At 35.7% G+C, this 72,089-nt stretch overlaps 2 protein-coding genes across 2 annotated transcripts; both read right to left on the minus strand.

Moving 5' to 3' along the window:
• Nucleotides 1–1,576: 1,576 nt before the first annotated feature.
• On the minus strand, nt 1,577–9,210 carry LOC143564913 (TMV resistance protein N-like). The gene is made up of 8 exons (XM_077052053.1): nt 8,986–9,210; nt 4,443–4,528; nt 4,122–4,362; nt 3,835–4,047; nt 3,255–3,788; nt 2,878–3,135; nt 2,267–2,778; nt 1,577–2,177 (listed from the first exon to the last, which is right to left on the minus strand). Exons 1-8 carry the CDS (start codon nt 9,208–9,210, stop codon nt 1,577–1,579), a joined length of 2,670 nt encoding a protein of 889 aa, XP_076908168.1.
• Nucleotides 9,211–17,518: 8,308 nt separating this feature from the next.
• Nucleotides 17,519–25,763, minus strand: LOC143564907 (protein LIKE COV 1-like). Its single transcript, XM_077052044.1, has 7 exons — nt 25,593–25,763; nt 22,751–22,803; nt 21,651–21,760; nt 21,212–21,379; nt 20,382–20,479; nt 20,035–20,161; nt 17,519–17,935 (listed from the first exon to the last, which is right to left on the minus strand). Exons 1-7 carry the CDS (start codon nt 25,722–25,724, stop codon nt 17,841–17,843), a joined length of 783 nt encoding a protein of 260 aa, XP_076908159.1. The 5' UTR covers nt 25,725–25,763; the 3' UTR covers nt 17,519–17,840.
• Nucleotides 25,764–72,089: the final 46,326 nt, after the last annotated feature.

Genomic DNA, 72,089 nt, shown 5'->3' on the forward strand with positions numbered 1-72,089 from the left:
CGGGTCACTTAAGTGTCGCTTCCGAGTGTGTTAAGGCACTATTTTTATATACATATACTAGCGTTATCAATATACTTTTATACAAACAAAATATGATACCTAGATGCTGGAAAATGTGTGATAAAGTTCCAAAGGTTCAGTGGTTGTAAAACGGATTAGTTTTCAAGCTAGTTTTCGCTTAAACGTGTTATCAAAAGTCTCCAAGTAGGTTGCGGTTATAAGGGTTGCACTCAATATAGTTATATTCTCTTCATATTCTAGAAATATTAACAAAGTTAAATGGATTAGTCACGGCCCGTTAATTTGGTTTGAAAATAAAAAAAATAAAAATAAAAAACTTGAGTTTTCGGTTAAGGTTTTATGCAGACAAAAGTATAGTTATTGTTCGAGTTACATGTTGGTAATTACCATTTTTTACACGGTTTTGATTAAGGTTTTGTGTTGGCTTTGAGCATGGTTAATCAAAAGTATTTGGCTAGTTCATGCACGGCACGACAAAAGTAATAAGAAATACATATATTTGTTTTCTTTTTCTTTTATTACTAAATATACATCTACTACATGTTCTAATAAAGTAAAATAACCGAGTACACATGTCACTCGAAGATTAATTCTTAGCCAAAATTTATCACTCAAACTAGTTTCCTTTTTTTGATGAAACTTATATATGAAAGTGTAATCAAAACATATCAATCCATCATTTAATCAAATAAAACTAATTACCTAAATTATAAAGATTAAAAATATACAGGTATTTACGTCAGTATAAAAAAATATTTATATCTTCAATGAAATCATATCTACAATTTTTTTTATTAAATCAAAAAAATCAATTTATAAACACTTTTCATTGTAGGAGATGAATGTGCTAAAAATTAGTTAACAATATTTATAGATCTAAGAAGATAAAAACAAGAAAAAATTTATAAATGAATAGCAATATTATTCTCACATATTAATTCAACCTCCATGGATTCATGGAGTTCTCATCCATCTCTTTTAAAATTGTAATACAACAACGCATTTTAGTCATGCTAATTTTATATATGATGTTCTTCTTTTATGTTAGTTATAATGAATCATCTTATCATATTTTGTTAAAATTCACTATTGCGTTTAAAAAAAATAATTACAACTTATAAAGTTACTGGGTGCATTTTTTTCATTATTATGAAGAAATTGCGTGAGAATGCACCATGTATTCGTATGAATATTCCATTAGAAAATATAATTTGAACTTATTAAACTATTTAATTTGATAAAATATGGGCTTTTTTATAATTTAATCATTTAATTTATATAGTTTAATTGTATTTATTTTGAACTTCTCGTGCATTAATAATAATAATAATAATAATAATAATGTAATGATAATAATAAAGGACCCGTGTAGGTAAACTTGTTGGGCTTTCTCATGAGCAAAAAAACCCCAACACGCCCTACTTTTTTCAATTCATTTTACGATTAAGTTAATCTCAATTACACTAAAATAGCCAACAAAACTCAAATATTCATAGACCAGCCTTTGAATACTTTCCTTATTATGCAAACAATCCCTTGTGAGTGCCTATCTTATTTACAGCACTACATGATAGAAGTCATCTATGGTTTCTATCATCGATGTAAAACCATACGACTCAAGTTGCGCCCTGGACCCAAAAATGTGTAGACCTTTCAACTGACAAATGTTATGCGGAAGACGACTTATGCTCACGCCCTTTATATCTAAATTTTCCAAACACTCTAATCGCCAAAGTTCCTCCGGCAATTTCTCAACCATAATACAAAAGCGGAGACTGAAAGATTTCAAGCACCTCATGTTACAAACAGTATCTGGTATATCTCGTAATGATATACAATCTATTAGGTGCAACACCTCTAAACACTCTAATCTGCCAATATCATTTGGTAACTGCTCCAGAAGCGAACAAGATACAAGTTCAAGTGATTTCAGATATTTCAACATACAAATGCTATCTGGAAGATTCTTAATCTCTTTAATCGACAAAGTCAACTTCTCTAGACTTTCTAGCCGGTACAAATCCTTGGGCACCTCCGGAATACCGCCTTCAAGTGTAAGCTCTGTTAAATGTTGTAAAGCACAAATGCTTTCCGAAGAAGACTCGACATTTGTGCAAGCACATAGACCAAAAGAAAGAAGCTTCTCAATATTTCCACTCCATGAGGTTAAAGGTTCATTATAAAAACATCTAAACCAAGACTATTGTTGCGATGCAGTGGGCATATCTCTAAGGTCACTCCAAACAGTTCCAACTTGGCTAAAGAACCAAGACTAGGTAATGCATTCCGTTTGTCAACCAAAAAGTATTCAAACCTGGAGCAACCGTTTATGTTTATGTATATAAGGTTTTTTAGACCTCCCACTTGAGTGTGAATTTCTTGAAGATTATAACATCCATCAAGTTTTAATTCCTCAATATGTGGAATCATCCCAAGGTTAAGGTTACTCACCTTTGACTGACTAAGGCTAAGGACTTTGAGCTTTGAACATTCAACTGACATGTAAAGTTCTTTAAAGCCATAACAACGTGTTAGATGTAACTCCTCAAGATTTGCAGTCATACCAAGGTTAAGGTTCCTCACCTTTGTGCGAGTGAGGTCGATGAATTTGAGATTGGTGCATTCAATGGGCATGTGGAGTTCTTGAAAATCAAAACTTCCTGCAAGATCTAATGTTTTGAGATGTGGGGTCATTCCAAGGTCAAAGGTTTTCAACTTTGACCTACTAAGGTCAAGGTATCTGAGGTTATCAAGAACCTGTTATAAGAAGAATTAAGAAAGACAAATATCAGTGCAATAACTAAAACAAAATATAATGAACCATCATGTAAAACAATCAAGCAACCATAATTCTACCTCTTTGTACCCCATTTCCCAGAGTTCATATATTTTACTCCCATGCATTTCAAGGTTCACAAGCTTATCTGCTCTAAACGTAATAGGTAAGGATCGAAAAGGGTACTGATGCCAGCATAGAGATCGTAAATAATCTGGGAAGTGTTGGCTAACGTCATCAACTTTCCATTCCCTAAGCCCATTAAGCATGTAAAGAAATCTAAGTTCCTTCATCTTCCTAAGACCATTCATAATAACTGCTAGATCGACATCCGTAAACTTCAGTTTTAAACATTTTATTTCTTTGGTACCCTGTAAATAAAATTTTACATAAATTGCTAATGATAACAAATAAAAACGTTTTAGTTTTCCACTACTAATAAAAATACGAAACTTACAGATTCATTAACCAATATATCTTCAATTTCCTCTTTAATCCATAATCGACTATGTTTGCTAGGCTCGTTAGGGTGCAAACGATGAATAATATTCATGCCCATTTCTTCAATATGGCTATGGAAACCCAAACAATCATAATTTGAAACAATTATCAAAGATCTCTCCTCAAGAACTCTTATACCAATCTTAGCATTAAATCCAGAGCTTTCAAGTAATTTGATTGCTCTATCTTTTGTTTCACCTTTCAACATGCATACAACATCTAGAAATATTTCTTTCTGATCATCCTCTAGACCATTATAGCTTAGCTCCAATCTTTTCAAAGTTTTATCTAACGGGATTCTTTTTAGTCTTTCTATAGCATCTACCCATTCATGCTCACTTCTACCACAAAGATGTGAACCCAATACTTTGATTGTTAAGGGAAGACCAGCAGCATAATGTACAACTTTTCTAGAGAGCTTTTCATATCCTTGAATTGGACCGTCTGTCCCAAATGCATACCTGCTAAAAGAGGCACATTGCTTCCTGATCTGATAGCAGATTGACTTCATGAATAAAGTTCACTCTATGTGCTACTAGCAGTTGCTGATCTCTTGTTGTGAAGATGATTCTACTTCCTGGCTTAAACCAAGTAAGTTCACCGACTAACGCCTCAAGTTGCTCTGTATCATCCACATCATCTAGAACAACAAAAGCCTTTCGACCACACATCATCTTTTTCATCATATATTTCCCATCAGAAACACTTTCTACAATTATGCTTTGATTATTTAAAACAGCTGAAAGGACCTGTTTTTGCAATTCCTTCAAACCAGTCAAAGAGCCTCTTGATACTTCTCTAACATTCTCAACAAAGTTTTTACCTTCGAACCAATATATATGGATATATGATCAAAAACAGCTCTCGCCAAAGTGGTCTTCCCACTACCTCCCATCCTTTTGATCCCTATAATGCGAACATCATTGGAATGAGTTCCTAAAGATGAAACTACATTCTTTACCCCGGTCTCCATGCCTACTAACTTCCCATCAACACTTAAGTTAATGAAATGTAGCTTAAGTGAAATATCCTTAACAATTTGTTGGATAACTTTAGCTTGATGCCTATGTGATAAGCACAAACGTCCGTATTAAGCTCAAATTACAAAGAAATCAAAATGAAGAACATCAGATGAAGAAATTACCCATTAAAAGTGTTCTTCAACTCCATCCCAGATATGCCAGCTGCTTCTTTCAGAGCATTTCTCCATCTTCCAACATCCTCATTTTCCTATATGGAAAAATACAAAAATTTCTTAATGTTAGCAAGATTAAACAAAAGTAAAAAACATTTAATTTGAATCCAAAGCTTCTTCTTTGAAATATAAATCAGCCACTTAATAAATCAAATAGTATTGTAATATAGTATTTAGGGTTTTAATGTTGAACCCAAGGGCCCCATTTATCATTATCTTTATATATATATATATATACTAGTTTTTATCCTCCGTATTACAGAGGTTGTTTTACATTATTCATTTCTAATATTTATATACTTTTTGGATTTTAATTTATTTATAGTACAAAAGTTAAAAATATACTTAATATTTGATAATGAAAGAATTTCAAAATAAATGAGATATTATAATCCGTTTTAAAAGTTATCTAGGTTTGCTGAGACCCATGGTCCGCTTATTTTTTTATCAATAAAATTGTTTTTTAATTGTAAATAATATATATTTTTTTTATAAAAAAATAGATATTAATTTTTAGTATATCATATTTGGTGACATTAATTTTAATTTAATGAGATATTATAATCCGTTTAAGAATTTTAGTCAAATGCATAAGAAGTTTTCATTTACAAATAATGCAATCTTTGCCATTTGCACCACCACACTCACAAACACACCCTAAATACTATAGAAATGCCAATATTGTGGCACGCCACTTTGTCTAGGGTTTGTAATTCTTTTAGTTTTCCTATTTCCTATTCTTTTTTAATAAAGTTTCATTTCGGTTCTAGAACTTGGTCATTATCTACACATTTCCCGGTTTCTAATTGTCACCTCTATTTCTGATCGATCCTTGTTGTTTGTTGTTACTTTCTCGATTCGTTTGTTATGGCCGCCGACCCCATATTTGCATTCACTTAATTGCAAAGTTGTTCAAGTGAGAGGTTTATTCAAATAATTTATTGTTGGCATCGTTCAGTTAATTCAATGTATATCAAGGTTATGTATACAGTGCAACCTAGGCTTGGCTTTGATGGCTTTCATATCTTTAAATATGTGGAAACTAACATGTCTTTATCAATTTAATATCCAATCCAAATATGTCTTCTGGCTGTTTAATGTTCTCTTATGTTTTCCACATATGTTTTGGGTTGGCAATCAGATTATTGGGATTGAAGTTGATGTTGTTGGAGGGCTTGCTTATGGATGGTTGGGCTGAAGTCTGATGGAAGTTTATAAAGATCAAGGTCCACACGTAACATAAAAGGAAGAGTAAACTGTCATTTCCATCTCTCTACGTGCTTTTGCCATTTCCGTCCAAAAAGATAGTTTTTAGGCATTTTTGTCTTCGTGGTTTCAATTTGCACTATTCATGTCCAATTTACTAACTCCATTAGGCTTCTGTTAAGTTATTGTAAACAAAAACAACAAATCATTCCATTCTTTCAAATCGACACCACTTCCATATCATGCCATTATTTGAATTTGAAACTTAACACATTCTACCACATCAGCACGCCCACCGCAAAATCGGTACTGGTACTGGTACCAGTATCGAAATCGGTACCGATTTGGTACCTTCGGTACCAAACTTTTGAGTTTCGGTACCGGTAGGGGACCGGGACCGGTATTTCCCAAATTTTTTCCTTCAGTCCCGTTCCCGTACCGGTACCAAGAATTCGCAATTTTCGGGGCCGGGATTTTCAGGACCGGGACCGGTCGGTACCGGTACGGTCCCGATCTTATCCCTGACTCGCATATCCACTCATTTGGTTGTAATTCTTGTCATCTAATCTATTAAGCATTAGTCTCCATTGGTCTGAACCTAGCTTGTTTAACCCGTATAAAAACAAACTCTGTCTAACACCATTGCTCTAGTTCATTGGAACAATATGAACAAATCAATCAGTCCTGAACAATTTCCCGTGTTAGCGAAACCTGATTACGAATACCTCTCGAAAAACCTAATCGTATGCAAAACCAACTAACTTGATTTTGTTTTCCTTTTTCTTATTGCTTCCAAAAGAAAAAAACAATACCATTTATTGCCTTTTCATTTTTTCGAGTTCCTCATCAGAATCAAATAATCAAGAACCTACTCGTTTACTAACCTTTTGTGAAACCTTTTTCTAATCTTAAATATATATAAACGAAACATTTAAAAGTTCTCTGGTTGCTCCCCACCTCCTGTCAAGTCGTCATATTGCTTTATTTGCAAATTGAGATTTCTCATGCATTTGACCCGAATTCACGGGTATCGGTCTCACGAAACCCAGATATCCCTTAAACGGATTATAATATCTCATTAAATTAAAAATTAATTTCACCAGATGTTTGATATAAAAATCCTATAATATAGCGACATACAACAAATTAATATCCGAATTTTTTTTTTTAAAAAAAGATATTATTTAAAATTAAGATGCAATTTTATAGTAAAAAAATAATTAAGCGGGTCATGGGTTTCACCAAACCTAGATACGTTTTAAACCGGGTTATATCTCATTTGTTTGTGAAACTCTTTCATCATCAAACTTTAAGTATACTATTAACTTTCAAACAATAAATAAAATTAAAATCTAAAAAATATATAAATATTAGAGACGAATAATGTAACATAGCACCCGTAATATGGAGGATAAAAGCTAGTTTCTTTATAAAAATAACCACATAATAGAAAAATAACCCTCTTAAGTCCTAACTTTCGTGACCCCTTTACTTACAGTATGGGATCCTTATTTAACTCCTTATAACTTATGTTAGTTAAAGTTATAACTTATAGATTCACAATCTTTGACTTTCTAAAACACCTTATAACATATCACTTATAAGTTGTTATAAGTTATAAGAAGATAAAATAAGCAATCCCAAACCCAACCACCCCCCCCCCCCCCCTCACAAAATATCAAAACAAAATCTACAGAATATGAATACCGAGAACGGGAACCTTCTTCAATCGATGCCAATAGAAAACATCAGTAAAAAATTAAATCAAATCTTCCTCGTTTGACCAATCACTAATCAAACCCTCCTCATTTGAAAATTCTAATAGAAAACCATTTAAGCAAGCGGTGACAGTGACCCTATCAACTTGGTTGTCGATCACGGTTAATCACGCGTAGGCAGCGGCGATCTTCTTCACATCAAAGACTTAATCTTATGGATTTCTTGAACTTGGCTCTGATACCATTTGTAAAACAAACGAATAACTCTCATTTATTAATCAGAAAATATAACTGGGTTTGATTTTTGATGAACCTTAACTCGATTACATCTCGTATTCAATAACGTCTAACCATAATCTGGTTTATGTAGGTCAACCTCACTTGCTAGCCAAAACATTATCAACTATAATTACAAAAAGAAAAAGGGTTATGAAACAAAACAAACTATGACCGACTTATCATTATTGGTCTCTCAAGTACACCAACATATGACTTGAAGTCCGAAATTATATCGAATAGTGTTTATACTTCATGGACAGTGAACTAAAACTGTGGAACACCGTTGAATTACAGCACTTTGCTTTGAAGAATATGGATTATTTCTTTGGCAAAATCAAGCATTTTGTGGAGTTTTCAACAAAATTTTGGGCTTATACGTCAAGAATTGAGATTATTATTATTATTATTATGTTTCTTTTTATTACTATTACTATTGTTATTATTATTATTATTATTATTATTATTTAGTTTGGGTGTCTGATTAGCTATCACTCTAACTATATGCGAGTTATACAATATAGTATTTAGGGTTTTAATATTGAGGTCACGAACTTGTTTATTTTAGAGTGTCAAGTTATTCTACAAATAGGAACAAAAATCAGAATGATGAGAAATAATTTTAGCCACACAAAAACCCTTAAAAAATAAAAATAAAAAATCATAACTCAAAAATTAATAAAAAAACAAAAAAGAAAGTAAAAACACAAAATTATCTTTCTCATTCTCAAAAAAAAACAATGAAGAGTGAAAAACATCATTTTGTTTTTTTGTTTATCATTGTGTTCTGTGTTTATTTTCGTCATTGATTGTGTCTTTTTTCCTTGACATTGTTTGATATTGTGTTATATTACTCAACATTGTGTTATATTTTATTCGGAATTGTGTTATATTTTGCAATCTATTGTGTCCTTTATTTAATTATAATTGTGTCTTTTGTTCATTTTCGTCATTGTGTATTTGATGTCGGCATTATGTCTTTTCGTCGATTTTTTTTAACGGAAATGAGGGGGAAAACATTTTAGTTTTTTAATTTTTTTTCGTTTTTTATCTATATTTTAAGTTATTATTTTTATTAATTTATTTTTAAGTGGGATTTTGTGTAGTCACAAATCATTCTCACACTCCTCAATTTTATCCTCATTTGTATTTTAACTTTACCCTATCTTTATATATTGCAACTCTAATAAATGGAATGACATTAATTAGTAAAGTAATTAATCATCTTACAAATAACACATATAAAAAAGTTAAATTAAATTAAAAAAAAAAAGTAGTAATAAAGATGTTACCATGACTACAAGGCTGGTGAACCGTTTGATGAAGAAGACGACCCGTTGCAGCAAGTTAACACAACAGATAAAGATTTGGTAGAGGGGTAGAACAGAGCTCCAGCCACCCCTTACGTGTTTAGCAAAGGCTTTTCCGACAGCCCCACTTTGGTTGCGGACTTCGGTGCGTTCCACATCATAGAAGATGGGATAAGCTGTTTGCTCTTTCGTCTTCTGGCACTCCATGATCTTTACGAGTTCGTCTAAGCACCATGATGAAGATGCATAATTTTTGGAGAAAACAATGATGTGAAATCTCGAATCTTCAATGGCTCTAATATCATTTAAGAACTCTTAGAACCCTTAACAACAAAACAATTTTTTAATTTTTTTATATATTAACATTATTTAAGAGTAGCTTTATCATATTTTATATAAAATTTTTTGATTATATATATTAATCACAAGTTTACATATATGTAAAATTTATGTACTAACAAATTTACGTAGGTGCCAAACAAAACATAGATGTGTATAAAAACTAATTTTCAAAATTGTAATTGTAGATATAGATATAAACAATGATAAAACTAATCTCAAAGAACATTAACATACAAAAATTTTTATAAAAAATGTTAGTTTTCAAGGGTTCCTTCAAGTTTTTAAATCAGTTCTGTAATGATACTCATCCTATATATATATATATATATATATATATATATATGGCATAAGAGTGGACGGCGTGGTAAGTACGGACCAATTATGAACTGTCATATTATTTTTACCGTTAAGTATTCTAGACTACCTTAAAGACTGGTGGTTGTGCATCCTAAGTTCCTAACTACCCTAAAGATTTTAATATTTAACTAAAAATTCTAAAAAAAATTTTAATTTAAAAACTCAAAAATAAATAAAAATGAATACGTTATAAATCTAAATATACATAATAATTAAACAACACTTTATTTAATAAGAATATATAAAAATACTATTTCCAATACCATCGGTTTTTTACTTTTGTTATGACTTCAAACGTGTCGTTATCGCGTGACATTTTTTTGGGTTCAGGTGGCATTTTAAATAAGAAAATGGGGTTATTCAGTTTGGAATTTATGAGACTTGGAGGAATTATATCTGTTGAAGGACTATATTTGTTGTAAAAGCTAAGGGGATACAACCTCTCACATAGACCCAGCGACATGGTTTTGGAGGGTGGCAGCGGTGTTTCTCGCGTGGGTAGTACCCCATAAGAGTACCCGTCGCTCCACACTCTCCACCCTAATGATTAACTTAATTAATGGTTTTATTAAAAATAAGACAGAATTACAAATTTTGTCCTTTAAAATAAGACGAATTACGGTTCGTGTCCTTTTCTAAGTTTCCTTGCAGGCGGTGTACTTTAAACTTTTTTTTCCTACAAGTTTTGTCCTTTACGCTAACTGGGTTAGAAAAAGTCAGTTAAATCCCATCACGTGAGGCGCATGTGAGGGTACTTTTGTCCTTTCATATATCTCTGCAACTAAGCCCTGTATCACTCTTCCCCCTCCCTCTCAATCGAATCAATTCCCGGCGATTAAAAACCCGACAGTTAAACCCTAAACCCTCGTATCTGACTCGACTCAACAACCCGACAGTTAATACCTTAAATTGCACATCATTCTCAAAACTTAAAAACGTAAGATGGATGATCCTCCTCCTCATCGATTCTACATTCGTGAAGCTGATGAACAATCAAATGCTGATGCGTTTTATGGTAAGTTAAAACTTTAGGGTTTATAATTGGGTTTATTTAACTAACAGTTGTTTAATCATGTTTGTGTAGTAAATAATCCACATTTGTTCACGATCAAGATGCACCATGGTGGCAGTTTCACTAAATTTCCTGGACGGGTTTATAAAAGAGCCGTTGTCCATTTTGTTGACATGCTAGATATTGACAAGTTTTCAGTTCACGAGCTTGATCGAATCTTGCTTGAATTATCCTATCCTACAGATAAGGTTAGATTCTACCATTATGTAGTACCGGGTTCAGAATTGGATTGGGGGCTTAGAGCTTTGGGAAGTGATGATGATGTTAGGGGATTTGCTAAGTATATTGGAGCTTTTAATCAGTTAATGAATGTGTATGTTGAGCATGAGTTCACCTCTGTACACACATACTTCTGCTCACCCTCAAAGTTTACCATTGAAGAGATAACAAATGAGGAGTTTCTTGCAAGTGAGGTCGTACTAGATAAAGCAAACTCAGTTAAGAAAAGGTTGTTGTTGGAATGGCAAGATAGCACAAATGAGGTTGTTGTTCAAAAGGTAGTTGTGGAACAAGACAAACAGGATGCAAATGTGAATGTTCAAGAAGAGAATAATGTTGGTGTTGTTGAACAACAAGACCAGATTGATATATGTCATGAGGATCCAGAATTTGACCCTATGTTTGGAGAGGATGCTTTTGGTGTGCAACCTACAAATGAGGTGGAGATTTATTACAATGGTGATGTAGATGGAGGTGGGGATGGAGGTGGATATGGTGTGCAGCCTACAAATGAGGTGGATATGGATTACAATGGAGGTGGGGATGGAGGTGGGGATGAAGATAGTGAAGATTCTTCAATTTCAGATGAAGAAAGTGGAGATGAGTCTTCAAGTTCAGATGAAAGTGGAACTGATGATAGTAGGGATTCTAACTATGAAATGAGAGATGAGAGTTCTGATGATGATGAACATCTAGAGGGTTGTCCAGTTAAGAAACCAAAGAATGTGAAGAAATCTAAGAACAAAAAGAAATCTAAAAATGTTAAGAAAACTAGGGATGGTGATGAAGATTCAGAAAGTGATTCAGATAGTGACTTCAACTATGAAGATGGTGAAACACATGATGTAGATGTAGATATGAGGGATTTCAGACTGCATACTGATTTTGAAGTTGAACAGCAGGATGCAAATTGTAGTTTAGAGGTTTTGGACATAGAAATGGATGATGTGATGTTGGATAATGATAGGATGTATAATGAGAAACAAAGAAATGAGGGGGACATGGATTATCTTTTCCATGTGGGACAAGTTTTTGGTACAAAAGCAGAGGTGAAGGATATGATCAAGACACATGCAGTTGAAACAAGAAGACAAATTAGGATAAGAAAAGATGATTTGGTAAGGGTCAGGGCTGTGTGTGAAGGAGATATGGAAGATGGGTCCCACATGCAGGGGGTTGGATCTAGCAGTGCTAATAAAGATGAGGGACCAGTCCAGAAAAGTATTGGGGGTAGGGGAAAAAGGAAAGACCCACTTGCTATTAGATGCCCTTAGGTACTGTTGTTGTCATACCAAAAGAGAACAGCTTCATGGAAAATTACAAGGTTGATAAATGAACATAAATGCCTTCAATCTAGGGAAATTTATGCTTGCACAGCCGGGTTCCTCTCAAACCATTTGGTTACTGATCTTCAAGATGACCCAAAGCTGAAAGTTAAATCCATCAAAGAAAGGTTTCAAAGGAGGTTTGAAGTTGGTGTGTCTGAGATGAAAGCTTATAGGGCAAAGATGTTGGCCAGGGAACATATAATTGGAAATTTCAGAGGCCAATATGGGTTATTGAGGGATTATATTGAAGAGTTGAAGAGGACTAATCCAGATACAACAGTGAAGCTTGAATTAGAAGAATGCTCAGATCCAACATCTGAGACAAGACAATTCAAGAGGATATACATCTGTTTGGGGTCTTTGAAAAAGGGGTTCAAAGCAATAGGTAGGGATCTGTTGGGACTGGATGGAGCTTTTCTTAAAAGTGCTTGGCCTGGTCAACTTTTAACAGCAGTTGCTCTAGATCCAAACAATGGATACTACCCTGTTGCATATGCTGTAGTTGAAGCTGAAACATTGAACTCTTGGGAATGGTTCTTGGAATGCCTTGGTGATGACTTGGATATAAACAACAGATCCAAGTTTACCTTTATGAGTGACAGGCAAAAGGGTCTTATACAGGCTGTAGATAAGTTGTTTCCTTCTGCAGAGCATAGGTTTTGTGTGAGGCACATTGAAGATAACCTAAGATCACTCTTCAAAGGAAAGCTTTTAAGGGATGCTCTTTGGAAGCTGGCTAGATGTACATCACCTACACAATATGAGAGAGAGATGAACAACCTAAAAAACTTGAACAAAAGGTGTCATCTTTGGGTATCTAAGATCCCACCAGAAACATGGTCAAGGTCACACTTCTCTGGTAAGTTTTTAATTTTGTATCCTTTATTCTCTCATAACTTTCAAGTTTTGTCCTTTATCTGTTGTGTTTTGTTATAATAGGTAGAGCAATGTCTGATGTGTTGACCAACAACATGTGTGAATGTTTCAATTCAAAGCTGGTAGATGGAAGGGACAAGCCTATTATCACATTGCTGGAATACATCAGAGAATATGTGATGAGGAAGATTGTTACTGTGTTGAAGGTAATTGATAGGTCATCAGGGTTACTAACACCATATGCTACACAAATTATGGAGTCAGTGAAGAAGGAAGCAAGCAGGTGAGTTGTATGTGAATATTTACTTGTCTTGTAAATGATGTGAATGGTTTACATATTTGGATGATAGGTACTCTGTGCATTGGAATGGTGAGGATCATTATCAGGTAACAGGTCCATATGGTGATCAGTGTGTAGTGAACATGAGCACAAGTACATGTGCATGTAGGAGATGGGAGATAACTGGGATACCTTGTAGACATGTGGTGGCATGTATTTGGGTGAAGGGTGCACATGACAGATCTGTTGGCAGGCCAGAAACATTTGTCAAACCAATTTACACAATGGATAGGTGGAAGACAGTGTATAGCTACAAGGTGTATCCCATCAATGGTATGAGTATGTGGCCAACATCACAAGTCCCAATCCAGATCACAGCTCTTAAATTAAAAAAGCAAACTGAAAGGCCAAAGAAATCAAGGAAAAAGTCAGCAGTTGAAAGGGAAGATGGTGGTTCAAGGAAAAAGTCAAAGGTTGATGCAAAGGGCAAGGGAAAGGCTGTGGAGGGTGAAGGCCAGAAAGTGAAGGCAGTGAGAAAGACAAAGCCAAAAGGATCAAACACTTGTGGGACATGTGGTCAAAAGGGTCACAACAAGAGATCATGCATGAAAAATTTTGCAGATTAATGTGCCTACTGTTTGACTGTTTTTGTAGTTTTTATGACTTTATGGTATGGATATTTTTAAGTTGTTAGACTTTTTTTGAAGTTTTTCATGGTATGGATGTATTAAGTTGTTGTCTGGACTTATTTTAAGTTTTTCAAACACTTGTATGGATGTATTAAGTTGTTATGGATGTATTAAGTTTTTCATGTTTTTGAAGTTTTTCATGGTATGGTAATGGTTGTGCATAACTGCAGATGGATGGATCAGATGTTACTTATTTTAAGGGTTTGGACATATTTGCCCTTGGATCAGATTTTACATAATTTAATGGTTTGGCAGATGGATGTTTGTGCAGATGACTCATTCATCTTTTTTGTGCATATGGATCTGCAGATGGATGGATCAGATGTTACTTATTTTAAGGGTTTGGACATATTTGCCCTTGGATCAGATTTTACCTAATTTAATGGTTTGGCAGATGGATGTTTGTGCAGATGACTCATTCATCTTTTTGTGCATATGGATCTGCAGATGGATGGATCAGATGTTACTTATTTTAAGGGTTTGGACATATTTGCCCTTGGATCAGATTTTACTTAATTTAATGGTTTGGCAGATGGATGTTTGTGCAGATGACTCATTCATCTTTTTGTGCATATGGATCTGCAGATGGATGGATCAGATGTTACTTATTTTAAGGGTTTGGACATATTTGCCCTTGGATCAGATTTTACATAATTTAATGGTTTGGCAGTTTTTACTTATTTGCCCTTGGATCAGATCAGATCAGATCATGCAGTATTCATCTCTTGGTTTATGGTTTATGGATGTTGTAGATGGATGTGTAGATAGTGCACAATGTGCAGATTGGGCATGATGTGCAGATTCTGCATAATGTGTAGATTGTGCATAATGTGTAGATAGTGCACAATGTGCAGATTGTGCATCATGTGTAGATAGTGCACAATGTGCAGATTGTGTATAGAATCCATCCAAAAGTCCAAAATAAACTAACCAAAGATCCAAATTAAATCCAAAATAAACTGATGATACATTGCTTAAAAGGGATCCAAAATTACATCCAAAATAAAGTCAAAATACATAATACTTAAACTGCATAAAGTCCTAAATTAACTAATAAAGTCAAAATACAAATAGTCAACAACTTCAAATTCAGTCAACTAGTTACATTTTCATTGCAATTACAATTGCAATGAAAATGATCCAACTAATGACCAATCTGTTCTTCATCTTCCTTGCTTGTTCTTTATAACTCTCTAAACTTTGTTCAACCATGTTTTTCGATTTCAATAAGCCCGGGATAATCTCCAATGCCCGTTCACACATTGGTGGGTCACGCCATCCAAGAAAGGGGCAATCCGATGTCTGGAAAAGAGGAGAAACATGAAGTATAAACAATTGACTGGAACTTAAATCGAATTACACACTTACCATGTCCGGACAAGAGAAAAACCGACGACCTGGATTTCTATCAGTCCATGAAGTTCGAACAACTGCTACCTTGCCACAAACACAGTAAGCCATCATCAATTGAGCCCTGGTATTTGAATTTCGCATCGAGCCCTAATTGATTGAAGCCCTAATTGAGTCGCGTCGGATACGAGGGTTTAGGGTTTAACTGTCGGGTTTTTAATCGCCGGGGAATTGAATCGATTGAAGGTGGGGTTGGGTTAAAAAGAAGGGGAAGAGTGATACAGGGTTTAGTTGCAGAGATATATGAAAGGACAAAAGTACCCTCACATGCGCCTCACGTGATGGGATTTAACTGACTTTTTCTAACCCAGTTAGCGTAAAGGACAAAACTTGTAGGAAAAAAAAGTTTAAAGTACACCGCCTGCAAGGAAACTTAAAAAAGGACACGAACCGTAATTCGTCTTATTTTAAAGGACAAAATTTGTAATTCTGTCTAAAAATAATCTATTATACTGAGCATCACCATGTTCATGCAAAACTAAGCCACCTCTCCCCATGTTACAGAAGACACATTCGCTTAACGGATTAAATAAAATAGAATCTTGATAGGGAAATTATATGAACTGATAAAAATTAAAAATCAAAGACAACTGTTTGTGATGGCAGTGTTAGGGACAAAAGATTTTTGCTGACTTTAAGATATAGGACACCTAACCCTTCTTCAAATATTTTAAAAATTATTGATTAAACATTCTCATCATTGTAGTTGACTGTATATAGCAAACAAGAAACTATAAACCAAGGTTTTAAAAACCAGTTTGTACTGGCCAGTTAAACCGATTATACCGGATTTTGGTAAGGCAACCGGTATTTTAGGTGGTTTGCTAGAACATCGTACCACCGGTTATTTTAAAAATACAGGTTTAAACCGGCAAACCAGTTTCAAACCTAAGAGATTTTTTATATTTTTTTGTGGCCCATAATTTTTGAAAATTACTTTTAACCCGATGAATAAAATTGAAAGGAGGAAACGCGGTAAAAGATGATTCGCTATTCAACTAATTTTGTATCCTGCAAATTCAATGTTGGTTTCTTTATATATTTTGGTGATTAAGTCCGTATACAAAGTACAAAGTTCCCATTTGACTCGATAATTGTTCACGTGTAATGTTTGATTCATATGTTAGGTTTATTAATGTATTTTTTGGTTATTTCTTAAGTTGAACTTGTATTTATATGAAAATACATATTAAACTATTCAACCCGGTTGAACCACCCGGTACATCACAGTTCAACCAGTTGTACCATTTTTTAACCGAATACGATACGAATAAAATATCGGTTTTTAAAACATTACTATAAACAAACATATTTGATGCAAATGAACAAATAGGAAAGGAAAGGGATTGCTTGCTGTAGAGAGGAATCAATGTTTTTATCCAGAATACAGAGTTCCAACATTTAATGATCGTAACTAACAAAACTCGCCAGAGTTTGTATTTGTGCAAGAGGCTCGTAACGGTAATGAAAATAAACCCAAAAAGGTAAACACACAGAATTGTATTAACACTCGTATAATTTATGATAAAAAACGAAAAAAATTATTTACCAAGGTGGATTGCGTCAAGCAAAGGCCAAAAGTGCAACACCATGTCACCATGGCAACGTTTGAAAACCCCAACAGCAAGCTACTATAATAGGCCTTCCCTTTTGAAAAAAAATATGATTAATATCACGTGGATCAGTAAGGAGCATGCGATACCAACCACCAATATTGATACTATATACTATGCAACAAACCCACCGAGTAGCGGTTATACTGCAACTTGGCTCAACAGAAGCCTTGCGACACCAAAGTTCTTATTTAATCTATAGCAAAATAATAATGATGTTTACTAGGACAATGCCTTTTCCTTTCTAGGAAAAGTAAACAAGAGCTCACATAAATATGGTAAGTAGTGCTTTCATTTACCAATTTATTACGTTTTATTGTATATAGATATGTAACCGAATACTTGAGAAGAAACATAATAAAAGATATAAATGTAAATGGCACAAAAATTTCAAGCAAACAAGACCATTTTAAACAGCAAAACTAGCTTTTTATCTACATGATTCACAGGGGTTCATTAGATTTGATTCCCACACGTATAAAATAAACAACATAAGCAACTACTATTTCTCTATGTTCTCATATACACTAATGCAATCAGACACTTTTGCTAAAAAATAAAAAAAAAATTGGAAAAACTCAAAACAAGAAACCATCGTTTGAGCCGATGGCTGAAATTAACTCGACTTACATCTACGATCTTCGTGTCTCCTCAGCTTCTGTTGTTTCTCGGTCGGTCCACGTTAACGTTTGTGTCCAGAGTCGATAGTATTTGTGGCATTGACATGCCACCAGATACCACAATTTCTACATCGAAAAACAAAATATGTCAAAATGTTGATGTGTAACGAAATGCCTGTTATGGAAAAGTAGGTATTTAGTACGGGTTAATAACTCGGATGGTCCATGTGATATGTAAAGTTTGATTCTTTAGGTTATAAATTACATGTATGGTCCCAAGTCCCAACTAATTCGAATGTGTAACAAGGATGGTTATTGGAACGAATGAGTGTTAGTTTCTCCAATTAAGTGCATGTGAAATGACTAAAATACCCTCACCGCTAAAGACACAAAATTAATAAAAATGCAGACCAAAATTGCAATTTCACAAAGACTCCATCGACCAAAACTGAGCACACATACTAGTTTCTCCAGTTAAGTGCATGTGAAATGACTAAAGTAACCTTACTGCAAATGGACCAATATTGAGCACACGTGTAATTCTCGAACTTATGAACCAAACTTTGAATATGTGCAAACCATAGGGACCGTCAGATTATTAACTTGTTTATGAATGATGAGTAATAATAAAAAAAAAATTACAATAAGTCGATATAAAATTTTCATGAACTTAAATTCATGTAATTTAAATTTATCATTGCCTCCAATATAAAAAAATATAAAAAAATAACTAGAAAAGGTAAGGTTCAATAACCAAAAAATTATTTTTAACTAGTAGAGCAGGATAAGCATATTTTATGTTGGGTAAATCTTCATTTAATTTTGAATTCTGAAGGTCAAAATAGTCAAATTTGAAGACAATAAAAGAAATTGCTGAAAGAGAACATATCATTGAGAGAAATAAAAAATTACCTACCTCTCCTTAGCTTTATTTGTTTAGGATAGGGATATACATACACCATTAAGATGTTAAAATAACACCATCTATTGATTGATGTGATTTTGCTCAACATTACTTTCAATTAATTATAGAAAAAACTTTTTCCTTATTTAAAATTTTAAAATAAAAGTTCTCATTTAATTTCTGAAGAGGTTTTTTTAACTTTAATCTTTTTTGGTTTTTAACTATTTTTTTTAAAAAGCTGCAACTTAGTTAGTCTAACTTTTTAAATTATGAATTTTTAAAAATTTTAACCTTTTATAATACGTGTATTTTTCTTTAACAAGTTCCGTTATTTTAATGAGAAAAATTAAGACACCTTCGAAAAAGTATGTTCATTTAATTATAATATTAACACTTACAAAATCACATTTGTTGTTCTTTGTGTAAAACTGGTGTTTGTAGAGCAATTATAATATAAAGAATAAAAATTGATGATGTGTTAAATAATGCAACATGCTTCTTTAGTTGAACGATAAGCAATGTAATACAAGTAGTTAACCAACTAAAACCAATTTTTTAGTTATCTCCAAAACAATACAAAACCTTTTAATTTAACAAAGGCTTTGTATAGTGTTCGGTTGATAACCAAAAATCAGGTTTTAGTAAAGTTAATTAAAAATATTATATTCCTTTACGATTCAACTAAATAATCAAGTTAATATTAATCAATGCATCACAACCTTTTTTTTATAATATAATTTTGTTGTAGCAACATTATTCTTACACGAGGAACAAATGCAATTTTGTTAGTTTTAATTTAATAACTACATGAACATAATTTCTCGTAAGTATGCCTAAAATTTACACATGAAAATAACGACATTTGTTAAAAGAATACATGTATAAAAGTTTAAAATTTTAAAATAAATAAGTTAAAAAGGTTAATAGTTTTTAAAAATTAAACAATTTAAAAGGTTATAGAAAACTGACTTGAAGTTTTGTTATTAGTAAATAATTAATAAATGTCATAATTTCTTTTAACAAGTAATTAAAAAGGTTATAGTTATAAAAATTAATAGATTTCAGAAAAAAAACGAACTAAAAAATGGTTTTAGAAATTTATTGAAACACACTTTTTATTCAAAGATTAACTAAGACAAGTTTGTTGCTAACTATTTTAAAAAAACGTTGTTTATGAAAATCATATCAATCAATCTATGGATGATGTTGATTTAATATCTTAATATATCCCTACCCAAAACAAAACAAAACTTAACTTCAATATTGTGATTGTAACTACTGAGAGGTTATTTTAGACATTTGACATAATTATCATACTCACCGATTCCTTCGCGAACAGATAAGTTGGGTCTGATAACATCCTTTGAATTCACCAAGAAAATATCGCCAATGTAAAGATGGTTCGTTGGGACATAAACAGAATATAGTTCTTCTTCCCCTGAATAATTCTGAAATCCAGAAAAAAAACATAGAAATAAATTGATGTACGCAGAAATAAAAACGTAGGTATTATATCAGCATTTACATTTTGGCTCACGTTTATATAGCACATAAATAAATAAACAAATAAATTGTTGCATTCATAATCAACACATTCATTAGTTATACTTTTTGTCAAAAAATAAATATAAATGAAACTTCAGTCAATATTAGGTTTAAAGGTTAAACCTGGAGAATGACAGATGAAGTAATAAACCCAAACGCGTATTCACCGATACGAGGATGCCTAATGATAGCAACTTCCTTAAACGCCTGTGTGTTTTGATCTGCAATTAAAGAAACCAACACCGTTCATGTCCTGTTGCACGAGGCTTGTAAACAAACCAAATGAACAATGTCCGTGTTCGTTCGTTTAACTCTAACTGAACAAACAATCAAACACAAACAACTAAACGAACGGAGTTTTCTTGTTCGTGTCCGTTCGTTAAGAAAACGAACATGTTCGTGTCCGTTTATGATTGTTTGTTAACAGTATAAGCAAATGGTTCACGAACATATACAAACAAACATAACCGAACATAGATGAACGATCTGAGATAACACCATTTATAAATATTGTGAATAACAAGGTATTGGGCCAAAAAAATTATTAACTTGTAATGGGTCAATAAATTGCAAATGAATATGTTAACGAAAATGAATGAATGTAAGTGAGCGAACATAAAAGAATTCAAATGAATGTGTTTACAAACATAAATGAACAAACAAGACATGCGTTCAAGTTTGTTTGTTTATTAAAAAAACGAACATAAAGAAACTCCCCGCCGAAAGTTCAGGGTCTTTTTACTGAACGTTTGGTTCGTTTCAGGCTTATGTTGGTTTAACAAATGATCACAACAATACTAATAACAGAAAATGTATGCAGGCTCACCCAAGTAGGTACATGCTTACATTTGTATCAATTTGTGCCCTTAAAATGTTTTTCTAAAACGTATTAGTTAAAATATGTTATCATCTCATCAAGGGCATTTTTGTCTTTTCAAATAATAAACACAAACCTGGAGATATGGCAGCACTAATTTGTTTGGAGGCATTATAGATATGACGAACGAATGGCATTCGTTTAATAAACCATTCCCCAAGGCTAAGAACAGATGCACCCAACCAAGATGACATAAACACCCCAACCAAAAATATGAACATGATGGAAGTTATAAATCCAACACCTGCAAAAAATCAAATGGATAAAAAATACGCACTCAAATCGCTTCAAAACTACAAAAGAATTAAAGAACTATTCGTAAAGATCAGTCTTGTAAGAGAAAAGGCAATATTACTAATAATAAACTTGATTTAGAATACAACTCAGGTATTTGCATATGTTATTGTCTTCTAAATAACAAAATCAGTCAACTAGAGGAAATGTTCAAGCAGATTTATAAAACGGTTGAAGAACTAAGAAGCTATAAATATATAAGAACACAAGCATGTGCTCACCAAATATATCTATGCCAAGTTGAACATAGATTGGAGAGAAAAATCCATCCACAAAATGTATAAACCACCATGTTATGTAGAAAGTAATAGCTATTGGCAATAGGATGACACTGCAAAAAGATCAAAATCAAGCAAAACATATCAAATCAAAGTTAATATGAGATAACACTAAATATAAGTGCCAGTCCATCAGATTAAGTGGAAAGATGATTACACATATGTCTGTATTTTAATTTTCTTGATAGTGAAAGATAGGATATGATGTTATGAGATATTATCAAATCCAACTAATAAATAAAAAACACTATCCAAAACCATGTATTAAACTATTAACAAATAAATAACAAGCTAACATATCATCAACTTCAACCACAATAATCATCAACTAAATCCAACTAATAAACATGCAAGAATTTTTTAATAACTTAATCCAAACATATTAGTCATCAAGAGCACCAAATGACCACAACTTTGGACCAATTCAGCACTTAATTCCTAATATCCAAAGATACACAAAAGGAGCAGCTAACTGAAACAAGCCAAAATTTGTTACAATGGTTTGTTAGTGAAACTAGTTCTTAACAGAGCAAAGTTTCACATCATCAGGTGTGGTTTCTGGAATCTTCTAAAAACTAAGTTAACCATATCAATCAATCAATCAATCATACCCAGTAAAATTCCACCGACAGCAAAGCTATAAGTAGGGTCTGGGGAGGGTGGGATGTAGGCACACCGTACCTCTATCCAAAGGAATAAAGAGGTGGCTTCCAGAGAGACCCTCGGCTCTAAGTACATGTGTATGAAGCAAAATAAAGGAAATCAAAGTTTAACAGTTATATAAAAACTACTACTAATTATAATAATATTAATAGTAAGATCACAGTTTAACAGCTATATAAAAGCTAATAATAATTATAATAATAATAATAATAATATATGTAAGGGAAATACCATTATGGTATGAAAAAAAAAATTAACCATTTCATTAACCATATGATAAGAAAAAAAAATTAAAAAAAAAATCATTTCAACTGAAACTAAGAATCTAAGTTACAATTTACAAATAAAGAAAGAAGATTAAGAATGAGAAAAGTGCATACCATCCGGTCATGAACTTTTTAGAAGCCCAACTCCTGATAACCTTGGAGAAAGTCTACATGAAAATAAAAAGAAGCGATAAAGTTTGTCCACATAAATTTATACTCAAATCCATAAATATTAGATAATCACATACAGGCACTGATAGTTGGATGATACTAAAAAAAACGTTGAGGATTATGTATTAATTAATACTTTTATGAACTTTTGGCAACTTCTGTTTCACTACATATATGATATTTATTGTGTCTCTAAACAAGTCCCTGAACGGTTTGTGTCGTGCAACCTGTTTCTAGAAAATGTTCGTGTTTGGGAAAAATGTCAATCAGTTATCGTACCATGTTCGTGTCTGACTTGTTATGGTGGCCCTATTAACAATCAAACAATTTATTTACAGTTTTTTTCTAGGATTGTTATTATGTAACTCATGAGTTAAATTTATTCATAGAAAAATAATTATCCCTATTACAAGTCCTATACTATTAAACTGTCATGTACAACTTAAAGCGTGTCAGTTTCTCTACACAATCAAATCATTATCCATCATTAACACTTAATTCACATAATATTTTTCCAACTGAATCCATCAAAAAAACTTATGACCTCAAGGTTCTAATGCACTCTCTATAATACCCTAACCAGCACCAAATCATGTCACACTTAACAAACCTATCAAAAACAAACACTACAATCTAAATACAAAGTCTAACTAACAAAAACAGGTTGACCTAAAGCCCTAACTAGAAATCAATCAACTCCAACATCCAAAACTCGAATTAAACAATCAAACTGATTATTTTGTTAGTTAATAATTAGCTGATTATTATGAATTTGAGCTAAAATATTTGTGTTACATATCTATTAAATTCAGATAAGCTCCTTCAAATAAATAATAAAAAATGAAAATCAATATATTCAGTCGTGTTCGACTTTTTTAGTTTTTATTACATGCAAAACCAAAACCGCACGCCATTCTTGCGGTGCGCGCATATAATGTATATATGTGTGAATCCTCGGGTGGGCAAAAGTGAAATTGGACTAATTTTGACGTTATTTACCAATCTCGTGAAAATAACGTTAAAAGTGGCGGAAGGTTAATCAGACATCATGTGGTGCGCTGATAGATGAAAGATAAGGGTACATGCACCAATCGCCCGGTGCCCCGATGGTTGAGTGTCATGTGCCTTATGTCCAAGGCTTGATGCAAAACTACTATCGAGCCAGGGGTCTCACCCATAGTCACCTATATCCCGGTTCGCTCCGGTACGGAAACACGGTTCGGGTAAGCTTTCCACTAGGCTAGACGAATTCGGTACGAAGGTGGGTAGGTTCATTTCGGAACGAACCTGTACGATGTACTGTTTAGTCCGGTTCGAGGTGTATTTAAAAAATTAATATATAAGTTATAGATCTTATGAAAAGTAAAAAATTATATATTTAAAAAATTATTTTTAGTTAATATATATATATATATATATCACAGATATTTAAATATAATTTTATAGAATAGACAAGTTTCTATATTATATTGTAAAATATAAATTTGATTAATAAAGTATAGGGTTAAATTTAATTAAAATACAAACTTGAGGGTGAAAAATGAAGTTTTATGGAAAAAAAAAACTGAAAGAAAGCAGCGGCTCTTCATTTCAGTTTTAGGGTTTTGGTCATGGGAGCCAGATCTGTAACCCAATTCAAGACCGATTTCCGAAAACCCCCAATCAAATTGGAGTGTTGTACTATCGATTCCTAATGCACGAATTAGTGTTCAACTGAATCGACGTACCAGCGATTCCAATGCACGTTTTAGGGTTCAATTGAATCAACGACTGTTGTTCTTGGTTCGCGAATTGAACCCACAATTGAAACGAAAACGAATTCCGACCCGGTACATTTCGTACCAATACAAAATTCGCGGCAGTATGAGCGACTTCTGTGACTATGGTCTCACCGGAAGCAGCCTCTCTATTCCTATGGGGTAGAGGTAAGGTTGTCTACATCTTAGCCTCCTCAGACCCTACCATAGCTTTGCTATTGGTGGGATTTACTGAGTACGATGATGATTATGAAAACCAAAACCGAACCGTATTGTGTCAATCTATATAAAACCCTAACTAGTATCACATTGACTTGCACAAAAAAAAAACTACCAAAAAACAAACACTCCGGACAAAATTTCAAACAAGTACAAGTACAACAGTTTCATATATAGCCCTAATTAACAATCAAAGAGTTTCAACATCCAAAACACAGGCTAAACACTCAAATCAAACAAATTATATCTAATGGCCGGCGGAAGATGAAGTGGAAGACAGTGAAGATTTCAGTTGAGCCGAGCCATGACCCGAGTCGAGCTTGGGTTGAGCTCGGTTCAGGAACAAAAATGAGCCAGCCTGGATTAGGTTGTTTCAAATCAGGTTCTTTTAGCTAGTTTTATTCAAGCTTTTATCGACTGATCTACTAGCCACAAGCTTTTTGAACAGCCCAATACCTCACGGCCAGCAGAAGATGAAGTAATTAATTGATTATTATACATTTGAACTAAAATATTTGAGTTACATATTTATTAAATTCGTATAAATTAGTTCACAATGAAAATCTATATATTCGGATCGGTGCGGTCCGGTCCTTTCAGTTTTTGTTTCAGGTTTCAATTCACTCTCTATAAAACCCTAACTAGTACCAAATCATGTCACACGACAATGTAATTTCAAACTTCAAACAACTAAAAGTCTAATTAACTAAAACAGGTTCATCTAAAGCCCTAATTAAACATCAATCAGCTTCAACAACATCCAAAACACGAATTAAACACTCAGATCGAACAAATTATTATTATTATACCTCACGGCCGGCGGAATATGACGTGGAAGACGGCGAAGGTTTGGACGACGCGCCGCCGTCATCTGCGGCGGTGTTAGCGACGGGAATCAGCAGCTCACGATCTCGGCTGGCCGGAGAGATTGCGTCGCCCATTATTTACTTTCTCTCTCTTTAGACTTTGAATTGAAAAAAATGAATATTATTATTATTATTATTATTATTATAAAAAACAGTGTGTGTTAACGATAGGGGCGGAAGATTCAAAGAGAGAAAGGTATGGATAATAGAATTTGGATCCCGAATTTCTTAAAAACTTTAAATTAGTTAGTAGAGGTGTATAAATTGGTTTAAAATTTAAAAGCAGTTTAGTTTAGTCAATAAAAGTTAAAACCAGTTTATGATAGGTTTTGGTTCGACTTGAAACCGGTTTCTTGGCCATGTTACGATCGGTTTCGGTTCGGGTTTTGACCAGTTTTTGCCCGGTTTCGGTTCGATTAACCGGTTTGAAACCAGTTTTGAGGAAGAAAATTACATACCGGTTCTAAACTGACGGTTTCAATCGGTTCAGTTTTCGGGTATGTTTGGTTAACCGGTTTATTTGTCCAACTCTATTAGTTAGTACTTATATACAAAATATTTTAGTTCGGTATATGGATGTTCACGAATCGAACTGAACCAAACGCAGGCTTGCGCGTACTTGGTTTGGTTTGAAATCCAGCTGAACCGATAGGATTGAATTTTAAGAAACAAGTGATATTTTTATGCTTGAAGTTGGTTTGGGTTAAAACCGAGCGGCTTGGTTGTGCTAGAAATATAATTTTAAGAATAAAGTTTTAAATTTTAAATTTTTAAAAAAATATATCATTAGTTCAAGATTTTCAACTCCAAAATGTCTAGACTTCTAACCCTAAAATGTCTAAAATTTAAAGTTAATAAGAAAACATATTTAAAATGAGCAGCTAAAGTTTAAAATTGAACTTTTAACACAAAAGAGGAAAGCTGTAAAAAATTTACAAACAAATACTTTATATGTAAAAATAATAAATAATTCAAGCAAAAACGAACTGAACCAAACCTAGTGAGGCTTTGCTCGTGTTTGGTTTGTTTTCAAACTAGACCGAGCCAAACGACTCATTTTCAAACCGAGCCGAAATCGAACAAGCAATTTTTTGAGCAATTTTCGAACAATCGTTGAGCGACGAGCAATTTGAACCGCCCTAGTTCGTTACCACGTTGGCAAGCAAAAATTGAAAATAAATACCGGTACTGATCCTGAATTATCCGATCCCAATTTCTTGAAAACTTGGTAGTTGTATGATACCGGTTTCAGTTGCCATTTGCTCATCTCTGTTAAAAACCGAAAGGTATTACTATAGATTAGATATTGGTATTATGGTAAATCCAGGTTGTGTGGTATAAATAAATTATAATATTTGAATTATCTGGATTTATATGTGTTATGACGATGCACATGACTTAAGTATTATAAAATAATAAACGTAATAATTGATGTAGTTAATTGATTATCCTTTTCAAACAAACAAAAAAAAAGGTTAGTTGATTATCATCAATTGAACATTTAGATTAAATGAGTAACATGAAAAGCCTAATTAAATAGTGTATTTAACTGGTGATGTCATTAATAAAATAAAAACACAAAACTATATAATTATATGTTCATGACATATGAAAATGTATTGTTTTAAAAGTTGGTTTAACCCGGCCAGTATACTGGCTATATTGGCTATTGGAGATATCACCGGTATAATAGAGCCATGTTTATATACGATGTTAATATACTTTTCGAACCTATGGAAATCTAGTGACCGATATTTTTAGCGTATACCGATGAACCGGTTTATATCCATGTTCAGTTTTGAGTTTTAAGTTTTAGTCTTCCCACTATAAGCTAGTAGCATTTCAATTTTCATTATTGATAGCTAAAACTTATTTTTTTTATTATAGGGAATGAAAATAGTTATTTTCTTATTGATGAGGATGCTGATAATATTAATTTCGATCATGAACTTGACGCATTCAACACTTAAATGTCATAAACCTGTTGTAGGCTTTTGTTATTTGAAATTGATTTTGATTATCTTAAAAACCGGTTCAAACACTAAGCCCCGCCCAGCACAATATAAAAACTGCTTTTTAAAACACTTTGTATATGTGAGTTTATGAATAGTAAAATCTAAACTATCATTCCCCTATCGGTGAAAACGAACAACAATATATTTTCAAAAGAAATATAAAAAAGTACAACTTCCATCCATTTTCAGGAGTGAAGAAAATAGCGACAAAGAAAACGTGTATGCACATTGATGTTTTGAAACTAGCAAATCAATGAAGTAGACTGTTAGGGATTCGGGTATTTCAACACACACAAACACAATATAATCTGCAAGAGAAATAAAAACGAAGATGAACACGCGAGATTTAACGTGGTTCGGTCTAAACTGACCTACGTCCACAGCTGCAACCAGGGTATTTTAGTATTGCTACTGCCTCACTCGTGATCAGGAATTACAAGTACAAGTCTAAATATATAGATACATGATTAGGGTTTACAACTTGTTTACCAAGAAAACTAATATGGGCTTTAATTAAAACAAAGCGGGCCAACCCATTTGATCTCTAATTTTCTGCTCCATAGTTCTCTTGAACCGGACCCAAAACAATCGAGCCTCCACATTAAACCCAACAATCTCCCACTTGGAAAACTGCCTACCGATGATCGCTTGTACCTCTTGTAATATTCCCCGTCTTCCTGGTTGCATCTGCCTTCTCATCAGTTAACCTGAACACCCGTTGAAGCTCCCCTGAGCTCCAACACATCAGTCATGGCTACAACCGCCACTGACTCATTCTCTGTCCCTACCGGCTCCCACTTACACGAACTGCCGAATCCTGGAATACCTTGAGAACAAACAACACTCTCCATATTAAGTAGATAATCTTCTGGAGAGACTTTAACCGCTGAAATACTGGTTCTCTTAACCCACTGTCTGGTAGCTCTGGCTAAAGCTTTGACTGACTGCCAGTGCTCCCACTGCCGCGAAAACCTCTGACTGGTTTTTCTGAACCTCTTCTAGCACGTTCAACCTGAATCTGACCCGTGGCTCTGGATTTATCTCCTGCAAAACAAACCTTCTTCTGCCCACTAGACTCTGTGAACCGGACTTTGGTCTTCTTCTGAACTGGGTCGGTCACTCCCTCAGACGATAAACTAACCATATACAATGAACCCCTCTTTCTTCCTTGAGCTATGACAAGATTTCCTTTAACAACTTTCCACTGCCCGTTCCAAAATTTAACCTCATGTCACTGTTCATCCAACTGCCCAACAGAAATCAACTTTTTCTTTTAAGCTTGGAATCACTTTGACGTCCTTCAAGGTCCATGAACCGGCTGAAGTAACTAAATTCATGTCACCCATACCCGTAACATTAAGAACATCATTCTTCGCCAGTTTAACCTTACCAAAATCACCTTCCTTCAAATTCTGCAATGCTTCACTGCTGTGGGTAGCATGAAATGAAGCACCAGAATCCATGACCCAGGAATCAACATTATCATCAACACTAAGAACAAAAAACTCATCCTCTAGGCATTCTTCTGCAGTGTTGACTTATTTCTTTTCATTCTTATCATTTGGACACTGATTCCTGAAGTGTCCCTTCTCTTTACAACCCCATCATTCAATATCTTTACGAGTCCTAGACTGACTCCTCTTCCTGTTCCCACTGCCTCGTTGTTTTCCCCTACCTCTACCTTCTGTGACAAATATATTACTTGGTGATTCACCTGAACTTCTGCGTCTTAAATCTTCTCCAAGAATCAAATCCCGAATCCCATCAAAAGTAATTTTTGTAGACGAACTACAAACCGCAGTCACTGTTTGCGACCAGCTGCCGGGCAAAGAGGATAATAACAAAAGACCTTGAACTTCATCATCAAACTTAATGTCGACTGACACTAAGTGGGACATGATCGAATTAAGATTATTAATATGCGTTGTAATAGACTCACCCTCTTTCATTCTTGTAGTCACTAGCTCTCGGATAAGATAGACCTTATTTGCTGCAGAGGGCTTCTCATACATGTTGGATAGTGCATCCATCATACCACGCGCTGTGGTTTCCTTCATAATGTTAAACGTCACATCTTCCGACAACAACAGAGTAATACAAGCCCTAGCCTTCTTGTCTAACTTCTTCCAATCTGCTTCTAACATCTTTTCTGGTTTTTCATCTTCTAGCACCACATCCAAGTCTTTCTGACAAAGTAGCGCTTCAACCTGCATCTTTCACCAACCAAACTTCTGTCCATCAAACTTCTGTATCATAACTTTTCCGTCTTCTGCCATGACGATGACTAAACGAAAAACTTGGATAAAAAAAATAACCCCTGACAACCACAACAAAACCACCCGGCTAAACTGCCCGATAAATGCCAAAACCCAATAATCAAAACCCACTTCAAACTCACAAACCAACCCCAAAAAGACAAGGGCTGTTGCGATCTTCAAACTGTGGAGGCAATCACAAGTCTGACGGCTTGTAGTTTGACTTTTGAATTGATTATATTTAACACTTTTGTTGGAAACTATATTCAATCTCACACATAAGACAAAAAGAAAAGTGTAACTCTAATTGCAAAACTTAATCGCAACTGGGGGCTCAAACTTTTTGTCTTTACTTGGTGATGAACTCAAAGAAACAGCAGGGTTTGGTCAACGACTAACCTCCGATCGAACAACTTGGTTTTAATGGACGGCTACCAAAAAAATTAAGCTTAGTTCGATCTAAACAATTTCTCTAGCGTTGTGTTTCTTCCGTGCGTAACCGTAACCTCGGCTCTTGATACCACTGTTAGGGATTCGGGTATTTCAACACACACACAAACACAATATAAACTGCAAGAGAAATAAAAACGAAGATGAACACGCGAGATTTAACGTGGTTCGGTCTAAACTGACCTACGTCCACAGCTGCAACCAGGGTATTTTAGTATTGCTACTGTCTCACTCGTGATCAGGAATTACAAGTACAAGTCTAAATATATAGATACATGATTAGGGTTTACAACTTGTTCACCAAGAAAACTAATATGGGCTTTAATTAAAACAAAATGGGCCAACCCATTTGATCTCTAATTTTCTGCTCCATAATTCTCTTGAACCGGACCCAAAACAATCGAGCCTCCACATTAAACCCAACATAGACATGGTTTAGTTATTTATTAGGCCTTTCCAATTATGGAGGCCCAAAATCGCTGCTTTGTTTTTACACGGTAACGTTAGTCATACGTTTCTAATAATCCTATAATTTTAATAATTTCAAGTTCATACAAACTTCAAAATGCACTTTTATAACATATATTTAAGATTACATAATACATTAATATATTCGGTTCTATACAGATAGCAGGTTAGGCAATCGGGTATCATGTCCAACATCAAAACAACAAAACTTTTAAAACTAATTTCATATCCGAACATGTCCCAAGCATTTCAGGTTTTTCACTGGGTTCTTCCGTCATCCAAAAGAAGGAAATATCTAGTATATGTGTCTTCATTGTCTTCATAGTGTGATGGTATCAGTCATATTGAGTTAATGTTTAGATTGTCAAATTAATATCTTAGTTGTTAATATATAGAGTAGCCTATCATGCACACCTCATGGAAACATTAATTAATCTCCGTATAATGACAGCACATCTAAATGGTTAATGGTTACTTCAATTAAAAAACTACTGGTTAAAAATTGTGTATTATCCTTGTAAAAGTTTTCTAAAGATTTTTCTCAAATTGATGATGATAAATGCTGCATTATGATATTTGATTATAAACTTTATATTGATCTATACATAGATAATGTGGTTTGTTTAAAAAAATTGATAAGAGTGATACAAACACAAGTTAGTACTACTGAAATTAAATAAGATTATAATTGTAGGGTAAGGTTAATGTACATTTTAATATTAACATGAGAACGTAGGAATCAATGCCAATTTTAAAAAAAATGAGAACGTAAGAAACAATGCCAACTACAATAACAATCTACATAAACAATTATTTATAATAACAAAGAAAAAATACCTAAAAATTACAACAAAAAATTCAAAATCAAGAACAAAATAATAACAGCAAATACCAATAAATTTATATAACAACAAAATAAAAAATCTGATAATAACAACAAAATATAAATCAATAAATACTTTTAACGTCTCATAATAAAAAATTAGCAAATACGAATAAAAAATAACAGCAAACGCCTATAAAATTAAACCTAATAATAACAGCAAATTGGTTCTTACTGTTTTCATGTTAAAAATAAAATGTATTTAAACATGTTTATTTAATTGTATAGATCAGAATGAAGAATAGAAGTCAAATGTTCCTACTAGCAACTCTTTGAACCAACATTAGAAACAATTTAATATTACAATTTACAACATGAACAAATATCAAACTCATTTTGATCATAGATAAATGGGATTTAAATCAATTCACTTTAACATCTAAATCCAACAACCCGCATCGGTCAATTTGAAAGTTTTCGAAGCCTAGTAGTGTCACAAAAATTAACGAAAATTCATAACTTTGTTCAATTTTTGATCGATTGAACGCTACACTTTTTAACATTTGCATGCATTTCCCATGCTTTTACTAATTATAAGAAAATATAAAAACCATCCATTTCTATAAAGTATTAAATTAAAAAAACACATATATATGCACCCCACAATTTTTTTAAAAAAATATTCCACGTGAACTTTCCAATAATAAGAAAGACCACAAACAAGAAACTGTAGCAAAGTTAACACAAAAACATATCAGAAAGTAGATTCTTGATGGCATTTACCCAATCCCTAATGCTTTCTTGTTTTCACAAAAATTGTTAATTAGTAAAAGTCTAAAACATGAAAAGTTGGTAGTTTTTATTGTTTAAGGAAAGTTGGTAGTTTTTATTGTTTTTTTTATTAATTTCAACACATTAATGATTCAAATTTTCAAAAAAACAAGTTCATGTGGATTCAATGATCCAACTCTTGTATCTAATGATTCCTCTAAAAAACAATTAAAACTTGTTCCAAGAAAATGGAAGACAAACAACAAACCTCGGACGACATCCCCAAGGAGGAAACAATGGATGTTGATTCGTTGAACAATCTAAAGATGTTACACAAACAGATAATATGTTTATTTCAGACAGAAGTCTAAAACATGAAAAGTCAGAAAACACCAAAGAAAAGCCCAAAAGTGGTAAATATATTCTTCATTTTTTCACCATAAAATGATAATTTTTTATTAATAAATGAGAGAATGTGGCTTTTGTCATTAAGGTTTTATCAAATCTGCGACTTAGTCTTATATTTTCAAATATTTCATCAGTAGTTTTGTTTTCACATTCAGTTAAACCTAACCCAACTAACTTGTTAACTCTCGTCGTAAACCCATCCGCGTGCCCCTCACATGAGGGGCAATTTTGTCTTTAAATGGTTGTGTAATCTACAAAATGTGTCGTGATCGAAGCCACCAAAGATGAATCGTAATCCTAGTTTGTTCATGTAGGGTTTGTGGAAGATGATGGAAAGAACAACGAAGATTAAAATGAGATTTGGGAATTAGGGTTGAGGTTTATTTGGAGAGAAAAATGACAAAATCGCCCCTTATATGAGGGCACGCTGATGGGTTTACGACTAGAGTTAACAGGGTTAGTTTGGTTAGGTTTAATTTAAGTGAAAACAAAATTACTGAATGAAAATCGCAAATTTTAAATTATTGGACTAAAACGGAAGATTTAGCCAATCACAAGAATGAAAACCGCATTTCTCTCTTAATAGAGATTATGGATTTTGAAGAACAACTTCATATTTCTGTAAAAAAAAAAGTATCTATTTGTAATATAGATTTCGGGTTTTGTAGATATTGAACAAATAAACGAAAAGTTTTCTAAGTTGCTTTTAGGAGAAGATATATCAGGTGGAGGGAAGGGTGTTTCATGAGTATTAGCTTTATCAGATGCCATTACAAATTTTGCTGATAATTTGACTTATCTAATTAGTTAAAACACAAGTTCTTGAATTTTTAAGAAATATATATTTTTTTATTTGGAGGAATTTGCAGCTTTTGTGTTCGGAGAACATAAGATAGCCCCAATGACATCATACATTCATTTACTGCAAATTATTTTCTTTCGTCATACACACCTATGCTTCGCAAAAGTTCATACATCACACACCTTTTTCCCAATAATAAAACAGTGTTTCCTACATTTTACACGTCTTACCTACACATTAATTTGTGTCATATATTCATACACTACACCATATTTCCTTTCATCATACATTCCTACACTACTTAGTATATCTTGCTTAAGAATATCTTCACATGTCTAGGAATATTCAAAAGTATTATTGTTAGTGTTAATGGGTAAGTTATTGTATAGAGATAACATGAAAAAGATTATTTATTTGTTTATTTATATGTATTATGTTATTTTATGTAGGAACTTTTATTTGTTAATGAGAAAGAATAGTAAATATGTTAGTGTAGGTTGTTGACTACAAATGTAGGGATAAATATTTCTTATTTCTAATAAGAAGAAAATTATTTCATATTTGTTTATATATATGTGTAATGTTATTTTGTGTGGCAACTTTTATTTGTTAATGAGAAGGAATAGTAATTAGTGTATGATGTTAGACATAATATAATTCACATATATTTATCATATTTAGTGTTCTCGATATTAAACATAATATTTGAGATTTGGTACAATTCACTTTTATAATTTATAGCAACAAGCTGATAATTATAAATGCATTGGTGCAACAAGTTAAATTAAAAAAATTTCATAGGCAACAAGTTATATTAAAAAAATTCATAGGTTCATTGATAGCATTGTTAAAAGAACACAACATAAAGTTGTAGGAAACAGAGAAGGAAACAAATAGGGATAAGAATTAATTAAGTGGTTACGATCAAGCTATAAAATAATAATAATAATAATAATAATAATAATAATAATAATAATAATAAAATAATGATATTCAAGTGCAATAATGATCTTTGAAAAACTTGAAATGGTGAAAGAGACGATAAATAAAAACCATAAAGTGATTCGATTAATAGTAAACGGAATATTGAAAATGTTAATGAATTAAAAACTATAATTATAAAAGAAAAAAGAAAAAAAACAATAAGCTCTTAAACTTGAATTTCATTTTGTTGCCATAATTAGAATTTTACATTATGACTGGTTTACCCTTTTAATATAATAAATAAAATAATAAATGTAACATCGAGATATTTCTAAAAATAATATTAATTATATTATTTAATATTGGTGGGAAAGTTTATTCGGGTTAGTGGGGAAATAATAAAATAAATTAGGAATTGTTACGAGTCGGGCTAGTGTTGGGTTAAGTAATATGGGTAATGGACTTGGATTAAAAAGGAATGAAGATGGACCATGGGCTCAAGCCCATGACCCATAATATAAATACCAAAATCACCCATTAATCCATTCATTTTACATATTTCATACACCACCAAAAACACACACTTAACTCTCTCTCATCCTACGTTCTCTCTCTAGCCTAAATCACCAAGGAAACCGAGCATCAACCCGAGGTAATGATAGTGTGATATTGTATGGACCCAAACTCGCTAGATCTAGTCGCGAAACGATGAACCGACACCCTTAAACCATTAAAGTCACGGGATCCAGGTGAAATCGGGTGTAAACCGATCATAAGATGAGTTTAGGGGTCACCCTAGCTCAGTTCTGGATCGAACGGGACGAAAAATGGTGAAGAACGGTGGAAAATAACTGAGATCTCGTTTTTCCGGCAAGATCCCGGTTTTCCGGCGATGACGACGTCGGAAAAGCGTGTACGAGGTTGAAAAGAGTGTCAAAACCCTAACCCTAGTTTGTTAGCGGAGACATAACGAATTAGCAAGCAATTCGTTATGCCTATTCGTTAAGAATAGATAACGAATTAGAAGCAGTTCGTTAAGCAGTTCGTTAAGTGATTCGTTACTCACCCAATTCGTTATGTTAAGATAACGAAACAGGTCACGTCAAGATAACGAATTAGTTAACAAACTAATCTAACGAATCAGATCATGTAAGATGACGAATTAGATAACGAATCAGGTGATTCGTTACTCACCAATTCGCTAAGTTTTGATAACGAACTAGACCACGAATCAGGATACGTTCAGATAACGAATTAGGTTTAATTCGTTATGAAGAATGAGTTAGAGAATAAAATAATAATTTAAAATTCTAATGGAAAATGTGTTAAGACAGTTAATAGAAATAAAATTTTTCCAAGCTGACCTGGCAGCTCAACCCCAGCCAGGGGCTCTGCCCCTTTGACCCTGTTAGGGGCTGCCGCCCCTAGAACCCCGCTACCAGGGGCGCTGCCCCCGGACCCCGTTCGTTGAGGGTTATAATTAAACTAGAAATACGATGAGTAGTGATAGTTAATGGATACATGTAATTATTATACAGTTAGCCGTGCACAGCTCAAAGAAAGGAATAACCATAAATAGTGAACGCAACCGAGTTTAGGTGAGTTTCTGGCCCCACTTCCTTGTTATGTTTTCGGGGCTGTGTGCATACTCGATGTGAAGTGTGAATACCCTTACCTTAAGTGGTAAGGGTATGCTATAGTGTTCGATATATATATATATATATATATATATATATATATATATATAGATGTTATGAATGGACGTCTGTCGATGCGTGAACGATCTTCGGATATTGCACGTGTAGATAGGGAATGTAACGTTAGTCGGTGCGCGAACGATCTTCGGATATTGCGTGTACCGCCTTTGGGAATGATCTCCAAGTGGTTATTAGTGTGTGTAAATGTTATGATGTAACTTGGTTATTATGTAAATAATGTAATGATATAAAGTGTGTTGTAGATAATTATAGGTAGAGTGTGATAGAAGTGGCAGGGGTCTAGTAAGGGTGTTAGTGGCATGACGATAGTACGTGGTAGGGTAAGCATATACGTGCCTTCGTTATTAAAATGGCATAACGTGAGTGCGTGGGAGGGCAAGCCTCTACGTGCTTCCGTAAATAAGTGGCTAAGTGGTTAGGGGACAGTTAAGTGGTAAGGCGAACATGTTAGACATTGGGCTATGTGTCTTCGGATACGTATATAATGCATGTAACGGTTGTATGGTAAGTTGCTTGATTAACTAGAACTCACTCAGCGTAGCTGAATTTTAGTATGCACGCAGGTGATCAGACTAAAGAGCTAGCATGAGGATGGCACATGGCATAGATTGAGCGGCTGGCATCTGAAGTTGGAAGAAATGATGTTTTAAATTTGATGTACTATGTTACGCTTGAAAGAAAAGTTGTATATTTTGTAACGAATGATTGAAGTTAACGTTTCCGCGAAAGGATTTAATTAACTATGATTTGTAGAATTGCGTTTATAAGTAAATCCGACGTTAAAGTAGGGCTACCGGGTTCGGGGCCTTACAATAAAAAAAAATCTGATTGGTTGGTTGGATTTCTCACATTTCTCGTAATACACACACACACACACTAGTTTTTGTCCCCCGTATTACGGGGGCTGTTTTACATTATTCGTTTTTAATATTTATATATTTTTTGGAGTTTAACTTTATTTATTGTAATGAAATTAATAATATACTTAGAGTTTGATGATAAAAGGCTTTCACAAATAACTAAGATGCTATAACCCGGTTTAAAAGTTATCCGTGTTTGGTGAGACCCATGACCCGCTTATTTTTTTAACTATAAAATTGTTTCTTAATTATAAATAATATCTTTTAAAAAAAATCATATAATAATTTTTAGTATATCCCTATTTTATAGGATTTTCACATCAATAATTTGGTGAGATTGATTTTTAATTAAATGGGATGTTATAACCCGTTTAAGGAATATCTAGGTTTGGTAAGACACATACCTGGGAATTCGGGTTAAATGCATGAGAAGTCTCCATTTAAAAATCAAGCAATCTGGTGGCTTCCATAAAAGGGGGGAGTGACCACATCGCGACATGTAGGATTTTTGAGTTTTCATTTATATATATATATATATATATACTGGGTTAGTTACCCGTGTAGCACACGGGTTAGAATAAGTATTTTTTTAAATAATAATATAATGTGAAATACAAAAAAAATATCACATATATAAAGATATATTATACGGTAAAAAAATTACATATTACGTAATTTGAAAATTGTGACACTCGTCAATTTCAGGTTAACTCCGTTAACTCAAACTCCGTCAATTCAAACTTAAGATCACTTGATCTATAACGCACATCTCATTACATTTAAACTAAGGTTTTAAATGACGCTTGACAATCACTACATGTGTAGTCTTTCGGGATTGCACCGAAACGCAAACGAGTTGACGCAAACCATTGGTGAATAAACGAAAAATATCAAAACAATAATTATGTGATAATTATGTGTTAGACTTATGTGTTATGTGATAAGATGGTATAAAACGCTAACTCAAGATGCAAACGAGTTAATTTAAGCTAGAAAAGTAATACTAAAGAGTTGAGGGACCTATGTGTAACATGTTATTATTAATAATAATATTAAACCCTAACTCTCTTCCCTCTCTCTCTCTCTACCCGACGGCAGCCCCCCCTTCTCCCTTGCGATCGGCAGCCCACACACACAAACATATCACCTTGTTTTGATCTTGTTCTTCATAATCGGAGCATCCTACACTCGTTTCTAAGCATCTCTCACGTTTCCCTTGGTTGTTTCTGCGTTTTTAAGGTATAAACATGAAACCCTAACTTTGTAAATCATGTATTTAGTGTTTACATGTGTAATTTTGATTAGATGATGATTGATTATGTGTTAGTTATTGATATTGATGATCATATGTGATTTTGAACGGTGAAAGATTATTGAATCATTGATGGTTTGTAAACCCTAGAGGGTTACTACTGATTTTTGTGATTAATTATGCTCGTTACATGTTTTGAGATATGTCGTATGCTTAGGATGCATGTTAGACGATTGTTTGTGCTTGCTGAGTTTTGACAGCAGAGATTGTTAAACTTGAACGACATGTAACTTGTTAAATATAAAAGCAAACTGAGCTATTTATGAGTCTAAAAGGTAGTACTCTGAGTCTAGTTTCCAGAAAACCCAACCACGCCTAATTTGGAGGTGTTTTGGTTGTTCAAACGATTTAAATGTGATTAAAGGTCTAAACTGGTACTGGACAGATTGTAAGTTATGTTTAGACAACTGTAACTAAATGTTAATGTGGAAATTGGTCGAGGTTGTTAACACTACAGGGTACTATGTTGAGTCTAGTTTCTATGAAGTCCAAATTGTAATTTTTGGACGAGTAAAAGTTAACTTTTATTATTTTACAAAACTGAAGTGCAAATCTGAATTGTGAGACCTGCTGTTAGGTTGTTTTGTGTTGGTACATGTGTGTCAGTAGTTCATAGTCTAGCATTTATAATCGAGTCTGTAATGCAATTATGTTTTGATTATGTTTATTTGTGTAATACGCGAAGTTGTCAACAAGTTCGCTATGGCGAACTTGTTGAATCAGCGAAGTTATTGACAACTTCGCCTGTGGCGAAGTTGTCGTGTTTATATACTGTTTCAGCGAAACAGTTTGTGTTGGTCGTTTTAGGGTTTTGTTTCAGTTATTCAGTAACCGAGTTACGTGTCATAGTCTGTAACAGTGACCTCGGGTCACGTGTTTGTTATCAATATAACGTGGTTGGTTTATCGCTTGTGTGTTCGATCTCTACATACTCTACACTCGTATCTACCTACGCAGGGATTCCGCACCTGCGTTGTTAGCGACATCCCGTGTACGATCCGTCCGGGAACCTACAATTGGTATCAGAGCCATCGGCTCGATTGTGAGGTTCGGGATTTCTCGCGGGTGTAGAAAACGTCTCGTTTGACCTATTCGCGGGACGTGTTTTTGTTGGGATTGAGTTTTGCTCGTGCTTGACAGTCATTTTCAAGCCATTGCATTGATCGGAAACTGCTGGATTGACGAAAACAGATCTGAACAGTTTCCTTGTTCATCGGGCGAAGTTACCGTTCTTCGGGCGAAGTTACCATTCTTCAGGCGAAGTTGCCGTCACTGGAATTAGGGTTTCGGCGAAGATATAAGGTTTAGCGAAGTTAACCACAACTTCGCTTACCTCATAAGTTCGCCTTAGCGAAGTTATCCGCAACTTCGCTTTCCACCCAAGTTCGCTTACCTCCTAAGTTCGCTCATTCTAAGCGAAGTTATTTTTAACTTCGCCAAGTCTAGCGAATTTAAGAACTCAGCGAAGTTCTCTTTTCAGCGAAGTTAACTTTCAAGCGAAGTTATTCTTAACTTCGCCTACTGAGCTGTTTTAATATTTTTTTTTGTATTTTCAGGTTTTTCAGGTTTTCGCAAGGATGTCGTCAATTAACATCTCCGATTTGGTCAAGATGGAAGTAGAAGCGGGGTCTGCCACTAAGGCCCCGAGGCTGATGAAAGGAACTGACTTCGTGGCATGGAAGGACAGATTCATCCAATACATCAAATACCAGGATGCCAAAATGTGGGTGTGCATCCAGGATGGATATATCCCTCCAACTGCGCAATACGAAGGTCGCGATGTGGTTAAGAAGTACAGCAAAATGGAGGACGAAGAAAAGAAAATGTACGAGGCCGAAAGCAAGGCCCATGCTGCGATAACAATGGCACTTCCTCAAGAGGTTCTCCATACGTTCCGAAAGTACACTTCTGCGAGAGAGCTTTGGGATGCTCTTGAAAATAGATTCGAGGGGAATGTGGGTATCCGTGCATCAAAGATCAAACTCTTAAAGACCCAGTTCTCCGTCTTCAAGTTTTTGAAGAACGAATCACTGGATGATATTATCACCAGATACTATCATCTAATGACAGAGCTTAGCATTTATTCGATTGCTTACCGAGAAGAAGAGATCGTTGAAAAGCTTCTCGATGCTCTCCCACCGAAGTGGGAAATGTACACCGTTCTTATGAGGGAAGACAGAGACTTTCCTAATTGTGATCTTGAAACGGCAGTAAACAAGCTCAGAACTTATGAGCTTAATATGGTTCGAAAAGAAACACCAACAGATCAGATACAAGACCCTGGTATGTATGGTGCAAAGGTTAACTCAGGCTCGAGTTCGAGGCCTGAATCTGCTGCTTATTACTCAAAAGGAGAGTCAGGTTCTGACTCTTCTCATGAAGGAAACGTTTCTGTAAACTCAAATGGTGATGTCTGTTTCGTTGCTGGAGGATCAAGTACTTCAAAGCCTCAAGCATCCTCAAGTAGTTTTTCTGCAAATGCCTCAAGCAATAATTATTCCAAGATGCCTATGAGTGTAAAATCTGCTGAAGAGCAGTTTGCAGTCTATGCATCATTTATTGCTTCCTACGAAAACTACATCCAGGGGAAGATTGTGGACCCTGCGGCTCTAGATGAGGATTACGACCAGATCGATGCTGATGATCTGGAGGAGATGGATTTGCAATGGCAAATGGCAATGATTGTGAGGCGTGTAAAACGGTTTATGAACAAAACTGGGAGAAAGTTTGTTGGTGGTAGGCCCGGGTTCGACAAATCCAAGGTAAGGTGCTATAATTGTCAACAGTACGGGCACTTTGCCAAGGAATGCAGAAATGAGAGGGTTGAACGAGGACAAGGTCGGCCTACACAACACTCTGGAGTAAACAGAGAGATTAACGCCATGTTGACCAGAGAAGCAGGTGAGTACAACTGGAACCCGCATTCAAGTGGTTCTGGTGAGCAAGCGAACATGGCTGAGGCTGAAGTTAAAGAATGTGAGAAGGATGATGGAATTGAGAAAGCTACTGAAGAAGAAACAGCTTTCATGGCAGATAACAAGGATAATCGCTCCGAGGTAAGTACTAAGAATATTTGTACTAGTTGTGAGAATTTGTCTGAGCAACTTAAAACGATAACTGATCAGTATGTCCGTTTAGATGCTGACTTTAAAACTATTAAAGAAGATCAACATTTTACGAAAGCAAGAGAAACAAGCTATAAAATTAAAATAAAAGCATGTGAAAAAGACATTCAAAGCTTAAAAATTAAACTTGCTGAGAAAATTGAAATAATTGATCTTAGTTATGAAGTTTTGGAGGAAAAAACAAAATTGATTGCTGATCGAGATAAACAGATTGCTGACCACCAGGTGAAGGTGGTGGAACTGAACCGCAAACTTGAGCAGTTCAGGAATTCCTCAGCCATCCTTGATCACCTCGTGAGTGATCCAGGTACCTCTGCAAAGAGGGGAGGAATCGGATATAATGAAGTTCCACCACCCTTTAACCACAACTATACTTATAATCCGAGTGTTCAGAAATCTGTTGATTTCGAAGTTCCTCAGACAACTCCAATCAAGATTACTAGTGTAAAACCAAGTGTTAGCTGTGGCGAAACAAGTTCGCCTGTTTCTAATGTGAATATTTCTGTTTCGAGTCCAGTTTCATCGGATTCGGATAAGTTGTCCGAATCTGGTCAGACAAAAGAGAAGGTAGGGTTACCCACCGATGGAGATAAAAATAAAGTTTCTAAAAAGAGCTCTCCACTCAATCCGTACGTCCCACCTTATGTGAGACGAACGGCTGGTAACACTGCCTCTACATCCAAACCAACATTTGACAAGAAAATGGAGCGTCGGTGTTGCTTTAGATGTAACAAATTAGGGCATTTAGTTGCAGATTGCCCTCTGGAGCCGAGATTCAGAGGTGTGAAGCCAAATAAAACTGAGTATAAGCATCATTTTGTTACTGCTAAAAATGAAAACTTTAAAAAATGCCAAAATGTAACGAATTCAAGTTTTCATAAAAACCAACCTCAGTTTTACAACCAAACCTCAAGATATAACACTTTCAATTCTCAAAGGTTTGGAAGGCATTACACTCAATCTGCAGGGAGATTCCCTAACAGGACTTACAGAAATTATCCTGATGCTAACTTGAGAAAGCCAGGGTACGGGACGTATCGATCCAAGACCAATTGGTCTTGGGTCCCAAGATTCTAACTCTTTGTTTTATTGTGCAGGAACAGTTGAACAGGGCTGCCAACAATCTTTGGATTGTAGATAGCGGCTGTTCCCGGCACATGACAGGCAACAAACACTTGTTGCAAGATTTAAAACCTGTTCAGGGAGCAAGAGTTAGTTTTGCTGGTGAGAGCGGTGGTAGGATTACCGGTAGAGGAACTGTGTCGAATGGGAGAATGACACTTGAGAATGTAAATTTTGTGGAGGAGTTAAAGCATAATCTGCTGAGTGTGTCGCAGATTTGTGATAAAGATTACACTGTCCATTTCACAAAGAATGAAGCGATCGTATTGAAGCCTGGTTTTCAAATACCAGACGAATGGATAGTAATGAAAGCTCCACGTGAAACGAATACATATGTGATGGATATGAGGTCTACTGAAATGGCCACTGGAGAATCCTGTTTAATGACAAAAGCAAGCGAATCAGAATCAGAGTTATGGCACAGGAGAATGGGACATATTCATCTTCGGAAGATGAACTTCATTGTCAAGAATGGGCTTGTGATGGGTGTTCCCTTAAAAAGTTTTAACTTTGAAGACAAATGTATAGCATGCAAGAAGGGAAAGCAACACAAGAAATCCCATCTCACCAAGAAGATTAATTCTATTGCCGGTACTCTAGAACTACTTCATATGGATCTCTTCGGTCCCGTGAATGTACAAAGTCTAGGAGGTACCTCTTACTGCTTGGTGATCACTGATGATTACTCGCGATATTCGTGGGTATATTTTCTGAAAACGAAAGATGAGACGGCTCAAATGGTGAAGAATCTTATTACAAAAGTTGAGAACGTCATGAGTAAATCAGTTAAATTCATCAGAAGTGACAATGGGACAGAGTTCAAGAACTTTGAAATGGAAATTTTCTGTCTTCAGAAGGGAATTGAACATCAATACAGCGCTCCGTATACTCCGCAACAGAATGGAGTGGTTGAAAGGAAGAACCGAACGTTAATTGAAGGAGCCAGAACTATGCTGGCAGACTCGAAGCTTCCTGTGATGTTCTGGGCTGAAGCAGTTGCTACAGCCTGCTATGTTCTGAATAGGGTGTTAACAGTTAAGAAACTTGGAAAAACTTGTTACGAGCTTATGCACGGAAGGAAGCCCAACTTGTGCGGTCTTGAACCATTTGGGTCTCCTTGTTCGATTTTGAAGACTAATTCGAAATTTGGTGAAGTAGCCGATGAGGGAATCCTAGTCGGTTATGTTGTTGGGACTCCCAACAGACGGGTCTTCAATACGTCGACTTGCAAGGTGGAGGTGGTTTGTAACACCGACATTACTAGTTACCAACCGCCAAAACCAAGCAATGGACCTGCTGAGCTTTTCGACTATGTTAAACTTTTTAAGTCGTTTAACGTACCTGATTTGGAAATTTCTGAAGAAGACGAAAGAGCTGTGACGAAGATGATACTTGATGAGGAAGAGAATCTATTGCAACATCAGATGTTTGAGAAATCTCAACCTTCCACATCAAACCCTATCGATACCCCTGCGGCCTCAACTGAAGATGAATTTATTAATCCTTTTCACTCTCAGCCAGAAACAACCATAGATGAGATCTCTTCAAACTTGGAAGACAATTTACATGTCGGTGCTGTTCCGACCACGAGAATTCACAAAGATCACCCATTGGAGAACGTTATAGGTGATGTGTCCTCCAGTGTACAAACCAGAAGTAGCTTGAATGAGCACACCTGTGTTTATACAAGCATAAAAGAAACGGGTATAATGAATGAATGTTTGTACTCCTGCTTTATAAGCCAAATTGAACCAAAGAATTATCAAATGGCTTTAAAGGACAGCTCGTGGGTCGAGGCCATGCAAGAAGAGTTGGCTCAGTTCGAGAAAATGGAAGTTTGGACCTTGGTTGAAAAACCAAGAAATGTGCATGCTATAGGCACAAAATGGGTGTTCAAGTGTAAGAGAGATGATAAGGGAATTATTGTAAGAAATAAGGCGAGGCTGGTTGTTAAAGGTTTTAATCAGCAAGAGGGTATTGATTACAATGAGGTGTTCGCTCCTGTCGCCCAGTTAGAAGCGATTCGATTGTTTTTGGCGTTTGCTGCATTTAAAAAGATGAAGGTATTTCAGTTGGATGTGAAGAGCGCGTTTCTAAACGGGAAAGTTGATGAGGTTGTGTATGTTGAGCAACCTCCGGGTTTTCCTGACCCAGACTTTCCTGATCACGTATACAGATTGAGCAAGGCATTGTATGGGTTACATCAGGCACCTCGTGCCTGGTATTCAACGTTATCGGACTACTTGCTGGAAAATGGTTTTGAAAGGGGATTGATTGACAGTACGTTGTTTGTGAAGAGAGAAGGATGTGACTTCCTACTGGTTCAAGTCTACGTGGATGATATCATTTTTGCTGCATCAAGAGTATCCATGTGTCAGGATTTTGAAGCTGTCATGAAGAAACGATTCGAGATGAGTGCTATGGGTGAACTAACTTTCTTTCTAGGATTGCAGGTTGATCAGAAGAAGGACGGGATGTTCATTCATCAAACGAAGTACGTTCATGATGTGCTGAAAAGATTCAAGATGGAGGACAGCTCTCCATATGACACTCCAATCTGCGTCAATCACAAATTGGGTGCTGAATCAGATGGTGACGCAGATGTGGACCCAACTCTGTATCGGGCGATAATAGGTTCATTAATGTATTTAACTGCTTCTAGGCCTGATATAATGTTTGCTGTTTGTCTTTGTGCACGTTTTCAGGCAAATCCGAAAGAATCTCATTTGAAAGGTGCAAAGAGGATACTACGGTATCTCAAGGGCAAGCCGAAGCTGGGGTTGTGGTACCCAAAGGGAGGAGACGTTGAACTGGTGGCATATACAGATTCTGATTATGGGGGATGCAATCAGAGTCGGAAGTCAACCACAGGAGGCTGTCAGTTTCTTGGAGGAAGATTAGTTTCCTGGCAGTGCAAGAAACAGACATCAGTTGCAATTTCAACATGCGAAGCTGAATACATGGCAGCATCCAACTGCTGCTCTCAGGTTTTGTGGATTCAGCAACAATTGCGCGACTATGGTCTGAATTTCTTACTCACTCCTATTTTAATTGATAACACTGCCGCCATCTCAGTAATTAACAATCCCGTGAAGCACAGTAAAACTAAGCATATTGACATTCGTCATCACTTCATACGGGATTGTGCTGAGAAGAAACTGATCAAGATCGAAAAAGTTGATACACTTGAAAATTTTGCTGACTTGTTCACAAAAGCGTTTGATAAATCCAGATTTCAAAACCTAATTGAGCTGAACGGGATGATCAATCCCGAGTAACCATGCCTTTGTGTTTTATTTAAAAAAAAAAATAATAAAAAAAAATAAAAAAAAAAATTTTAAAATTTTTTTGTCATTATTGCTTAAAATTAGTCGGTTACCTCAGTTTGATGGACATATCCTCGGATATGTTTTGGTCCTCGTTTCGACTTAGAGAATGAGGATAGCCATTAACCGGAAGACTGAAAGTGACCGGGGCAGTTATGACATGTGTTCTTTCAGTTGCTGAAAATTAGTCGGTCATTCTTAGTAAGAAGGACACATACTTGTATGTGGTCGGTCCAGTTGATCCATTGGATCTTCAGGATAGCCGTTTACCTGACGACTTTGACGTGATCGGGGCGATTGAAATCAAAATTTTTGTGGGAAATGAAATTACTTTTCAAGTCTAATACTTCGTAAGAAGTTCTTTGCTGTGTTTAACAGAAAATTGATCCAACCTTGGAAAATGATATATATACTGATTGTGTGTGCTTAACTAGTGAAGTTATTAGGCTTAAAAGGCTTTAGAACAGTCATTGAATGTCATGGTAAATTTTTATGGTGCGTAATAGTGTATGTGATACTAACTTAAACTACTCGAATTTACGTGGAAACTCCTTAAGAGTTTTGAATGTCTTCACACATATCTTTCCGAATGATAGGCAGAAAAGCGACTACCCAGTCATACACGAGCCCGTGAGTGTTCTGATTCCCGTGAAGAAAGCATTTCAAGACACTGCAGTGATCCAGATTCGGGACTTGCAGTGGTTTAGTACTCCGAAGTCAATAAGAATGTTTGGTTTAAAAAAAAAAATATATATATATATATATACATGTATATTTTTACTTATGAGACATAGTAATAATCAAGACTTCTCAATTCTGGAGTAAGAAGAGAACGGGAAGCAGACAACGAGTATCTACAAGTTAATCAGACACTATGGGTCGAAGTCAATTCGGGGTGACTTGGGTATAGCCAAATACGCTTTGAGAATAGATAGAAGACATCATTATCTCTGAGTTGTTGCCCACTTAAAATTTTGAGCTTAACTGAACCTTAATCCGTATCACAGAAACGATGAAAACCATTTAAGTTATTTACATGCTTACAACCTGTCTCTCTATGTCATAATACAGCTAAACACGGATCCAAGTGCCAGTCACATAGTTAGTATGATTCCTGTTAGGATCTTTTCTAAAAACGTAGTGGTCCCTGAGTAGACTGAAATTTGATCCCTTATTTCGTTAAAATTTTTATAAGTTTTTCTATTTTTGTAGTTGTGTTATTGTAAAACTGGTTACTTGGACATGATCATTTTTGTTTAACTCTTTTTGGAAACTTCTAATGTTAAGTGCAAGATTATTCAAACTTAAAGGGCTGATTTTGAAATTACGGGCGAAGTTGTTGAATTTGGCGAAGTTGTGCTTAACTTCGCCTTGGCGAAGTTAAGCGTAACTTCGCCTGAACCAACTCAGCCCTATATAAGGATTTTTTATCTGGAACAGTAACATATATTTCGAATTTCCGGCGAACTTTTAATCTGAACCATATTATCCGGCGATCTTGTTACTTTCGTTTTCGATCTTGTGTTTCTAGTTTCTACTATACTAGTGGTATGTGTTGTCAATATCATCCAAACTTACTCGTTCGGTATAGTTTTACCCGGTTCGAGACCTCGGGTCGTCGAACCTTCAAAACCAAGTTTTTCACCTCTGTGTTACGTGTTCATGGATGAGCTTTACGTCTTAACACCATTACTATATGTTGTTCTTCACTCCTGGATCGTCAAATCGGTCCGAAAACATCGGATCTATTCCGTTTGAATCTGAACAGTCGCCGTTTCAGATTCAGGCGAAGTTAAGGTTTAGGCGAAGTTATCCACAACTTCGCCAGGATATTAATTTCGCCTGTGGCGAAGTTATCCGTAACTTCGCCTTGAACTCAAGTTCGCCTGTGGCGATGTTGTGATAAGGCGAAGTTATCACCAACTTCGCCTATACCCATTTACTTAACAGTTTTTTTGACGAACTTACAGTTGAAGCGAAGTTGTTCCCAACTTCGCCTCACCTATAATTTCGCCTGTACAGGTTTAATCACAACTTCGCACGTGGTACAATGCGAACTTGTTAGTTGCTTAACTGTTCTCTAACTTGTTTTGTTTTGTGCAGATATGGCTGCTGTTGGAGGTGCTGGTGGTGACGACGGTGATGATCAACGACAATTCTTTCCAGCACATAACCAGTACATCACTTTAGATCCAGACGCACGAGGCGTAGAAGACTACAGGGAGATTATCACGTTTCTCCTGCGATCAAGAGTCTTTCACGCGCTCATAAATACACTGCCCATTTCTCTGCCTAACATTGAAGACTTTTGGCAGACAGTGTACTATGATTGCAGGCCTGAACCTCCGGTGATGCGAGCAACCGTAAATGGTCATAACATACAGTTTTCCTCGGAAGATATACGGTTGGCTCTGCAGTTCGGTGAAGAAACAAGAGATGACCCAACGGAGTTCGTAGCTCCTTTCCGTGATGGAGCTTATTTGAGGATGGGTTATTCGGGTCCGCTGGGGGACTCGCAGAGGAGGAAAGGGTTTCTGCTGGATCAATGGCGCTTCCTGATGCATGTACTGATTGTATGCATGTCCGGCAGGAAGGCAGGAACAGATGGGATGGGCGCGACGATGCAGTCGGCCATGATAGCGCTGACTTACAACCGCCGTTATTCTTTTAGTCAGCTGATATTCTACGAGATCGATCGTCAGCGAAGGGCTGTGGCGCGCGAGCGATTCACTATGTATCCTCGTTTCTTACAGATGATTTTGAATCATGTCGCTCCGTCGCTACCGCAGAGACGCCCGATTAGATACGTCGAATGCGTGACGAAACGTATCTTTGCTCAGTGCCGCACTTCGAGCACTCGTAGCAAGCCTGAGCTGCGTCCCAGGCATACTCCACTGTTCGGGTATCTTATCAACCCGGGGTATGTTCATGCAGGAGGGGACGAGTTCAGAGACCCACAGCCACATCAGGCGGCAGCACCACATGCTGTATCAGCTGCGCCTGCTGTATCTACTGTTGCCTCTGCTGCTGTGCCAGCTGCGGTATCTCCTGCTGTGTCTACTGCTGAAGATGTTGATCTTGCTGCTGCCTTTGGCGTACAGGGTGTGTTTGATATGGATGTCTCGGGTCCTCAGTTTGTGGATGTTACTAGAGCAGTTACTTCGGTAGCTGACTCCGATCTAGACGAAACGTTTGCTGAAGCGAGACGACTTATGGTGTCTCGGGAGAGAATTACGGGAAAGAGGCCGAGAACGGTAGACGAGGATGAGGACGAAATTGATGAAGAGGAGGCAGTGCAGATTGTGCTCAGACGTTCACGAAGAGAACGGACAGGTATGGGTTCCGGAGCTGGAGAATCTTCGAGGCTGGTACGCTTTGCTCCACCTGCCTTGTCTGGTATGTCTCTTATTCCTACTACAGCACAGGTTACTGCTGTCGAGACGTCGGCCCCAGCAGTTGTGTCTCTACCACCCCAATCGCTTACTACACCGGTGGTGGTTGCACGATTTGTGGAGTCGACCATCACTGCTACTGCAGGGTTACCAAGTGTACCACCTGCGGTCACTTCTGCTGCTGATGTCCCGCCAACTCCAACGCCTACTTCAGATTCCGAGAGGATTACATCACTAGAGCAGATTGTTGCTGATCAGACAAAGACCATTCAGAGCCTAGTGGAATCCAATCGACTACAAGCAGCCCTCCTGGTTGAACACGGAAAAGTGATAGATGCCTTCAAGGCATTCTTGGCATCTCAGGGGGAGAAGACGTGTAGGGGAGATGAGTTGAGGACGAAACGGAGAGAAGATCATGACGATGATCCCAATGCACCGGAAGGTGCAGGTGGTGAGCTGCCAAGAACCTCTCAGGCTCTTGGGGCTTCCACAGCTGAGGGGGAGTCTACAAATGCAGCTGGTGACGATGTTGTAGATGTTGATGATGATGCTGATGTTGAAGATGTTATCGACGCATTGAAAGAGTTGGATGAGGAAGATGATGAGTTTATGATTGAAGATGATGTGTTGCCAGTTGATGAGATCGAGAGGATTGGAGAGCAGATTACGGTTGAAAACGTGTTGGAGGAAGGGGAGATTGTTGATGACTCCGTGGAACATGAGATTCCGGAGGTTGAGAGACCAGGTTTGGGTGATGAGAACGTGGAGGAAGATGCTGAGTGGGAGGAACAACCGAAGTGGAAGGAGGGTTGTGCCCACTGGTTCGTAAAGACGAAGAAGCCGGCGGTCCCTAAGATGTTCAGAAAAAGTTACAATATTAAGGGATACGCGGAAGCCATGAAAGGTATTATCTGCTGGTTATACGACGAGCAGCTGCGGCTCTTTGTGATCAAGAGATACGATGGCATTCAGTACTTCCAGAGAAAGTTGAGATCTCTAAACACACTGCCAGAATGTGAAGTAAAAGATTTAGCCAGATTGGGATTGGTAAACAGAAGTGAAGACAACATGGCTAGAATCATTGCGAAGATCGTGTGGAAAGAGTGCGTTAAAGAGAAAAAGTTTGAGCTACTGAAACCACAAAAGGGGAAACTTGTCGAAGACAAGGATAGAGGTCTGAGAGTTGATGGAAAACCTTGGATGGTTATGAAATACAAACCGATCCGGTGCCTTAAAGAAGTACCGATGAAGTTCATGCCCAAGGACGTGCTCAAAGATCTAAAATGGTGGTACGTGGATTGCGAGACAGCTGAGGCGGTAATGGAAGATGAGGATGAACAAGAAGTACTTCGGGTTTACGACCCGATGCATCTTGTTAATCTATCGCAGGCTGATTTGAAAGTGCTCAACGAGAAGAAGATCTTCTACATTCCTGCTTGGAAGGATCAAGCTAGGAAATATCAACGGGTGGTGTCGGTATGTGTTAGAGAAGGAGCGCACGCGTAGAGATGCAAGATTACAAGACTCAAGATTTGAAGATAAAGATATGAAGCTACTGCCAAGGGGGAGTCTGTTGGTACATGTGTGTCAGTAGTTCATAGTCTAGCATTTATAATCGAGTCTGTAATGCAATTATGTTTTGATTATGTTTATTTGTGTAATACGCGAAGTTGTCAACAAGTTCGCTATGGCGAACTTGTTGAATCAGCGAAGTTATTGACAACTTCGCCTGTGGCGAAGTTGTCGTGTTTATATACTGTTTCAGCGAAACAGTTTGTGTTGGTCGTTTTAGGGTTTTGTTTCAGTTATTCAGTAACCGAGTTACGTGTCATAGTCTGTAACAGTGACCTCGGGTCACGTGTTTGTTATCAATATAACGTGGTTGGTTTATCGCTTGTGTGTTCGATCTCTACATACTCTACACTCGTATCTACCTACGCAGGGATTCCGCACCTGCGTTGTTAGCGACATCCCGTGTACGATCCGTCCGGGAACCTACATTTTGTAATTATCATATCTCATGAACTACAAGACCAAATGGGTTGGTTCCACTTCTGGAAGTTAACTTGTTGAGTTAAGAACCTAACCCAATTGGTCTTGCATTAATTGGATTTGTAATTTAACGGGAATAACAAATAACATTCTGTTGCGCATGATTTTAACTGCTGTGAGTTTGCGGTAATATTTTGATCATTGTGAGAAATCTATATGGAATAAAAATACAATAAAACATGTTATGGAAACCTAACTCATGTGTGCTTTTGTGATGATTTTTGGTGAATTAATTGAGATGCTATGATCTGTTGAATAGAGTAATCTTCCAAGTAGAATTCTGTTTTGATGAAACTCGCTGCTGAACTTTGTGAAAATACATGAAACGTGCTAATTGCTAGATAATTGTTATGTTTTGACCAAATTGCCCCTGCGGGGAATAATTGCTAGTAATGTACACCATTAACACTTGACACGTAAATAGTTTTTCACACACGTAACGTATCACTAATGTGCTTGTTGAGACACACACGATTCACAAACGTAACACGAAACGTATCTTGTGCATAGGTATTATGTGCCGAGTCTAGAGACTCGATAATAGTACGACACTTAGAAAATCTCCTTGTTGTTTTAGAAAGCTAGCGAGAGTTTTTCTGTGACGCGCATCACTTGGGTGACTTGTTTTTGGAATTCTTCGCAAACAGTGAGTTTCACTTTCCCCTTTTAAACTTTTTAAACGCTTTTCACTTGGGGGAGATAACATACTCCGAAACGCTTTTAGATTTTGTTATGAAATTATATATCACTTGTAAAGGCTAAGTGGCAAACGAAATAATTGAAGTCCTTCACACATCGAACCGTTTAGTATTGGAAAATAGCGAGTTATTGTTGAGTAGTACTACTGGGTTTGACAAACCCCACCCAACGCTAAGCTCGACTGGAGGTCGAGTGGGTGTAATCTTGGCTAAACACATTACCATGGTCGGGATAGACCTGGTGGCAAAGCACATGATAAACAGTCAGCTTTGGTGTCGAACACTTAGTAATACTTGCTTTATAGGCTAGCTACCTATAGATATATAATTGATTTAACACTATCTGGTAACGCAAAACGCTAAACGCAAAACGCTAAACGCTAAACGCAAAACGCTAAACGCAAAACGCTTTATTTTATATAAACTTGTGAACTCACCAACCTCGTGTTGACACTTTTAGTATGTTATTCTCAGGTAGCCGAGGCGGGCGCGCGATATAGGATCATGCATTAATTTGAACGTTACTGTTTATGCAAACTTGTTTTAAACTATTGTTATTGGGTTTTAAGTCGTCCTGCGTGACGCAACGCTTGGCTTATGGTTTTACGTTTCCGCACTTATTTGCACTTAAATGTTTTCGTGTTTTGAAAACTTTATTTATGGTTTGATTGTAACTAATGATTCCGATCCTGTTAGTTCACACCCTCTGACGGTAAAATTCCGTTAGTGGATTTTGAGGGTGTGACAAAAATAAAAAGTTGTTAGAATATTCATAAATCATAAATTATTTCTTTGTTATTTTTTATATCAAAACTTAGGTGTAAATGGCTATTTTTTTAAATCAACTCATGGACCAAAACTCATTTTAATCTTAAACTGTTTTGACATGAATGATCTTTAATACTTTAATCAGTTAAGAAACCCACCCGTTTTGTATTAATTGGTTACTTATAAAAATCTAATATTAATAACTAATGCAATATATTTTAAATTTAACAAATTATCATATTTATGATGGTATCAATTCTTTTAAGTTATGATGGAATTATTAAAAATATAAAATGAAATAATAATTAGAGAAATGTAATTAATATGAGAGAGAGGAGGGAAAATTTTGTAAGGATGAATATAGTGATGGCATGTGATATTTAGAAAACTTTATTTATTAAATAGTATATATATATATATATATATATATATATATATATATATATATTCAAGTTCAAGAGAATTCATTCTATTGTGAGAAGTGTAAGAAATCCAACCAACCAATCAGATTTTTTTTATTATTTTATTTGTTATATTAAAAGGGTAAACCAGTCATAATGTCAAATTCTAATTATGGCAACTAATAATGACATTCAAGTTTTAGAGCTTATTATTTTTTTCTTTTATAATTATAGTTTTTTATTCATTAACGTTTTCAATATTCTGTTTACTATTAATCGAATCACTTTATGGACACATAAATTACTAAATTACCCATTTTATATTAATAAGCTTCTAAATGATTCGTTATTTATTACAAGATTGTCATTATCAATCAATATCTACCATTGATTAGACATATTCAATGGCCTAGATGGCTTTCTCACATTTCTCGCAATAAAGCGACTTCTCTCCTGAACCATCCTTTATATATATATATATATATATATATATATATATATATAGGGGGAGGGTTATTTTGAGAACCATGATGAGTTGTAAGAACTTTAAGAACTCAATATGAACCACACATTTATTTAAATGAGTATGGAATATGTGGCTGAGAATAAATTTGATTAAAAAATGAATCAGGAGAGAGAATAAGTATTTTTGATGATTATATAAGTTTAACTGTTAGTTACACATGTGTAATAAGTCGATTCGGTGTGTAAAAAAATACCGTAATTTTTTTACGTTACTTACACTTACGTATTACATGTGTGTAAAATAAAATCGAAAAAAAAAATTTGTTACGTTGAGTTCTTTCGAGTTCTTAAAACTCAAAGTGGTTCTCAAAAGAAATCAACCCTATATATATATAGGTATTGGTTCATTCAGAAGTTTTTTTACAGCGAGAAGTGATATTAACCAATCATGTATTTTCTTTAATGTTTTTTTTTTAATTTATGTTAAAGGGTAAACTGGTCATATCATATATTTTTATATTTGGTATGTTTTAATAACCTGCGTATACCTCGTGTTCATCGATCATCACTTTCAACTTTTGATTTCACAATCCCAGATAACTAGGCTTTCAATAACCATCATCGCATATAGAGTCCAAATTGATTGTTGAAGATGACGTCCAATTCGTTTGTGATATTCAACAGGCGTATGTTATGCCCAATATTATTCTTCCTTAAATCAGCCATAAATCTTTATCGGTTCAGGAACATCAGGTTTTTTTCTTGTTAATCTTTACATCAGTTTCGATTTACCAATTTAATTTCGATTTTCCAATGTTTTCAAATTATCAGTGAGAATTGGAACTTAATTTATTATGGTTCAACAAAACTAATAGGATGATATTTCTGGTACCTAATGATGTTTTGATCTTATGATTTATAATTACTTAACATTTAATGTTTTTTTCTATTTAATTTTAGTGTTAATTTGGTTCAATGTTTGATGTATTGCAAGATGTATATGAATATTTGTTTTTATGAAAGATCAAAATCACTATCTTTTACATGCTTAACTGAATATCCAGCCTTAAATGGGTCATTATTATTATAAAAACTGTTTATTTTCCTTAACCTGTCATCCTTATCTCTTCATTGTTCATCGTAGATTCAATGGTCATAGGTAAATAATAGCATGCTATTTTTTCTTGTTAATTTATATTTTCAATTTATCCGTTTGATCTCAAATTATTAGGTGCAATGGACAATGGTTCATCTTCACATAATCCTCAGTCAAGCATCATACCGATACGAAAGTAAGTTCCACATTTTTCTCAATTTATCAACTACACAAATTCACGTTAATCGCACAGTCCAAGTATTAGAAACCATATTTTGCTCACTTTATCAATTTATTTTCTATGAAACACAAAACAATATTTGTTTCCTTAATTTTTTATATCGTGGGCATATTTTGGCTTGATTCATTAATTTGTGTGTATGTATGTTCATATAGTTGTATGTATGGACTCCTCTCTGTGTGTATGTACATTTTCTCAAATGTTTATTGTTTTTTTTGTGTGTATGTATGTTCATACAGTTGTATGTATGTACTCCTCTCTGTGTGTATCTACATTTTCTCAAATATGTATAGTTTTTTTTTGTGTGTATGTATGTTCATACAGTTGTATGTATGGACTCCTCTCTGTGTGTATCTACATTTTCTCAAATGCCTAGTTTTTTTTTTTGTATGTATGTGGCCTACTATCTTGTTATATGCGTTTTATTTTGCTAGTTACATATCTTTATAAACATTATGTTAGTCATAATGGTATACAATTTCAAACACTAGGTATTTTATACAAATATAATGTTGCAATTAGCCCGATAATTTTTAAATGCTAATAATACGCTGTTCTTTTAATGCTTTTTAAGTAGTAGTCATCTTCTTTCATTGATAGTATTCATCCTTTTCATTAATGATCTTTTAATGTCATTTTTGTCTGTATAATGATCTAGGTTTTACTCATTTTTAACAGTATCTAGTCATTTTAACGATATTCAAACCGTTTTTCCAGGAAACGATGATGTTCCCGAGATTCAAACCATTATCCCAGAAACTAATGAGACGTTACTCGGTCAGTTGAGTGTTTCACAAGTTGTTAGCCTTGAACGTAAGAATTAGCCAACTTTCATTACTTACACTTACTTTCATTATCATTTCTTATTATTATCCAATTATAGTATATTGTTTGACTTATTCATTTAGTATTACATGCAGAAAATGACCAACCAAACTACACATATGCATCTGATGGGACAAAATATTGGATTCCAAATGTTCCATTAGATGAAAAACCTTCAATCGGGTTACATTTTAAAACATGGGATGATGTTGTAGTTATGTACAAGGCTTACTCATCAAAAACTGGTTTTGACGTTAGGATCTCAACCTCAACACGGACAAAAGGTGCCATCTCCCATAGGTATATGGTATGTAGCAAATCCGGTAGCCCACGTTTCAAAGATGTCGATACCATGGACACCTCATCGTCATCTACCAAGCGACGCCACATGAATATAAAGGTCACCGGTTGCACTGCATGTATTAGACTTAAAGTTCCATCAACATCAGTTGGGTTCGAGATATATAATTTCATAGAGGCTCACAATCATGGCCTTGTCAGTGATTATAATATGGACCTAACCCGAGAACGAAGACAGCTACAGTTTACAAACAAGAAACTAATTCAAAGTCTTCAAACTGCCGGTTTCGGTCCAACCGTTGCTCACCGTGTGCAATCATCCCTGAAGGGCGGCCAACACTTGGTCACAGGAACAAAGTCTGACTTTAAGAACCATGTCGCAATGTTAGGTCTTGTGTAGCTGATGCGGATGCTCAAATGATTGTTGATAGGTTTGCCGACAACATGAATCATTTGGAGGATTTTTTTTCCAATACAAAACTGTTGACTGTCATCTAAGGTCAATATTCTGGTATGACAACATATCTAGATGAAACTACACTATGTTTGGTGAAGTGTTAGATTTCGATGCTATGTACGGAACAAACAGGTAACGATCGTGCGATTATCTTTTCCTGCAACACGCTTCATTAATTTTTCATATCCCTTACATTTGTGTACAGGTATAATATGATTTTTTCCCTTTCACGGGCGTGGATTGCCACAAGAAATGTGTTACCTTTGGTGCTGGCTTAATACATAATGAGACGATTGACTCTTACCAGTGGTTACTAAATGCGTTCATAACAGCTCATGGCAAGCAGCCCAGGTTGGTCTTGACTGATCAGGATGCGGCTATGAAACAAGCCGTTTCAAGTGTATTGACCGAATCCACACATAGACTGTGCATGTGGCATGTTACAAATAAAATACCTGTTAAGGTATGAATCTGGTTTTAATTCTACTTTTTTTTTTCGTGTGTAACACTTTCAAACATATTTTTTACTTGTGTTTTTTTTTGTTTAAGCTGAAGGGAGAGATTCAGGTTAATGAAGAAATCAGGTGTCGCGTTAATAAGTTGGTTTGGAATGTGTTCATCAAGCCAAAGACCTTTGAATCTAGATGGCATGATTTGATTGACGAATTCAACTTAAGCGAGAACAAATGGTTAAAAGACATGTTTGCTATTAGAGAAAGTTAGGTCCCGGCTTACTTTAGAGAGCTTCCAATGTGTTGCCTAATGAAGACTACCTCCCGGTGTGAGAGTTCCAATTCACAGTTCAAAGTATATTCTAGCCTAGACAACAATCTTTTTCAATTCATGAACTGTTTTGAAATGGCATTGAATGCTCAACGACACGTGCAACGCCAATTTCAAAATGATACGACAACAAAGACACTGCCGTTGGAGACCCCTTTGCCAATCGAGCGCCACACATCATATGTCTACACTATAACGATTTTTAAAGAGGTTCAGAAAAAGATTACAAGGGGACTGTATCATTGTGCACGTACTCGTCTTGGTCAGAAGACGGACTGAACATTCACTTTATCAACCACAAGGACAAACGAAATGGTTTTGTTGGTGAATTCAAGGTTCATGTTTCATCACGTATCACCACAGATTAAACTTATAGTTTAAATAATTTCATGTCATTAACATCTAACCCTTTTTTAACTTATTATGCAGGTGACTCACAATCTCAATGACAACACTTTTTCGTGTTCCTGTAAGAGCTTCACACGCATTGGCTACCTATGTAGACATGTTTTTAAAGTCTTCCAAATAGAGCTAATAGATGAAATCCCTGAAAAATAAATCCCAACACGGTGGAGGAGTGACGTCCTACCATTGTCACTTTTCAAGATTGAATCCAGATACGGGGTTCCTCTAGACGATAGGTCTAAACTGAGGGAACAGTTTTTGACTTTGACCAATCAGTCCGCGGACCGTGCATGAGGTAACACAGAACTTCTTCAGTCCTTGGTTGACCAAATGCAGCAGATGAAGAATAAAATTTGGGAGAAAATTCCTTGCGAACCTTCATACAACAGCAAGTCTGCCATAATCCAAGATTTGATTGGTTACAAGATACCCGAAAAGGTCACCATACTTCCACATACAAGGATTAGGGAAGGGTTCCGGGTCTCGCAAGCACAAGAAAGGTCCAGGGGAGATGGCCAAAAATAAAAGCAAGAAACCAAAAAGGTTTTGCAAAAAATGTGACAAACATGTTCGTGGTCACGACTCACGTAACCATAACAAAGTTATGCTCGAAAAAGAACGCACGCGAAAGGAGCGTGAGCAACGGCGAAAATACATGATCCAGGCGAGAAAAGATAAAGTAGCAAAGATGGACCAACAAGGTATGGAATATGTGGAAAGCGACGAGCCCGTTTACACATTTGAAACGGACTCATCTGAAGAATCTGATGACAGCAACGATACCGACTCGAGTTATGAAGACTAAAAGTCTGTTTTTTGTTTTTTTTTCTCTTTTCCATTTATATTTGAGAAACCAGAGTATTCGCCTATTCTCCTAGAATAGCTTTATTTTTATATTAAACAATCGTTTTCACTACACTTTCATATGTTTTATATGCCTTTGTGGACCCTTTGTTTGATTAGTTATGCACGTAGCCATTGGCTAATTATTGTTAACTATTATACTCCTGTGTCTCGAAACCCACTGCCTCAGTAACACCTGTTGTTCACCTTGAATGAAAGAACCAAAGATCAATGTGTTTAACAATGACTACATACTTCCCTATCGCAATTTTATACGTTTACCCGTATATCTACTGGTCTATAACTGATGAACAACTGCTTTAAAACTTCACGTCTGCTCTTATAAACAGATTTACCCATGTATGTCGAAATGTATATTCAACTCTGCCTGTACATACAACCACTTTAGCGATTGGCGCCAATGCCTGCTCTTACATAACATACCCTACAACGGCTTTTACGCACATACGAACACACGTGTTCACAAACGTGCACAGATAACTCTGTCAAACATCTGCATAAATACTATTGGCCTTACTTGTGTGTTATGACATCTCATTGTACTATGAACATACACATGCGCACGCGGCTTGTTATGTAGGCACCACTTTTTTATGTTGGTGTGTGTGTAGGTTTCGTATGTACACAAGCGCGTATGTTAGGATACAACACGCACATGCACCGATTTTTAAACATTAACACATAACCAAGTTCACACACTTGTGAAATCAGTCTCACTGGTTCGAATTATCTCATACATATTGCTATTTAACATTTGTCAGCTCGTGCATCTTCACTTAATATAACATCGTGAAAATTTCGAAGTTCAAAATATAAACTTTCCAAAGTCAGAGGACTAAAATGGCCAAATTCCAAACCCGAGGGTTAAAAATAAAAATTCTGATCTCTTGTCCTATCGTGCTACGGGACAGGTTAAAAGACAAGCCCATCGCGTGTCGCGATGGGGCTTGGTCAAAGCTTCTGGAAGAGGTCAACAGCGATACACGATAGCTGTTGAGCCTACGTCATCGCGTACCGCGATGACGTGGCCTGACACGTCTGACACATTTTCACAACGTGTCCACACGTAGCACACCGTCTGCCACGTGTCCCGACACGTGGCACATCGTTCGACACGTGTCAACACCTGGCACACCGTCTGCCACGTGGCGACACGTGGCAGACCTACGTGGTGACTGGCCGGACCTACGTCGAGCTACGCGACGGGTGTCAAGGAGCTCATCGCGTACCGCGATGGGGTCCAAAATTTGGTCTTTAAATAGCAGCCTCGGGTGTTCATATTTCTCACACCAAAATCTTATTATCTTTCTCTCTCTAACATCTCTCTACAATACCATAATCACATACTCGATCCACCTCGATAAACGTGCCATAATACCTCGATTTCCATGTCCCGATCCTCGATTTCCTTGTCTGCGTTACCTTGAAGTGCGTGCCACCCTCCACCCACATACGAACAAGGAAAGTGTTTGTTCTCGAAAGGCGTGTCATCAGTTCTCGAAGATTGGTGTTGTCGTTGGCGTGCCCAAGTTGATCGAGAAAGTGAAGTAGCGTTGGTGTGTTGCTCAAGTTCTAAGGTTTCAAAACACCAAGGTTAGGCGTAACGACTAAATGAATATAATTTAATATTATATTAAAGGCTTAAGCCTTAAGTCGAGGTTATACTCGATACCTCGATAAAAGAGATATAAACATAACAAAGAAAAGAATAAAAGAATGAATTGTAAATGTATATATATGTGTGTAAGTATATATGTATATTCTTTTTTATGAAAGTATTATTTAAGTAATAATGAGTATTCTTAAATAATAAATGAAAAGAATACGTTTCTTGGAGAAGAAGAAACGTCGGGTTTTTATATAAACTAAAGGTTTATAATTTACTTTTAAACTAAAGGTTTTTAAGTAAAAGATATATATGAACTAAAGGTTCATCGAGGTAGAGATATAAAATAATACTAAAGGTCTTAAGCCGGATTGTATATCTGACTAACAAATAGTTATACTTGTACTATAGGTGCGAGATAGCAAGGGAAAGACCCTCGGACGCTGAGTGAAGCCGATACCAAAGAGATAAGGTGAATACGCCCCCAAACTTTTATTAACTTGTTTTCAAACGAGTCAAACTGTTAGTGCACGGTTTTGCGTCTTGAGTCTTTGTAATTATCGTTAACGTATTTGTTTTATGTTTAATGTAATAATTATTTAAGTTATTCTCTAGTTCTCTAATGTAATGTCTAGTTCAATAGGGGATGTTAGCGAACTAAGACTCAAGGTTATTCTCTCCTGATTCGTTAGGGGATAATGAATCAGGAGATGATTCGTTAGTTTATTTTGTTATTTATGTATGTAACGAAGTAGTGTCTGGTTCGCTAGGAAATGTTAGCAAACCAGACCTATCTTCTATATATAGTGAACCCTTGTTCACGTTTTAAGAAAAGTTTTGAGATAATTAACGAAGTGCTGTCCAATTACTCTCTCTCTCAATCTTCACTTTAATCTTATACTACTAATATATACTGATAATACACATATATACATATATAAAACTTAATCATACGTAATTATGAGCTAGATCTATCTTAAGGTATTAATCTGTTATACTCATATCTGAGATATGTTATTGTTATTGTTACTGGATTGATACATCGGGGCTCCAACAAGTGGTATCAGAGCTTTCGGGGCTCAAATTACACTTGATTTGTTGGTTATTAAGAGTATTGGTTGTTAGTGTTATGTTTTGGTTGAATTTGGATAAATTTAAAGGTTAATTGAGTGAATTATAGACGAGTTGGATTGAATTTGAGTTGATATGAGTATTAGTAAGGTTTTGTGAATTGGAATTGAGGCTTGGTTTGATTTCGAGGTGATTCGGTATTGTTTGGGTTTGTGGCAGAAACAGGGTCGATGGTTTGGGATAATTGAGCTTGAAATTGGAGATAATCGGTTACGAGATTTGGTGTATTGGATTCATGATTGTGTTATGAGTGTTTTGGTAGGTAATTTGTGGATTTTGGTTAAGAATTGAGTGTGTATTATGGATCTGAAACTTCTGGGTTTCTGGGTGTTGGTATTCATCATTTCCAGATTTCTGGAAATCTTCTTTGAAGATTTGAATATTTGAAGATGAATATGATTCGCTATCATTTTTCTGATGATTCGTTATATTATTCACTTCGATTCGTTATCTAAGTTAGTTGATTCGTTATAAGCTTCAAGTGATTCGCTAGCCAGTTCGCATCAATAGTCGATTCGTGTTATCCAATTCGTTATTTGGGTTAACTGATTCGTGTGACACGCGTCGACTTTGGGATTTGTGTTATAACAACCTTTGCCACGTGGCATAAGGCATCAGAGTTTGTTACAAGCCGTTGTAACAACCTGATTCGTTATAGTTGATTCGCTAATCAACTGTAGCTGGTTCGTTATCTATTTCGCTAAGATTTTCTTAGTGATTCGCTACTGAATATTTTCTAATTCGTTAAGGTTCTCTTATCAATTCGCTAGCTAATTCGTTAGTCAATTTGTAACATCCTAAAAATTTTAATGATGAATAAATGAAGTTATGTTTAGTGATTTCGCGTAATTAATTAATATCGGGTAGGGAGCGGGTCTTGGACGTGGATTAATTGAGATGGGTTAAATGAGAATGGGATTTCAGGGATATAAATACCCCCAAAATCCCAAAATATCTTCATTTTCACCAAACTCCCTAACACCCCAAAACACACACACACACCACACGCATACCGCCGCCGGCCGGCCGAGCCAAGGGAAGAGTCGGGCAGGTCCGAGAGAGAGCGATTAGTGTACTAGCAAGTAAACGAGATCCAAACAAGCCCAAAAAGGTATGATTCTTGATCTTTGAAGTTTAAAGATCCAAGCTTTTTTAGTGTATAAGCGACCGAAAATGGTCGGGAAGCGTAGTGGATGATATTGAACCATAGCAAGGGTGTTAAAATCGCTCAAAATGCTGGAAAGAAACCGAACAGCGGCTGTCTGGGCAACTTCGCCTGCATCTGGGCAACTTCGCCTTCAAAGCGATGAACTTCGCCTGCAAGCTAAGTTCGCCTGATGAACTTCGCCTGCAAGCTAAGTTCGCCTGATGACAACTTCGCCTAAAGCCAAGTTCGCCTGATGACAACTTCGCCTAAAGCTAAGTTCGCCTAAGGTTTAACTTCGCCTAAAGCTAAGTTCGCCTAAGGTTTAACTTCGCCTAAAGCCAAGTTCGATTAGGAAGTTCGCCTAAAGCCAGCTCGACCCCAGCCAGGGGCTCTGCCCCTTGGACCCTGCTAGGGGCTGCCGCCCCTAGACCCCGCTGCCAGGGGCGCTGCCCCCGGACCCCCGTTCGTTGTGGGTCATATAAAGATAGACATACATTATGAGAAGTGATAGTTAATTGATACGTATACTTGTTATACAGTCAGCCGTGCACAACTGAAGAAAGGAATTACGATTAACGGTGAACGTAACCGTGTTCAGGTGAGTTTCTAGCCCCATTCCTTGTTATGTTTTCGGGGCTGTGTGCATACTGGATGTGTTGTTAATACATTTATCCTAAGTGATAAGTGTATTCCCTATGTGATATATGTGTTATGTAAGAATGATTGCTTGATGGTACGTGAACGATCTTCGGATATTGCACGTACTGTCAGGTTGTAATGCTATGTATAAGGTAAGTATAATATGAATGCTTATGCGTATGAATGTGATAGAGATAATAAAAGAAGGAAATAATGATGTATGGTCGTATGGTTACGAAAAGGGGTACCGAGCCCTAATAATACTCGAGGTATGATGTATGGTTGTATGGTTACGAAAAGGGTACCGAGCCCTAATAATACTCGAGGTATGATGTATGGTTGTATGGTTACGAAAAGGGTACTGAGCCCTAAAAATACTCGGGGTATAATGTATGGAACGAAGAGGGAATCGAACCCTACTAATATTCGAAAACTAGGGACCAGACCCTTATAATATCTGTGATGTTTGGGACCAGACCCTTATAATATCTGTGATGTTAGGGAATCGAACCCTTCTAATATTCGAAACTAGGGACCAGACCCTTATAATATCTGTGATGGTAGGGACCAGACCCTTATAATATCTGTGATGTTAGGGAATCGAACCCTTCTAATATTCGAAAACTAGGGACCAGACCCTTATAATATCTGTGAGGTTATAGGGCGAAAGGCTCTTTAAAACGTATGATTATGTATGTAAAGAAAGTATGAAGGTAAAAATGAAAGTAAAAGCACTTGAGTGTGTATGAAAGAAAGTTAAGAGGTTAAGTATGAAGTGTAAAGAATGTATTGTATGATTATGTGATTAACTAGAACTCACTCAGCGTAGCTGACTTTTAGTATGCACGCAGGTGAGTAGGATGAGACAGCTGGCTTGAGCGGGGACACATGGCAGAAGAATAAGAGCCTGGCATCTGAAGACTTACGATGTTTTAATTTTAATGTTTTAATGTGAAAGACAAAGGACGTTTTGAGACAAGTTATGAAATATTGTAATGTTTTATGAAAGTTTTATATTCCGCGTAAATGTTTTAATTAACTCTGATATTTAGAACTGTGTTTATGAGTAAATCCAACACGAAAGTAGGGTTACCGGTAACGGGGCCTTACACAATTCGTTAGTTTGACTTTCTGTTTGACTTTCTGATTCGCTAATTTGATTCGATAAACTCAATCCTGATTCGCTATCAAATCAATCTTAATTCGTTAAGGTTTGATTCGTTAATCTACTGTTCATAGTTCGCTACAACTGTTTATAGTTCGTTAATCTTATTCGTTGGTTGATTCGCTACACCCTTAACTTTTGAAACTTGTCAACAATGGCCGGTATGTATGCAGTGGCTTCTCAAAACATGTTGATGCAACAAATGTTGCAACTTGATACCGAGATAGGTTCACATTCGAAATATCCAAGATTGATGAAGTTTAGTGACAAATATCCAAGATTTGCCAAGTGGGAACCTCGGTTTCGTGCTCATTTGGGATCTGTTCACCCTGATTGCTCTTATTGTCTTGATGAGGTTTATAAGGAACCATTGATTGGTGATGATACTATTGGGTTTATTCCTAAAGCTGTTTCTCAATATTCACAAGAATAGAAGAAAGCTTTAGAAATCGAGATAAAAGCTTATTCCACTCTTACTATGGCTTTACCTGAAAATATCTTTCATCAAGTGGGTAACATAAAGAGATGTGCTACTCTATTCCAACATCTTCGTATGAGAAGTATGGGAAACACAGCTGAGAGTAAGAAAGTGATGCTCAAGTTTCAGTTTCGAAACTTTAATCTATTGAAGGGAGAAACAGTTGAAGAGATGATTACACGATTTAATCATTTAATTGCTGAAATGGACAAGATGAAATTGGAAATTTCTGAGACTGATAAAATTGACACTATTAAGAATGTGCTTCCAAGTTCTTACTCGACATTTCTAATGGTTTTGAAAGAGAATGACTATTTCTTGAATGAAGACTTGACTGCACTTGAATTTTTACAAAAGATTGAAGCTAGAGAATACGATCTTAAGTGTCAAAAATCCTCCAAGGAAAGTCAAGATCCAGCTTTCTATGGTGGAAGTATTCCTCTTAGTTCAACGATCTCTCCAATAAATGCTTTTCTTACTCAAGCTGCAAGTGCAAAAGAATCAACTATGTTTAATGATCCAAAAGTATGTTTTTACTCTGCTGGTAATTCTGGTGGTTCTGGAAGTTTAACCACTACTAATCCATTTGCTTCACCACCTAGTGTTAATATGAAGGAAGCTGAGCAAAACTTTGCTTTTCTGACAGCTTTCATGTCTTCATATGAAAACTTGGTAAGTAGTAAGACTGCCACAAGTGATTTAACTGATGAGGACTATGATCAGATAGATCCAGATGATTTGTAAATCATGGATTTAATGTGGAACATGGCTATGATCGTTCGTAAAGTTAAAAGATTCATGCAAAGAACTGGAAAAGATCTTTCGGCTTTAAACAAGAAATTGGGTTTTGACAAGTTAAAAGTAAAATGCTATAATTGTCAAGAATTTGGGCATTTTACAAAGGAATGTGATAAACCAAAGAAAGAATACACTGGTTCTCGTGGTCAACATCAAAATTCTTCTACAACACGAGGTAGTGATGCTGAAAAGAAACCATCTTCTTCTACAACACAAGCAATGTTGGCAGATGGAAATGATTGGTCACAACGGTTACTATGTAATGATGCTCAAGCAAATTTGGCTATGTTTGGTTTACATAAGGATTGTCAAGATGCTAGTGGAAGTGAGATATCTTCTGATAATGATTCTTGATCTGATTCTGACGATTCTTGTGACAAGCCTCCAACAATATTTGCTTGTATGGCCAAGATCAATGAGGTTAGTCATTCTATCTCTGCTACTTCATCTGTTAAAGTATCATGTGTTGATTGTGAATCTAACAAACCTATGTTTGAAGCTTTGAAAAATCAAAATGATAATCTTGTAAGAGAAATTGCTTATCTGAAGGATACTTATCGATAATCTCTTGAATCTTAAATGAGATCTCGAGAAAAGATTGAAGCATTGTCGACAAGTAACCACGATCTCAAAGCCGAGTTATCTGTAAAAATGACGATTAATGATCAAAAGTTTCAAGAAATTATGAAACATCGTTCAAAGATAACTGAACTTGAGAATAAGGTTCTTGAGTTGAAGAACAAACTGGGAAAGTTTAGAAATTCATCTTTTCTGTTGAATGAAATTTTCGAAGTATCTGGTAAACAAAAGGATTCAAAGAAAGGAATCGGTTTTGTTGAAATTCCGCCACCTTTTCACAATAATTACAAAATTAATCCTTTTGCTAGAAAAGAAGAGGATTTGATTGAAAAAGAATCTATGATTTCTGAAAAATCTAAACCAGTTAAAAAAGAAACTGTTAAGCCCCAAGTTGTTCATCAAAAACCTCATGTTCAAAGCAACAAAGTCTTTGTTGAGAATGCTGACAAAGTAATTATCGAGGATGTTTTTGAACCCGAGATAATACACAAGAATAAGAACATCCCTAGTTCTAATCATATTCTTTGCGAACCTCAAGAATTTGAGGAAGCTGTGTATGGTTCATTCAAATCTCAAATGAAAAAGGAAGAACCGGTGAAAACTAAACCAGTAAAGGCAAATAAGTCAGATAAACCAAAGATTTCTGATGAGGACTTAATGTGATTTATTAACCCTCCTAGATCTAAGCCTTCATCGGTTAGAGTTTTTAAATTAAAAGGGATAGACACGATGTTCACAGAAAAAGATATTCCAATAAGTATTATTAAACCTGAACTTATTGAGAGTGTCTTTATCAATGAAACTTCACAGCTTCAAGATCTTGAACGTCGATATGCTCAAGTGAACAAATCAGTTCCATCTGACCCATTGACTAAAGCAAAGCAAGTTTAAAACATGCTAATAAAATTCAATTTGTGAAGTCAACTGGGACAGATACATTGAAAAGTTTCTCGAACTGTTCTAATTTAGATTTCTACTTGAAAAAGAAGTCTGAATTATCTGATGAGTTTGCTAAGAGCATGACCAAAAATGTGAGTCATCATCAAACTTCTGCGTCATTCGTTCCAACTACCTCTCAACATCATCGTGTAGACACGCGAAGCTGTTTTCTTTGCGGTCAACATGGTCATGTTGTGAGGAATTGTAGTCAGAAGAGCTATCAGAATCTTCATCCTTTTATCAAGGACCATTCTAAGCCGGTTCATTTGGTGAAAGAGATTCTGAAACGACTTGTCTCGTATGCTGATGACACTCATATTATGTTCTCTAATGTGAATCCTCGAAAGGTGATTCATGTTAATGAGACTCATGGTCAAGTGAAACCCAAGTTTATTCCAACTGCACCTTTATGCAAGAATGAGAATTCAAACATTGTTCAAGCAGCTTACTTAAGACGAAAGTCTAGGAAGCCAGTAACTTATTCACAAGTGGCTGAACAACAGTTGAAGTCTGTTAAAATTAATGATCAAAGAGAAAACCAAAAGGTGCCCAAGACTGAGGCCTGGGCTGCCTTTTTGAACTAATCATCTTTATTTTGTGTGTAGGGTACATCCAAGACTGTGTCTGGTGAAAACTGGATAATGGATAGTGGATGTTCTCGTCATATCACTGGGAATCTCGACCTATTAACCAACGTGAGAAATATTCAAGGGGGTTATGTGGAATTTGCTGGGAATTCTGGGGGCATGATCACACAAGAGGGTGAAGTTACAAATGGTCATATTACCTTTGAGAAAGTAAATGTCACACCCTCAAAATCCACTAACGGAGTTTTACCGTCAGAGAGTGTGAACTAACAGGATCGGATCCATTAATTATAATCAAACCATAAAACAAAGTTTTCAAACCATGTAAACGTTTACGAGTAATTAAATGCGGAAGCGTAAAAACCAAAAGATAAAAGTTGCGTCACGCAGGACGACTTAAGCCCAATGATAACAGTTTTAAAATAGTTTGCATAATAAAGGCATTTTCAAGCAATGCATGATCCTATACCGCGCGCCCGCCTCGGCTACCTGAGAATAACATACTAAAAGTGTCAACACGGGGTTGGTGAGTTCACAAGTTTATATAAAATAAAGCATTTAGCGTTTGCGTTCAGCGTTTTGCGTTCAGCGTTTTGCGTTACCAGATAGTGTTATGTCAATTATATATCTATAGGTAGCTAGCCTATAAAACAAGTATTACTAAGTGTTCGACACCGAAGCTGACTGTTTATCATTTGCCTTGCCACCAGGTCTATCCCGACCATGGTATATGTTTAGCCAAGATTACACCCACTCGACCTCCAGTCGAGTTTAGCGTTGGGTGGGGTTTGTCAAACCTAGTAGTACTACTCAACAATGACTCGCTATTATCCAATATTAAACGGTTCGATGTGAATGAAGGACTTTAGTTATTGCGTTTGCCACTTAGTCTTTACAAGTGATATATAATCTATATTAACAAAATCTTAAATGCGTTTTTGGATTATGTTATCTCCTCAAGTGAAAAGCATTTGAAAACAGTTTAAAGGGGTAAGTGAACTCACTGTTTGCGAAGAAATTCCCAAATTAAATCACCAAGTGATGCGCGTCACAGAAAACTCTCTCTAGCGTTCTAAAACAACAAGGAGATTTTCTAAGTGTCGGAACTATTATCGAGTCTCTAGACTCGGCACATAATACCTATGCACACAACATGTTTCGTGTTTCGTTTGTGAATCGTGTGTGACTTTTACAAGTGTATTTGTGATACGTTACATGTGTGAGCAATTATCCACGTGTCATGTATTCATAATGTATGTCACTAGCAATTACTTCCCGTAAGGGAAATTTGGTCAACACATAACAATTAATTAGCAATTATTCCCCGCAAGGGTATTTTGGTCAAAATACGACAATTAGTTAGTAATTATCATGTTTCATGCAACTTTCACAAAATTCAGCAACTAGTTTTTTAACGACAGAATTTTACTTGAAAAACTAGTCTATCCCACTGATCATAGCATCACAATTAATTTACCAAAAATCATCACAAAAGCATGTATGTGTTAGGTTTCCAGAAAATATTTTGTTGTATTTTTAGTCCATACATATTTCTCACAAAGATCAATTTACCACAGCAAACTCATAACAGTCAAATTTATGCGCAACAGAAAGTTATTTGCAATTCCCGTTAAATGAAAAATCCAACAAATGCAAGACCACTTGGGTTAGGTTCCTAACTCAACAAGTCAACTTCCAGAAGTAGAACCAACTCAATTGGTCTCGTAGTTCATGAGATATAGTATTTACAAAACAACCTAACAGCAGGTCTAACAACTCAGCTTTGCACAACGTTTTTTGTAAAATCATAAAGATTAACTTATACACGTCCAAAAATTGCAAATTTATATTCTTTAGAAACTAGACTCAACCTAGTTTACTGTAGTATCAATAATCTCAACCAATTTTCACATTTACACCCCGTTACAGTCAATTGAACATCAACAACACAATCTGTCCAGAAACTGTTTGCAACAAAACTCAACATATTAATCATTTATAGACCATAATTCGTTCATATAACACCCTAGACACCATAACTACTATCCATGCATATCAATTACACCATACATACATGGTTAGGGTTTTATTTGATCTCAAACTCAAAGACACAACAATTAACATGTAATAATATCAATACTAGTTATCAAATCATCATCAATACATCATCAAATCAAACAAAACATATGAACACAACTTATATACAAAAATCGGCACTAGGGTTTTTAATTAACCCATTAAAAATCGAAATTAAGTATAAAGGATGCAAAGGATAGTCGTTTATACCTTCCTAGCACCTTAATCTTCAATCAAAAGCTTGAAAGATTGCTTGTATGTGTGTGTATGAGGGCCGATCGCAAGGGAGGGGGGGTCTAGAGCTGCCGTCGGGTTTGGGAGGGAGAGAAAGAGTGTTAGGGTTTTAGGTTTATGTTATTATTTATAATAACGTGTTACACTTTAGTCCCTCAACTTCCAAATGTTATTTTTCTAGCTTCATTAACTAGTTCTAGCACATTGAGTTAACGTTTATAACGATGTTATCACATAACAGATAAGTCTAACACATAATTATCACATAATTATTGTTTTGACGTTTTTCGTTTATTCACCAATCGTTTGCGTCAACTCGTTTGCGTTTCGGTGCAATTCCCGAAAGACTACACATGTAGTAAGTGTTAAGCGTCATTTAAACCCTAGTTTAAATGTAATGAGGTGTGCGTTATAGATTCAGTGATCTTTAAGTTTGAATTGACGGAGTTGAGTTAACGGAGTTAACCTGAAATTGACGATTGTCACAGTAAATTATTGTGATAAAGTGGATCATAACTTATTAAGTGTATCGCAGATTTGTGATAAAAAGTACACAACGATATTTACTGACAAAGAATGTCTTATTTTGAAACCGGGTTATGTTATTCCCGAGGACATGGTTGTTATGCGATCACCACGATTGAATGATATTTATGTCTTAAACATGAGCTCTAAGGTATCCACATCGATCGAAACATGTTTTGTCTCGAAAGCAACCGAGAAAGACTCGATTCTATGGCATCGTAGAATGGGTCATATACATGTTAGAAAGATGAATTATTTGATGGCTAATGATTTAGTGGAAGGTGTCTCATTGAAGAATTTTAAATTATCCGATCACTGCGTTGCATGCAAAAAGGGCAAGCAGAAGAAGAAGACACATCCCTCAAAATTATTGAATTCCATTAATACTCCTCTTGAACGACTTCATATGGATTTTTTTGGTCCTGTGAATCGTGCGAGTATTTCTGGGGATTGGTATTGTCTTGTGGTGACTGATGATTATTCAAGATACTCATGGGTGTTATTTATGAGCTCGAAAGATCAAACACCGGTTTTAGTACAAAACCTTATCACCAAGATTGAATCACTTTACAAACAAAAGGTGAGGAGAATCCGAAGTGATAATGGTACTGAATTCAAAAACACTGTGTTAGATTTCTTTTGTATTCAAAAAGGAATACATCGGGAATACAGTGCACCTTATGTACCTCAACAAAATGGTGTTGTTGAACGAAATAATCGAACCTTGATTGAGGCTGCACGTACAATGCTCGCTGATTCTAAGCTTCCCATCCAATTCTGGAATGAGGCGGTGAATAGAGCTTGTTATACTCTTAATCGGGCTCTAACAGTTAAAAGACTTAAAAAGACAAGTTATGAGTTATTGAATAATCGAAAACCTAACTTAAAGTAAATGGAACCTTTTGGATGTCCGTGTACGATGTTAAAGAAGGATGCGGGTAAATTTGAAGAAAAAGCTATCGAAGGGTATTTCTTGGGATATGCATCTCCAAAGAAAAGGGTATTCAACTTTACATCTGGTTGCATTGAAGAGTGGTACCATGTGGACTGTCAAAAGTACACAACTCCTCCTCAAGGGAAAGGTCCTGATTGGATGTTTGACCACGATAGTTTATTTAATTTATTTACTCCTTCAACTGAACACATAGATGAAGACCTGGTTCGAGCATACTTTGAAGATCATTTGGCAATTCCAAGGTTTTCAAGTTCTAATGATGTTGAAGTTCAACCTGATGATCCAATTGAAGAACCACATGTTGCTTCTCCAGTTACTGCTGATAATTTGTCTTCTTCTTCTGATGATGATCAAGCTGATGATCAAGTTATTGACCTTGACAGTGATAATGTTTCATCTCCTGAACTTGGTGAACATTACACTAATTTATTTGATAATGTTGTTGTTCCTGAGAA

Source organism: Bidens hawaiensis, unplaced genomic scaffold, assembly GCF_021521415.1.
Source record: "Bidens hawaiensis isolate Kalapana, Puna unplaced genomic scaffold, B.hawaiensis_p1.1 tig00022175_1, whole genome shotgun sequence".
NCBI lineage: Eukaryota > Viridiplantae > Streptophyta > Magnoliopsida > Asterales > Asteraceae > Bidens > Bidens hawaiensis.

Bases quoted from the DNA above. Each gene is read 5' to 3' on its own strand.
- LOC143564913 (XM_077052053.1), bottom strand. From the start codon at position 9,210: ATGGAGTGCCAGAAGACGAAAGAGCAAACAGCTTATCCCATCTTCTAT. The intron at 4,529-8,985 runs GTAACATCTTTA...TTTTCCATATAG, and splicing joins TCACCAGCCTTGTAGTCATG to GAAAATGAGGATGTTGGAAG. The intron at 3,789-3,834 runs GTAGCACATAGA...ATCTGCTATCAG, and splicing joins CAAGAGATCAGCAACTGCTA to ATCAGGAAGCAATGTGCCTC.
- LOC143564907 (XM_077052044.1), bottom strand. From the start codon at position 25,724: ATGGGCGACGCAATCTCTCCGGCCAGCCGAGATCGTGAGCTGCTGATT. The intron at 20,162-20,381 runs GTTTAACCTTTA...TCTGGATTTCAG, and splicing joins CTTCATCTGTCATTCTCCAG to AATTATTCAGGGGAAGAAGA. The intron at 17,936-20,034 runs GTGAGTATGATA...TTTTCGATGTAG, and splicing joins ATCTGTTCGCGAAGGAATCG to AAATTGTGGTATCTGGTGGC.